This window comes from Sinohyriopsis cumingii, chromosome 9 (genome assembly GCF_028554795.1).
Source record: "Sinohyriopsis cumingii isolate HCF-2022 chromosome 9, ASM2855479v2, whole genome shotgun sequence".
NCBI classification, from domain to species: Eukaryota; Metazoa; Mollusca; class Bivalvia; order Unionida; family Unionidae; genus Sinohyriopsis; species Sinohyriopsis cumingii.
The window spans coordinates 122,981,415-123,053,503 of NC_142969.1; the positions used below are offsets into that span (position 1 = coordinate 122,981,415).

General features: G+C 36.4%; 1 protein-coding gene and 1 long non-coding RNA gene across 4 annotated transcripts; one reads left to right on the forward strand and one right to left on the reverse strand.

The window, feature by feature from the left end:
- Nucleotides 1-3,450: 3,450 nt before the first annotated feature.
- Nucleotides 3,451-40,682, reverse strand: LOC149792822 (uncharacterized). 2 transcript variants are annotated; one of them, XM_089971289.1, is made up of 7 exons: nt 40,529-40,680; nt 38,144-38,239; nt 23,408-24,637; nt 22,251-22,544; nt 14,990-15,283; nt 8,083-8,188; nt 3,451-5,635 (listed from the first exon to the last, which is right to left on the reverse strand). In XM_089971289.1, the coding sequence occupies exons 1-7, from the start codon at nt 40,575-40,577 to the stop codon at nt 5,407-5,409; spliced, it is 2,298 nt and encodes a 765-aa protein (XP_089827415.1). In that variant the 5' UTR covers nt 40,578-40,680; the 3' UTR covers nt 3,451-5,406. The 2 variants fall into 2 exon arrangements, 1 of the variants encoding a protein (XP_089827415.1); XR_016423588.1 differs by lacking the exon at nt 8,083-8,188 and adding an exon at nt 7,768-7,850 and having other exon boundaries at nt 5,579-5,635; nt 40,529-40,682.
- LOC149792823 (uncharacterized) lies at nt 26,119-31,955 on the forward strand. 2 transcript variants are annotated; one of them, XR_016423590.1, is made up of 4 exons: nt 26,157-26,220; nt 29,839-29,950; nt 30,679-30,917; nt 31,569-31,955. It is a non-coding gene; the product is annotated as an uncharacterized LOC149792823 (long non-coding RNA). The 2 variants fall into 2 exon arrangements; XR_016423589.1 differs by lacking the exon at nt 29,839-29,950 and having other exon boundaries at nt 26,119-26,220.
- Nucleotides 40,683-72,089: the final 31,407 nt, after the last annotated feature.

The window sequence follows — 72,089 nt, forward strand, 5'->3', positions numbered from 1 at the left end:
TTGGTCGACTAAGACAAATTATGCGAACTGCAATGTAATTGAGGTATCATCTGTTCCAGATCATGAACTCTGGCCAGTGAAACACATGTATGTCACTGCTTGCATACCTGATTGGCTATCTGTGGGTGGGGTTTGGCAGTGTGTGGGCTGTTTTAGTAACGTGGCTTTCTTTTCTGGGGATAATGCATTTCATTAAAATTAAAAAAGAGTGTTACAAGTATAGATGCAACTTAAGTGGAGAAAACAATTTTGCTTACGACAGAACTTTCCACAGTCATATTTACTCATAACACACACACACACACACACACACACACACACACACACACGTGTGTATATATGGAAGGGTCTTATGATTATGATCATATGATATCGTGGGTTCTGTGGTATCATACTATTCGGATTTTTCGGCGATATATTTGCATTGCGCCACCTATCTTGTCCTTATCTTATTTACACTATATGACCATATCTTACTAGTTCAGCATCACCAGATGATTTCGGTAAATGCGGGGCCTTGCTAAAGAGTATGCTAGTTTAAAAATACCCCGATGAATATCACTGTTTCGAAACAATGGCCGTACCCCATCTTCTCAAATAAAATATATATATTATTAAAATCGCTGTCAGTGTAACAAATCAGGTTAACCCGTTTGTCGTCTGATAATGTATCATGAAGTTATGCAAGGGTCAGATCACATGATTTCGCATTTGTCCAGAACCAAGAGTTCTAAGCTATGGTAGCAAATAAGAGTCATAAATTGAATTCTGGGCAGCTGCTTTTTTTCTGGTGGCTTTCACAATTGACAGGTGTATGACTTTAAAACGTTGTTTTACATGATTTATCACTTTTCATTGGAACACCGTGAGTTGTTTAAAGAGTCTGAGCTCGACATATACCGTCATACTCATGTTGGTAGTCCATTCTCAGCGACGATCCCGGCGCTACTCTTCCCGTCACAGGTAAAATCTCCATAATAAGCCCTTGTTGGACAGCACATGTGGCAGAACGAGTGTCACGGAAGTAGCATCCATTTTTAAGACAATTATATGCCATCGTAAAAAGATTTTTTTGTTTTGTATTACCACAATATCAGAGTAATTCCTCTTACATATCCTATAATCTACGTTGCCTCTGTTTATCAATCATTTCCCGCAGTCATATAATTTAAACTTGACATTACATGCACATTAATATAGAGCAAATAACAACAAATATACATATGTAATATCTTCAAGGTCATTGGTTTTTTTAAAGTTATTCGACGATCATAGACTTTCAGACTCATGATAATCATAGCACTCCGGTATGCATTACGGTACAACCAGCGCAAGATATATATTCCTTTAATGAAACATTTATACAACGAGTGGTATATCATTGATACAGCGTACATACTATACATATATTTTATTTATACCACATACAAGTTTTCATTTTATACGGGAGATAAAACCGACGGCAACGCAAGATATATATAGAATATATATATATATATATATATATATATATATATATATATATATATATATATATATATATATATATATATATATATAGTATGTACGCTGTATTAATGATATACCACGAGATGTATACATTTTCCATTAAAAGGAAACGAAGCTTGCCACATACAAGTTTTTATTTTAAATGGGTGGTAAAATTGACGGCCATAAATAGTTCACTATAGGGGAGTGAACTCTTCAGAACCTCTCGCATGTATGTACGCTCAAACAAGAACTTCAGTAGTGATTCATAATTTCCTGTACACTTCATTCATATTAACTGCTTTATGTTTCTTTTAGCAATATTAAATGAAATGAAAACACAATACTGATAGTTAACATTAATATTTTAAAAATAATGTGCTTGCAAACATTGAATTTACAGCGTTCGTTGTCATGAACAGTAACATTTCGGACATTTGCATCTATAGCAACACTACGATTTGAACCAGAAACATCAAAATAATGAAGAAACAAGAGGTAATTAAACAATTTAACCCTAAATACGTTTCACTGATATCGTTTCTGTCCATATTTCGCTATTCCTACTGACTGCAAGTGTCACCTTCAATAATTCTCCTACGTTTCCAGTGTGTGGGCCCCGTTTGAGTATTCGTCTGTTGAAAGAAGTTAACCCAGTTAGGGATCTCGTTCACGTTTTGCGGGAGGTTCATAACAAACTGATATTGTACGGTGATGTTTGATCCTAGAATCGGTTGCTGATAATCTGATTCTGTTGAATATTACACGTTTGGGAACTTGATATACTACAGTCTGTTGCTTTTCAGTTTGAAAGTTTTTTGTTGTGGGGGTGGGGGTTGACAACATCATTACTTGGGTAGCCGGTGCTGCTCAGGTAATTGGAGTTCGTCTGTTGTTATTTGTCACTAATGCTTGAGTAGCTCTTTATAGACTGTACATTTTTGTGGCCTGAAATTTGCACGACATTCGTTGGGGGAATAATTTTGTCTCTTAACTTCTAAATTAGGTAGTTTCGGCTTCTAGTGTTTGTAAATTTCTTCCTTTCTGTAATATTTGCCTTTTCTTTCATTTTTTCATGATGCATCCAAGCTTGTTAATTCCAACGACTTGTTTCCTAAACCATTTTGGGTTTGTCGCTGAGATTGGCATAGTGTTGGGAGTAGTATAGAAAGGATCTTCACGTTGACAAAAGTCTGTTAGTCTTAGCTCAGCATACCGTTTGTTGATAGCAAGTGGATCTCTCTCTTGTTTTTGTTTTCATACATCTTAGGATTAATATCCCTGATGTCCTTGACATTGTCTCCTGTTCTTGTTTTTGTCTGCCTTTCATTGAGTTCAAGGGATTCTTACGTTTCCATGACAACTGTGTAAACAACATATTCTGAGTGTATTGTCAAACATGATTTGTTGTAATGTGCATGAACCACTTATATACTGTCTACGTCGTTTTCCAAATTCGCAACTGACTTAAGAATTTTGTAAAATGAACTATTTAATGTCTCTAACCCTTGCCCATAACTTTTGGTAATTGGTGATTTTAATATTGATTTTATGCAAGGCTGTATACGGAAATGTAATGATATTTCACAAATATATAATCTGATTCAAATGACACAGCTCCTCCCCCCCAATGGAGCCACTGACAAGTCGATACCATTTATTCGTCATATCCTGAATAAACAGTCTAGCCGTCTGTCTCAACATATTCTACTGGTGGCCACAGTTATGTCTGTGCTACAGAAAACAAGTTCCTAAAAGTCATTAAGAGAGAGAGAGAGAGAGAGAGAGAGAGAGAGAGAGAGAGAGGAGGGGGTGGGGGAGACAGAAAATACTCATTGACAGACACATAGCGTAAGAAAATATAAATATTTATTTCGATTATGTAATACGTTTCAGTACTGGTGACTGTATACAAAGTATAACTAAACAAACATGTACTGTTTCTCTTTCTTTCAAATGCAATCCAGAGTTTGCTTTATAAACATTTCGCATTGCTACTATACAGAGGTTGAATGGAATAACACAAGCTCTGTGAGAGATGAAGTAGAAAGAAAAAACCTTGTAAAAGTATCTCTTTGAGAACCTAATGAAGCAAAAGGTTGACCATATACAAGAATTAGGAAAAAAGGCATAATATTAAGTAGCAAAAAATGATTTAATTCGTCAAGCGGTGCGCTGGAAAAGTCCATACAGAACTCTTTTTTTTTTGCTGATCCACCTTGAGGGTGCTTTCGATGGACTTGATCGATAGGGTCAATTCAGAAAACGTACATGAGACGTGGGGATGGGTATCAGCATTGAGGGATCCACTGCACATGTCTTTTAGTTTGAAATCAAAATGTGGGACAAATATGAATTCTTTTAAATAAAATTATCTAAAAGACGCTATAGAATATCATATTCTTTTCATTTTTAGCACCAAAAGGAGAATGTGATAGCTGTTGGAAATGAAGAAGAAATTATGGTACAAATTTGCGGTCGCGGAGCGTATAAATTATTGAGACCCATTGAATATGTCAAGTAATTCGGATCTGCCGAAATTAGTAAGTGCATTTGGAGGAAATTTAAAATGCAAAAATGTAAGTATATTTATTGCCATTCTTACTGCCAGCTATAAAAGGCCTATATTTCTGTCGTGTCACTTGCATCTAGTCACCCCAAGTAAGTACAGGAAATGGCTTTTATAGCTACCCTTAAATTGTATCCAAAACATGTAATGAGGAAAATCGCAACGCAGCTGACGTGTGGTAGCCGATTTAGCTAGCAGAAATAAAACTTATTCGTCGTCTTGGCTTATTAGCTCTGATGCTCTTAGATTTCTAACAAAACCTTCGGTTGCATGTTTTATCTCGAATTGAGAGTTTTGACTTGCAAAATGGCAGTCTCTGATATATATGAGATTGTCCTTGGCCTTAGTTTGCTTTATATGCTATTTTTAGACACAGTGCAATATGTAGCTGCATATTATGTAAAAATACTGCACAATTTTAACAATGTGAAGCTAATGGAGAACAAGTGAGCATATCATATAAGACAATATGGTAAATGTCCTGATTATTATGTTTTAGGTATTTACAAACGCTATTTACAGTGATGATACAACGCCTAACATTATCTCGCGAAAACATGTAATACAAATGTTCAAATCAACACGATTATAGTATCATTTAACACATTAGCGTTACATACAGTCTTATTAATTGTGGCACCAAAATAAAAAATAACGCATGCAACACTAATGTCCATGAAGTGAATCAGATTAAAAAAATTAGAAATTTATATAATCCTATTAATTGTCCGAGATACCAAACTGATTTTATGCTTTTCAGAACAGCATCATTGAAAAAATCATATTGCTTTCATTTTCCATATCAATAGTGCCACTAGAAATATATATTAGTAGTACCACTAAAATATTTCATTTATATTGGAATTTGTTTTGTGAAACTCTTTTTCTTTCTTTTGCAGAAAAATAATAAGCAGTACTATATCATATAAAATTTATCCTAAAAACATATCGCTATGATCGAATTTAAACAATAACATACATGTGCAAAAGAATGACATAACTATTTTGTATGAATATCATATGTGAAATTTCACAATCTGAGTTCGAGACGAGAACACTTCGGTATTGTTTACAAAAAAAAACCCAACAACATACAAACCGAAAACTATCTAGCATGCGTAAAACTATTTGTGAATTTAACGCTCTTTAAAAGAAAAAAAAAACATCTGTTGTCAGTTCCATTCAGGAACGAGAAATGTATCTATTACAATTGTTTCTATCACTATAAAAGAGAATGAATGACATCAAACTAATAGATTAAACATCAGAGTAAATCTCTTTCTCTCTCTCCGTTCTCGTAAAAAGGGCAAATCTCTCTTTCTCTCTAATCATCTCATTATCTCTCTATTTTAGAGAGATTCAAAGCAATCAGATACGCCGTACCCTCCAGATATAATGGGTGTTAAGTATCCATTCTGTTTATCGCCTGGTAAGATGCATTGCAGATGGCGATGTTCTGGCATATATCTAGTTTCAGTGTTATCCACTTGGGAAATACTATCATATATAACTGTCTCATCTTCTTCGGTTGGTACTGGGTTTGCCTGGTGTAAGTTTTCCATGTTATGCATTCGTATTCTGACAAAGAAACGAGGGCAACATATATGGAGCAATATATATATATATATATATATATATATATATATATATATATATATATATATATATATATATATATATATATAATGTATCATAAACTATTATAAGTACTTATGATACTGTATTCACTCAATTAGGTATTGCTATATTGTTATCGCCCATACAAAACCATTAAAAATATAAATATTTATCACCTTTGAACGTCCCATTTCGGTCAGTACGCGGCCTTCACAATTCAAAATAAGCGTTCAGTTATGCAAATCAGACAAATTCAAATAATCTTTACACAGCTGGAAGCCTTTGAAAAAGAAAAAAAAAAAAAACATGCAATCTTGCCATTGCGTATGTATCATAATGTATTAGTTTCATTGCATTTGCCCCGTTCATACCGAGGAAAGTATTGCATCAAAGAGTGACTGATATTGAGAGCGTGGATTTATTTTCAGCAGATGTAGATGACCTTTGTAATCAGATCAATCTGCATAATAGTTCATGCTTCTGTACATATGGACCTTGTGCTATATGAACATATCCATGGGAAGATCTAATATTGCTTTTGTATTTGTTGTCGCCCTTTTGCATGCCATAAACAATATGTACCAAGTTATTCAAAACTTGAACAATCTAATATGAAAGTAAGGGTAGTTGCTGGCAAGTACTTACCCACCTTGCCAGAACAATACTAAAGCTGATATATATATATATATATTATGGTTGTGGCAATATATGTGCGTTAGATCGATATATAATGTTCCAATTTCATGTATCCATTTAAATAATGCAAAATATAAACATTGTCTGCAACATTAAATAGTTCTTTTTTACCGTAATGGACTGACTTGGACATTTTCGGGTTTGTTAGAAGCATATTTAAAACAAGGACGGTATAATGACACGGTTAGTTTTTAAATGCTTAAACAATAAACTCGTAAATACACTTATGTCTCGTATTTAAACTATTCTTCATAATGAAGGCAATACACTGGCGTGTTCATGACCAGATAATTTTTTATTACATACGCTAACAAGACGGGATAAGGTTTCCGTTTGATATATTATTAAAAGGCCAAGTTTCACGGGATTGTATGTGATAAATTTGAATGAAAATTTTGCCGCGTTCCCAGAGAGTGGTTTGTTGTTAGCAGTAAGTATTTGAAAACACGGAGTAGTTTACTCGTTGGTGCACGTGCAAAGTACCTACAATGTGAAGCCATATTGCCACTAGTTATATGGCTGTGTATTTGCACCACACATATATTTTAAAGAGTAAATTTTCGTTTTCGTATCACAATTGGCTAGCTTTTGGCTGAAGTTCTTCAGTATAACGACGACTTCCTGAGAAAACAAAATGGCTGCAAGGCAAAATATATTACAACGGGCTCTGTGCAATCAAATCATTCATTGATCTGGTAAAGAATAATGCATGTAACCATTACTTTTATGAGGAATCTTCAGCTATTGAGGTAGGTGAAATATGAAATTATGTTCTTTCTTGCGTATTATGTAACATAATTATTTGATATATGTGATGTTTCAGAACTGATTATAATTTTCTCAGAGTGCCAGATCTATGTCACAAAACATCATGCTAGAATATAGGGTATAGTCTGTTTAAAGTTAGTCATTATTATAACAGACGAATTGAACTGATTGTATGCAAAAAAAGGACCAGTAGTGTTCGAGTTCTTATATTTCAGTGCGATTATTCTTGTTGGACAAAGATTCGCGTTATAACGTGGTTATTATAGTAATACGCGCATACAGTAGCTCTGATATAATGATTTAATGTGTAACAAAGCCAGGTCATGTAAGCGCATGCGTCATGTATATTACTGTATTCGTATTTAACAGTGCCTCATGTATTGCAAGGCGTTGTAATTTTATTATATCTGTGTTATATGGGTAGTCCTAGAGCTATGTTACTTTATAAGTTCCATACCTTGATTCTCATTCAGCTACTCGTTGAAGTTACCTGTTCATTTTAGTTCAAAAGAGGAATGATAGCAGTTCCATATACCAGTTGTTGAAAGTGGGGCGCATTATTCTATTAAATACTTTGTTGGAGTTTATGAGCATGATTATGGTGCCAGATTCATTCATCGTATACTCACATTTTACATAAATATCTCGTTTGCGAAATTGTTTTCAATGACTTCGCTAGATCCAATCACATCCGCACGTCATCATGCTTGACCTAATACGTATGAGAAATAGCGTATTTCAATTGTTGATGCTGAATGCAAAAGGGGATATGTTTTTCCAAAACTCTCGCAAGATGCATGTTCTGCAATATATATTATTCGATTCGACCTTATATGTACTAATAAAAGTCATGGAACAGGGTATCCGTATGAACCTTAAACCTTTTCATCCTATCTTATCTATTCTGTGCAGGGTGCAAAACCCAGTGTTATCTTTTATCTTACCTCCGCTTCTTTCGGATAAAATAGATATTCAAGAGTACACTGATAACAAGTAGACTCGTAGGGACGCCACTAGCAGCAACGAGAACGGTAAAGTCTACAGTCGATTCTGCAAAAGAAAATATATAACCTCTATAAGACGAAACCAAAACAACATGTAGACAAACACCTGAATTCTGGGCACCATATATGTGGTACTAGATCTGGTAGATGAGGTTTGATCAGACTGGTATAGAGACATCTACTACAATTAAAAAGCCGTGTCTTAAAATCCTGGTATTTACAGAGTATAGATGTGGTCTAATAGGTTTGGCAACTATGGATAATGTGCCTTGTGCATATAATTCCTTTGTGGAAACGTAGCTCCAAACTGACAAGTAAGTGAATTCTGTTAAAGTCCCTGAACACTAAACTGCAATGACAACTAATATGGTGCATCCAGGATAGCAATAGCTTTTACTAAATTAACGCTTGTTTTTTTTCCGTCTGATAATTGCTAATTCATTGATCGATGAAGACGCTTTAGTCATATTAAGAATATCGATATTTTGCGCATATTCTGCATTATCCTCTGGGACTCTTTATCAACCCAAGATCCACTTCATATTAGGTAGTATGGTCATTATTTAGTTAGGAAGAAAATAATTGCTTTGGGCAGTACGATTAACACTCCTGTGAGGAGAAAACAGAACAAGCTTTGCCAGATCAATATGTTAGAGAGGTATTTTTTATATAGAAGAAGACCTATAAATCAGTCAATCAGTTTATTTGTACCTCTCCAACACGGTACGAATTTAACAATGTTGTATAATCGGAATCGGATTGCAGTTACTTCGGGGTAACCAATATTGTAATTTCGGAAATACGTCAAACTCCGAAACAGAAACATTTGCTTTTGCTGCCACACGAGAATAATGAATTAAAACAGTTAAAAAGTGAATATGAACACTTGTTTCTAGATGTTCTAACACGAACAAATACAATCTAACATGACGCTGAAATTGGTTTTCATCTATCGTTGTAGATTATGACACCATAAATGTAAGAGTCACAATTAGCTAGTCCATAACTTATAATGTTTATTAAACGTTGGAAAGTACCAGGCGATCCTTTCATTCCAGCTGGCATCACTTTATATTGATAATGTCCTTCGGGAGTTACGAATGCCGAAATTTCCTCTGCTCTTTTAGTAAGTTTGATTTTCCAGAATCCTTTCAAAAGGACAAATTTGGTGACATATTTTGTATTTCCAATTCTGTTAAGGCAATCATCTTTTCTGGGTAATACAAATTAAAGTGTCAAATTGACACTAATAAGTTCAACGCAATCAGTACAGATACAGAAAATATTATCTCGTTTCGACAATATAATACAGGGTGAACTGCAGCTACGTATACTTGGTTCGATGAAGTAATTCTCTGACAAATAATGAACTTCTTTCTTCAAACTATCTAGTTTGACAGGAATCATTATGTAAGTATATTGTTTCACAGATTTAGAAACCATAATTTGATCGTCATGGTAGAATCTATTTGTTCGTGTTGGCCATCTGAAAAAAATTCCTCGTATTTTCTTTATAGTTGTTTTCATTCGTTCTCCTCTGCTGTCAGCAGATGCGAAAAGTTGTTCCAGATTGTCCAATAGTTTCGAATTTTGTCGTTTCGTCACATGAAAGTCACTAAAGTACGATGTCACGTTTTCGCTTAAATATTCAGTGTGTATAACAAGTACAAGAAGTTAAGTGAAAAAAGTTCAGGCCTATATCTGTCAAACTAAGCTTTCAACATATTTATATGGCAAAGTTGTTTCTGTTTGCTTCTCCAAGGAAGATGTATAGTGTCATTTATGCCACTCACTTTCTTTTCAATGGTATAACAACCTAAATACTCTGCTTGAAGTGGATTATAAGGCATGAATAACATAGCCAAATTTGTAATACCCGGCTAAAAACTCCTATCATGTTTGCTTGTCTGCCCTACCTTAATTTCGTTATTGACTGAAGAGATTAAAGATTAGATCTTCCTACATCACACGCCCATGACAATCTGTATTTGAAATAAAAAACTTTGTCCAGAAGATTAAGTTTTGTATCTTCAGTTGAATGAATGTTTTTTTAATAGCATCAAGGGTCCACGGATTGTATTTCCAAATGACTAAACCCTAAATAATCTTTAACTAATTCCCTCAAAGTAAACAACAACAAATCAATAAACTCATCTAGCTCTTTTCCAGTATCAAAGCAATATCAACTAATCGTAATCTTTACACAACACCTTGACCTTCTTGGTGGTACGTAATAGAAAAATATGTACACTGTTTGAAGCCTAACTTGTGCATAACGTTCTGGAAAATTCCAGACATAAAATTAGACCATTGTTTAGATTGTCCCAAAAGTGTAAGAAACGTTACCAACTCTTTTACTATTGTCTTTACTTTTACAATCCTTAAAGGTATAGATTCTGGAAATCGTGTGGATGCACACATAACCTTCAAGAAGTGTTGGTTGCCTAAGTTGGTCTTAAGTAATGAGCCGGCACGATCTTCCAATGCCGGACTAGGTTGCAGATGAGCCTAGGGTGTCTTTTAATTGGGTTTTCCTACCATTTGACAAGTATGACAAGACCAACAGTAAATATAAGTATTCCTTTTAATTCCTGGTCAATGCAATGATTTGAGATCTTGTGATAATTGTTTTGCTGGCTTCTGAATTATCAGACAATGGAGTTTCAGGGGATCAACTACGAATTTCGTGCAGATGTGAGTTAGGAAAAACAATTTGATATCTTACATCATACTCACTACCAGCGGAAACCTCGAATGGTATCCATTTCCTCATAAGGCTTACGTTTTCTATAAACTAACAAGTTGGTACACGTGTGACTTCAGTTTCGCTAATAGCCCTCATAGCCCAACATGAGATCTTAGGATATTGCTCTATGAGACACGAGACGATTGTCTTGTATCACCCTGATTAGAAGACAAAGCGTAAGTAAAATGCTATATATGTGATTAATACATCTTCATTAATCCATACTTGTATAAAAAGTCATCTTTCACAGACTTATCCATGAACGTGTCAGCTAAAGGAAAAACATACTTATCAACATCGTTATCAACAGGTTTCTTTGCCATATCTCTCGTACATGTACAAGCTGGATATAAACTAGGGAATTCTACTTCAATAGGAATAAGTCTTAGATCCAAAGAAGGCTTCACGTAGAATAACCACTACCACATCCAAAGCTAGTAAATAACTAATAGCAAATGAACACCTCAATGGACGAAGAAGTTACTGCTCCTATGGTCACTGGTTGTGAAACTATATCTGATAAAACGTAACACATAGGAGAGGAATATTGACCAATCCTCACTTTACTCCCTGTATAGGAACACTTTTGCTAGAATAAGAAGTCTGAGAAAAAAGAAAAAGTAAGTGATATTTAAAGTCTCTGATAAGTTCATGTGTCATTTAATATCATAATAGGACTAAATTCTCCATAATCACCAACAAGCAATACAGGACTTTCCGATATGAATGGTCTATACTTATCTATAATAAATTCAGACATGGGTTCATTAGACCTATGAAACGTATTTCTTTCAGTACACGACCGTGACCTTGACGTCTTGAAAATTAGATCACTTGGAACAGCTCTGTTTTTATCATGTTGTCTAAATGTCAACCTTTATTAATCAGAACTAACATGTCTTGTTTTCTTGCAATAAGTGAACGTGGGATGAGATAAGGAGTTTTCATCAGTGTTATCAGAATTTTGATCCTAGTAGTTATACTAGTTTGAGACTTTGAAGTACTAGCATGAGGCTGAAATGTTTATTTGTTTTCAAACAAAAATAATACTTGCTGAGAGGAATGTTTAGTCACAAATTAAACAGTGTGAATTAAAGGAAACTAATCAGCTCTACTAGCTGCATTCTCTAGAGTTTCTATTCTTTAATGACCAAGGTAGGTTCTGACTATTGCCACAGTTGTTGAACTCTGTAATAAATATAAATTGTTTGAAGCTGTCATAATGTTTATCAACCTTCTTTGATGTGCACCATCTTTTGAAAATTTCGTCGCTTTGCATTGCAAATTCAACACTTGTCTGAATAGTTCCATTTCGATATTTTCCCCCAAACCTCTGATGATATGCTTCACGCACCAACTCATAATTCCTCAAGATATATTCATAGACCACATCATAATCACCAATTTGTTCTGATGAGAGGGAAGTGTAGTACAGTTATAAATACAAAGTACAATTCTCTCTCGGTCATTTCAAATTTTGAGCAGTGTTCTCAAACCGAAGAAAACATTTATCTACCTCCTTTACCAATATAACATACTTGGCCGGATGAAGGCTTCAACTTCGTATAAATGGGGAAGAGTCTACATTACTTCCCTGATATAATTCATTTAATTCAAATTGCATTTGCCTCTCTTCCTTCTGCATTTGCTTGCATTCGCATTTCTTTCACATCGCTTTCTTGTTGCATTTGTTTTTGCATCTCCCTCTTCCTTGTTTCTGTGAATTTGTGTTTTCATTTGCATTGCCTCTTTATCTTTCTGCATTTGCAATGCCACCGGTTTATTAATTCAACCTACCCATGGTTTCTTAACTGCAATTCCCTGAATTTACTGTCCGAATTGGATGGAGACTTCATTATCAAACCCAAAACACTTTTGTCAAGAATACCATTGTTCATGAAATCATCTATCAAAATAGTATTGCTTTATGCCTTCGTTAAAGAATACGTCGCTTCAAAACATCATAATGCCTAGTAACTTCAAGTAACTCGTCCTTTCCCAGAGACTTTAACCTCTCCTGGGTAGGGTATGTAACAAAGTGTAATTTTTTAAACGTCATGAAGAAAGCATATTATGCTCATTATACATTTCCCATATTAGGGAGATTAAAATACCAGAGACTATGAAATATCAAATAAAAGTTAAATTTTAATTTCAAAATCATTTGTAATATATCTGAATATAAAGGTTTCTGAAAACCTAAAATCTCGAAAGATATGAAAACGTCAAAAATATTAATATGACATTCAAATAACTGAAGTTTAAAAACAAATTCAAATCCCTGATGAACATGCAATTTATTTTGCTACAACTCTATTGTCTTAAATTAAGTAATAAGAAGGAGCGAAACCAGGAAATTTTGCTTAATTTAAATTATTAATTTTGCTTCTCTAAAGTACAAAGTGAAAGAATTTAAAATAACTTACACTACTGTTAATAAATTATAAAATATCGTTACAATTATATCAATTCCAATAGGTCCGAGTAATTCGAATAAGTTTCAAAGGTATTCCAAAGAATGTTACTACGGTACTGACATGTCAACCGTATACGTGCCAACAGTGCACATTAAATTTCTGACAGAATCGCAACATGTATCTAAATGAATTCATGGCAATTCCATTACTGGTAATAATCCAAATGTGTTTGAATTTACAGTAATTCCTTACTTCTATTAATTGACATGTACGATAAATGAAGGTTAAAGTGCTATCGTTCCAACGAATATTTAAAATTAAATTAGTAAACCAACCCTTTAACTGTAAATCTTCCAAAATCAATAATACTGTTAAAAACGAATAATGTTTCGTCAATTATGTAGTAAGAAAGTATGCAGTAGAAAACACTGCCATTGTAGGTGTCACAGAATAAGGCAAGATATAACTTGGTTTTGCCATAGAACGATTATTCAATTTTCCGTTGTACATGCTTACAACGTTTCCTAGGTTGAATAATTGTTTTACCAGGTAAGCGACTGTACAAGCATTTATCTCGTCGAAAATTACTTGCGACGAGAGACAGCAATAGCACGGTATGCACGAGTATTTTACCCTGACCATTACTCACTCTCCTATGGATTTAAGGTAGAATGAGTAATTCTTTGTATTTCAAAATTCTCTGTGGATAGGCAAATCAGATGATTCACACTACCTAATCAGGACTGAGGTCAGGTCTATTCATATCACGTGATCTTTACCAGTACTATTAACTGCATTCACACTTGAAACGTATGCATGTAACAACGCACATACCAACATACATGACTCATCTTTAAAGAGCAGACTGCGACCAAAGGTTCTCGACATTAAAAATGTCATTGGCTAAATGACTCTGAAGAAGGTATTAATATGAAAATGATGCACATAATATATACATACATACCCACCCCATAGAAAAATAAATATTTATGTCATTAACTTTCTTTAGCATATCAATCAAACAAATATATAATTAATACTCAGAAGAATATATGTATAGGCATACTAAAGGAAATCCAATTCAAGTCGATATACAAATTCCATTCACCAAGACACCATATAAGACAGATGTAAGGGGTGATGAAGCTTGTATAATATATGTGACCATACTCATAATATTGTTCCTATGATCAGTTACCACTCTATAAATGCTTTCTAGATTTAGCTTCTTGCGGTTAAGCACGAAATAAGTAGCCCTATCGGCTTTAATAGCGAGAAGTAGATAATAATGACTGAGACTTCAGGTTATTTTTTCCGCATAAGAATCAATCTTAATTTGCTTCTCCAAATTAAGACTGATTCTTATGTTATAGCAGAAGAGGAAATGTAAGCATCTAAACGAACCTAACCATATACAAATTAACTTGTTCGACCACAGTTGAACTTTTCCCTCGATCTTGTATACTGAATACTTGGCGATGACCGTGGTATGATTTATTGTATGCAACGCCAACTTTGTTTCATTGGAAGGGAAATAAAAGCAAGACACTTAGATATCTTTGTTAGATATTGTCTATGGAATATGTTTGTCAAAAAGTTCGTTTTGTTTTACTTCATGTAGCTGCATTAATCGTTTTGCTATAAAATTAATAAAGTGGTAAAAAGAAATAGAATATATTTTTACCATAGCATACATGAGGCTCAATTACTGGCTCACTGTAACCAGTCCATTGTCCTGATCCAGTAGTGGCAACAACTCGAAAGCTGAAACAAGATCCAGGCAGGTCTGTGGTAGTAAAATTGTAAACTGATGTTTGTTCATTCCGCAAAAATGTCCCCTTCTCCGTATATGTGCTGCCACTAGTATCAGACACAGCCATTATTTCGTACCCATTGGCCTGTCCATGAACGATAACAATTCTTAACTTGATGTTCTGTGTGCCAGTTGGAACGATTGTAACACTTGGGATAGATGGAGCTGGAAAAATAAGACGATTTTCGGCATAAAGTGTATCGTTGTTGTTCTTTCATTGATTTTTACATAAATACGAAATGCTGCTTTTTATTATACATATTAGGATTGCCTATTCATTGTTTATGTTTTGCTCTTGTTCATCGAGCTTTCTTGCATGTTATTGGCTCGTGACATGTCATGGCCAGATGCATAATGCGTTAGAGATTCAAGAACATATAAACTTTTAATATGTTTGTGTGATTGTATATTAATAATGTATCTCGATAAGTTTAAGAAGAAAAAAAAATGAGGACTGAAATGAAACCTAATAAAACGGCTGAAAGACAAAAGCTCTTGCGCATAGTGCGTTAAAACATTATTTAAATAAAGAAAATAAATCGTTCCGTAAATATTCAAACATCATTTGACCGCACTAAGGGTGAAACGATACGAACGATATGTTGCGTGTCATTGCGATATACGATATAGAGCCTACACACCAAACATTATCGATACACTTATCACCTTGATGATTTTATTAACTTTATAAGGTCTCTCAGTAGTGGAGTGGTGCCTCATATATGTGTTGTTATATTGGTTATATTTCTGGGCAAGGTAAGTACATTTATCAGCTCAAATGGATACATTCCAAACTTGTTCACAATGTACTATTTAAAGTAGTTACTGATAATGTACTAGCAACTTTTACACAATATCGACACTGTCAATGCTTACTGTGTGCCACTCGGTGCATAAGCTATATGTCTGATTCGTGGTTAGTGCTTTCTTAAACAAGCTCTATTCACTAATCAGATTTGAATGTAACAATTTGACACCCATACGTGTGGCCCCTATATTCGGCAATGGTAGAGAAATTGCAAATCATCAGAAAACTTTCGAGTACAGTGGCTATTAAATGGTCAGTTCAGAACTCAAAAAATTTAGGGGAACAACTCTGAAATGCCTAGGGGGATTAGCCGATCAGCATGGATGTGGCGGTATGTGTGCATATTTCATGTTTTGCCAGTTAGTTTCCTGGTGTTTGTTAATTTATAGAGGGCGCGTGGGTGTTGCCTTGATTTGTTTTTATTACTGTGCTAGCAAAATTGTAAACTGATGTTGTTTCATTCGGTAGGAATGTCCTCTTCTGTGTATATGTGATGTCACCAGTAATATACACAGCCCTTATTTCATAGCCTTTAGCCCGTCCATCAACGATTGCAATTATTAATTTGATGCTCTGTGTGTCAGTTGAAACGAACGTAACACTGGGTTTGGATGGATTTGGAATGATATAATATTTTGGCTACACAGTGCATTGTAATAGGTGGTTCATTTCAAGAAATATGAAATACACTGCTATTTGTTACAGATATTAGGATTCCAAAGTATTTGTAATGTTTGTGCCTCTGCTCGTCTACGTTTTAAAGATTTAATTTGCTCACAGCATGTGTTAGAAATTTAAGTAATTATAAATTATTTATATCATTCGTGGTTGTAAATGAATAGTTTAATTGTAACATCATAATCTGAAGATTGAAAGACAAACGCTTGCGCATAAAGTGTGAGATATTCATTATTTAATACAACAAACTATTTTGTCCCGTAAATATTCATGCATTAATTAACGGTAGTCTCACACTCTGTCCTACTGGTGAAACGGTGCACTTCTTTTGAGTGTCGATACGATTTACGATACACCGACTATAATCGTTTACATTATCGATAGACCTATTAGATTGGTGTTTCTTCAGCTTTAGAAAGTTTTTAGGACGGTTCGATTATATATGTGTTGTGATATTGGTTGCATTTCTGGTATGCAGATTACAGATTGCCATATTGGTTGCATTGCTTGTATGCAGATTACAGATTGTCATATTGGTCGGTTTGCTTGTATGCAGATTACAGATTGTCATATTGGTTGTATTGCTAGTATGCAGATAATACTTATCATCTGTTCATATGTCTTTGTCATCCGTAGCAAGACGAATTAAATAGTTCTAATCAGACTAAGTTCTAGAAGTCAGTTAATTTTATTCAAACTATTAGGCAATGTGATCCTACACAATGTAGATCTGGTGCATGATTCATCCTGGTCACCCGGTTCTTTGTCTTCTACTGGACGAACACATTTTAAACATTGTATTCGAAATATGATGTCTATTTTGGAAGGCGTTTCCATGTTATCATCAAAACAGACGAAGCATGCAGCTTTCTCTATGCAGGAAACTCTTATTTAGAACAGATACGAGTGGTGAGCGGTGAAACAAACGATTAAATACTTTACGTTGTACTGCCTGCAGATGCAAAAACAACTGCATTGGATACACAGTCGTATTTGTGAATGGAAAAGAAATTATTGACGACAACCATTCTCTTTTCACAAATTAACAACTTGTCTGTAACCCACGTGGTTTTCAATTTGTTCCTTTGGCGATTATGTGCTAGATTTATTGTTATCACGTGCACACGTTCAATAGACATACCAGCAAAAAAAGAGACAATCCAAACTTGTTCCCCATGTGCGATTTAAGTACTTAACAGTCATTTAATAGCCATTTTTATGCAAAGTTTACACTGATTTTTAATGCCAATAAATCTGATGTGTTAAATGGTGGAAAGGTTACAGTTCTGATTGGTAGTTAGTGTTTTACTCTAGACTTGAGCAAGGAATAACAGTCAGTCAGAACCTAATTTAACTGCCTGACCCACTATAAGTGTAACCCCCACATTACATCCAAGTAGACGAACTGAAAAGCAAATGCCAATCTTCGAGGAAAGGTTTTATTAAATGATAGGAAAAGAACTTAAATTATATATGTGGAACCAATTTGGAATCTGTGACGGGGTTTGGTGCGAATAGTGCAGACTTCAACCTAAAAACTTATTTAAACTTAATCATCTGTCGTTGCCTGCAAGAAAATTGCATTTCATGTAAAAGCTATTATTGCCAGGCTTAGAATCCCTGTCAAATCTCGAAATTATGAACGTCCGAGAAATGCGCTGGCAACATTTACAATGTGGTATAGTACGAATGTCCGAAATCGGTTAAACACTAACAATTTGAACGTGAGTTGTATGATTTTACTCTTTTGCAGGATGCAACAGCCTTTTTGGCAAACAATCAGTGGTTGATATCGTCAGACAAAATAAGCACTATCGTTAAAATATTGATAACAATTACGTGTATTCTTGAGTGAAAGGGCCTGTAAAATCATTGACATTGTATATAATAGATATATCTCATTCGAAAATACGCTGATTTTCCAAAGTCCTGTTTTATTTAAATAAGTAATTAATAATGCATTTATACGTGCACAGTCAGTACGAGACATTTTAAAGTTCCTTCTAAGTTATCTAGGAGTCAACTTCATAAACATATTTTCCTTTTTTCTCATCATGAAACGTATGTACAATATTGTAATGATAAAACTAGGAAACAGGGGTTGCCAATTTTGTTAGAGCTTTGGCTACTCCATAACATATTACCAACCTATCGCAATTAACAAAATACTAACCAGTATTGTATTCTAAAGGAAATGCAAATGCTGGTATCTCGACCTGTTCCATACAGTATAGCTCCATATCGGACAGATGTATTGGGATGATATAGCTTGTGATAGCCACTTGTAATATTTGTGACCAGAATCGTATAATTTCCCCAAATATCAGTGTTTACTTTATAACTGCATTCTAGATTTAGCCTTTTGTGATCAAGCATCAACTTGTTCGCCACATCGGTTTTAACAGTAACATGCCCAGACCTCTGATGATATGCCTCATGTACCATTTCATAATTCTTCAAGATATATACATTGACCATATCATAATCACCAATCTGATCTGATGAGAGGAAAGTATAGACTTCTGTAACTTTGCCAGTAAGTACAGTTATAAATGCAAAGTACAATTCTATCTCGGTCATTAAAAATTTTTGAGCAATGTTCTCAAACCTAAGAAAATATTGATCTACCCCCTTTTCGTGAAAACGGGGTACTAATATAACATGCTTGGCATGATGAAAGCTTCAACTTCTGTATACACGGGGAAGAGTGTACTTTACTTCCGAGCTTTAATTCATTTAATTTAAATTTGCCTCTCTTCCTTCTGCATTTGCTTGCATTCGCATTTCTTTCTCATCTTTTTGTTATTTTTGCATTTGCTTTTGTATCTCCGTCTTCCTTGTCTCTTTGAATTTGTTTTTTTTTAATTTGCATTTCCTCTTTATCTTTCTGCATTTGCATTGCGACCTGCTGAATCGGAAGCTTTCTTAATTCAACCTACCCATTGTTTCTTAACTGCAATTCCATGAATCTACTATCCGAATTGGATGGAGACTTCATTATCAAACCTAAAACAATTTTGTCAAGAATACCATTGTTCATGAGATAATCTATCAAAACAGTATTCCTTTATGCCTTCGTTAAAGAACCCGTCGCTTCAAAAGATCATAATGCCTGTCAAGTTCAAGGAACTAATCCTTTCTCAAAGACTTTAACATCTCCTGGATAGGATATGTAACAATGTTCTCAATTTTTAACGTCATGGCTAAAGCATGTTTGGCTCATTATAAATTTCCCATGCAAGGGAGATAAAATACCGAAGTCTATGAAATATCAAACAAAAGTTAAATTTTAATTTGAAAATCTTTTATAATATCTCTGAATCTAAAAATTTCTGAAAACCTGAAATCTCTAAAATATTAAAATCTCAAAAATATTAATATCACATTCAAATATCTGATGTTTAAAAACAAATTCAAATCCCTGATGAGCATGCAATTTATTTTGCTACAACTCTACTATCTTAAATTAAGTAACAAGAAAGAGCGAAACCAGCAAATTTTGCTAAATTAAAAATATTAATTTTGTTTCTCTAAAATACAAAGTGAAAGAATTTAAAATAACTTACACTACAGTTAATAAATTATAAAATATCCTTAAATTTCTGTCACTTCCAATAGGTCCGAGTAATCCGAATATGTTCTAAAGGTGTTCCGAAGGATGTGACTACGATACTGACATGTCAACCGTATACGTGCCAACAGTGCACATTAAATTTCTGACAGAACCACAACATGTATTTAAATGAATTCATGGCAATTCCATTACTGGTATTAATCCAAATATCTTTGAATTTACAGTAATTCCTTACTTCTATTAATTGACATGTACGATAAATGAAGGTTAAAGTACTATCATTCCAACGAATATTTAAAATTAAATTAATAAACCAACCCTTTAACTGTAATTCTTTCAAAACCAAGAATACTATTAGAAACGAATAATTCTTCGTCAATTATGTAGTAAGAACGTATGCAGTAGAAAACACTGCAATTGTAGTCTTCGAATGAATAATTCTTGGTATTTCAAAATACTCTGTATGTAGACAAATCAGATGATTTACACTACCTAATCAGGAAAGAGGTCAAGACCCATTTTCGGGAACAGTTACAACGTCTATTTACATCCCGTAAGATTTCCTTGCATCATTAACTGTATTCAGACTTGAAAATTATGCATGTAACAATACGTAACTCATCTTCAAAAAGCAGACTGCGACCAAATGTTCTCAACATTAAAATTGTCATTAGATAAATGACACTTAACAAGATATTACAATGAAAATTATAAACATAATATAAGCATACATACCACATCCCCTTATACAGAACAGGAAAGATTTATGTCATCAAACTTTCTTTAGCATGTCAATCATACAGATATATAATAATAATAATAATAATAATAATAATAATGAGGACTTTGTATAGCGCCTAATCTTTAGAAGCTCTAAGCGCTTTACAACATTAGACAACACTTATAAGATAAAAACCATATAGAATGATAAGATTACAAACACAAACACCATGAAATTAGAAAATAAAACATGCGGAGAATATTCAGGGTAGGAAACATTATTAGGTCTTTAAATTGTTTCTTGCAGTCGAAATAAGTGAGTTTTGAGAACACTCTTGAATGTGATCACTGTGTCTTTGTGTCTACATTCAGTGGGCAATTCAGTCCACGTTGCTAGGCCCTGGTATGCAAAAGAACGCTGTCGATATGACTTTGTTTTCATAGTGGGTATAATGAGTATACGATTGTCAGAAGAGGAGCGTAAGTATCTTGCTGGTGTGTACACATGGGTGAGGTCGGCTAGGTATGTTGTACTAGAGTCCGTCGGTGAAACGTAGCACAGAGAGCACAAATGTTGTGTTTGATTCTGGTTTGAAAGGATAGCCAGTGTAGGGTACAGAACAAGGGGAGGTTTGCTCGGATCGTGGTACTCTAATTACGATTCGAGCAGCTGTGTTTTGAACTTTTTGATATTTTTGGAGTAGCTATTGAGATGAACCAGACCGAATTGAGTTACAATAGGCCAGTCTTGAAAATACTTATGAACACACAAGTGTTTTAGTGGCATCAACTGAAAGATATTTGCGAATGGAGATGATGCGTCTCAGCTCAAGATATGCAGCCTTGTATATGTTCATGACATATTGGTGCAATGTGAGAGTACTGGCCAGAGTAATGCCTAGGTTTCGTACTGATTTTGTGACTTAAATGTTGGTGTTGCTGATATTTATTGTATGGGGTAAAGGAATGAATGATGCTTCAGGTTAAAATTTCCCGCATAAGAATCAATCTTAATTTGCTTGTCCAAATTAAGATTGATTCATATGTTATAGCAGAAGAGGAAATGTAAGCATCTAAACTAACCTAGGCATATAAAAATTAACTTGTTCAACCACAGTTGAACTTTTCCTTCGATGTTGTATACCGATGACCGTGGTATGATCTATTGTATGCAACGCCAACTTGGTTTCATTGGAAGGGAAATAAAAGCAAGATACTTATATATCTTTGTTAGACAGTGTATCTCGAATATGTTTGTCAAAATATTCGTTTTGTTGTACTTCGTTTAGCGACATTAACAGTTTTCTTATAAAATTAATAAAGTGGTAAAAAGAAATAGAATATATTTTTACCATAGCATACATTGGGCTCAATTACTGGCTCACTGTAACCAGTCCATTGTCCTGATCCAGTAGTGGCAACAACTCGAAAGCTGAAACAAGATCCAGGCAGGTCTGTGGTAGTAAAATTGTAAACTGATGTTTGTTCATTCCGTAAAAATGTCCCCTTCTCCGTATATGTGCTGCCACTAGTATTAGACACAGCCATTATTTCGTACCCATTGGCCTGTCCATGAACGATAACAATTCTTAACTTGATGTTCTGTGTGCCCGTTGGAACGAATGTAACACTGGGTTTGGAACTAGCTGGAAAAATAAGATGATTTTTGGTATAAAGTGTACCTTTGTTATTCATTCGTTTCTTTTTACATAAATACGAAATGCTGCTTTTGATTATACATATTAGGATTGCTTATTCATTGTTTATGTTCGTGCCATTGTTCATGGAGCTTTCCCGCTTGTTATTTGTTCGCGACATAAAGCGTTAGAGATTCAAGTATACAGAAATTTTAAATATGTTTGTGTAATTGTATATTAATAATGTATCTCGATAAGTTTAAGAAGAAAACAAGGAGGACTGAAATGAAACCTAATCATTCTCATCCTTTACCTCAATATAATCTCGAAATTATGAACGTCTGAGAAATGCGCTGGCAACATTTATAAAGTGATGTAGTATGAATGCGCGAAATCGGTCAAACATTAAGGATTTGAACGTGAGTTTTATCAGTTTATTCTTCTGCAGGTAGCAACAGCCTTTGTAGCCAAAATCAATGGTTGATATCGTCAGACAAAAAATAGCACTATCGTTCAAATATTGATAAGTATTACGTGTATTTTTGAGTGAAAGGGTTTGCCAAATCATTGACTTTTTATATAATACATATGTTGATCTAATTCGCAAATACGTTGATTTTCCAAACTACTGTTTTATTTAAATAAGTAATTAATAATGCATTTATACGTCCACAGTTAGCACAAGACGTTTTGAAATTCCTTCTAAGTCATCCAGGATTCAACTTCATAAACTTATTTTCCTTTGTTCTCATCATGAAACATATATACAATATGGTAATGATAAAACTAGGAAACAGGGGTTGCCAATTTTGTTGGAGCTTTGGCGGCTCCATAACATATTACCAACCTATCGCAATTAACAAAATACTAACCTGTATTGTATTCTAAAGGAAGTCCAATGCTGGTACTTGGACCTGTTCCATACAGTATGGCTCCATATCGGACAGATGTATCGGGATGATATAGCTCGTGATAGCCACTTGTAATATTTGTGACCAGAATCGTATAATTTCCCCAAATATCAGTGTTCACTTTATAACTGCCTTCTAGATTTAGTCTTTTGTGATCAAGCATCAAGTTGTTCACCACATCGGTTTTAATAGCAACATGTAGATAGTACTGAATGTTATTCCCTGTTAAATTTCTATGCAGTCCGAACTTAACATTAGCTGAAAAAGTTGAAATCGCCGGTATAGTAATCATTGACGGGTCACTTCCATTTTTGCGTTTTCCAGGAGTACATTGGCCGTATTCTATAAGCATTACCGGTTTAGATGCTCTGATATAAGTAGGCTCAGTGCTCCATTTTTCCAAAAAGGTATCCCTTTCGATTGTAGAGGCTTGTCCCTGAATAGACACAATAGTATTGTTAAATGGGGCTATTATCCTGTATCTGTACGAGGCCGTTGGGAACAAGGGCACTGTTATGTATTCCTGACCTAATGAACTAACCGGAACAATTTGTTCTACTTGATGTTGACATGTTCCTCCTATTGGACCATTTCCACAAATACATCCTGAAAAGACTGCAATTGGCTTATTGCTTTGAATGAATGTCCCTGTAAGATCGTATACATGCTGTACCTGGAAAGTGTCCAATCTTGACATTTCCAAGGAAAATACATCTCCTGATGAATAGTTTGTATCAGATATATTTATTGTTCCATTTGTTTTGAAAGTTACATTGACCATCGTTTTATCTTCCAGTGAAGCAATTACAAACTGACACATCGTTTGTGTTATGCTAGTATCCGTGACAATTACATATTCAGTTGATAGAACATATATGGGCAAAGCAAAGTAACCGTCCATAGCAGTCAATTTGAGATAGTAACTTTCTATAACGTAAATAGAAATAGGTGTATCGGCAGTAACGTGTACTCCTTTCTTGGCCAGTGTATTTTTTCCGTTCATCAGTCTGTTGTCCAGGGGTATCATCTGTGTTCCGGAAAGAATATGATATGTCTCTGTCATATTCACGTATGGTGCGAGAACGTTGATAGTGGTGTTTGTAGCACAAGAAACATGTATGAACGTTCCTTTGTATTGATCATGTTGCCCTGTTACTGCAAGAAGGTAATCATTTCCCAAAGTTGGATATTCTGAAACAATGGTTTTGGGTAGATCAGTTAAAAATGATGTGTTAGGTCTTAGTCTATATCAAAAACTACAAACGAAACCTAGATCTGCATACATTGATATCACGTTAATTTTGTTATTATTACATAACTCCGTGAACTTAAGAATATTCGCAAATATATTTGTGTATCTCATTTCATAAATATTTAATTGATGTACAGCATGGATATTTAAAGGGCATACACGTCTTAATAGTAAGCATTACCCAGTACATTTGTATCGTTTACTGTTTTTTACTTGCTGCTACATCCTACTATCATCAATAAGTACAATTCGCACATGTTCAGTGCAAAAAGATCCATATAAATTCTTCATGCAACAACAAAATCCTACCCAATTACAAATCCAACACTGACACAGGTCACGTCTATAATTTATTGCATGTACTTGAGGACACATCACTGCAATAAATAAGACGGTTTTCAACCAATAATTAACAAGCATTAACATTCGCAAACAATAAAAAGTTTTAAGAGCTACCTTTCCGGCTTATTTGTTGTGGGTAATGGAATACCGTATTTAAAAGATTGAAGTTCATATTTGACTGAAAATAATAACGGGAGGAAAGACGTAATGTAATTTGGAGAAGAATCCAGCGTATAAGTAAATTGCATACATAGGAAGACTTGAAAATAAAACCATTTTTATTTTATATATGTCGCCACAGAAGTACTACTGTAGCGCGGCAAACCTGCACATACTTTCCTACGCCTAACTGATCAGCAAATGCAAGAGTGAATTAGCTCCCCAGCTTGCATCTTCAGAGAACAATTCCCGTTTTAGCTAAATGTCGGCGGATCCGTTTGCTAATAAAATCACCACAATGTATTGTGAAAACCGTCTTAAAAACTTAATTTCGATGCGTTCATACAATATTAAATATGTGGTAATTACATAATTATGTCAGCTTAAACATGCTGGTCATGGTTCATGGCATGTATCACCATAAATCTTTATAAGCTTCATTGCCGTCCATGGACGGGAGTCATAAAAGACAGCTTAAACATAAAAACAAAAGAGCAAAAAAAAAAAGTTAAAAAAAAATGGCGTGCTCAAGTTTAAAAGAAAGTCTGAAGACAATAAAAAAATGGAGTGAAAATGAAAATAAAAGATGGTATGCCGCGAGTTTCAAACTTGCAATTCCTTGTTTGGCAAGCGGGATGGAACACATAGAAAGAAAGACAAATGTCGGTGTGGGTGTTTATATATATATATATATATATATATATATATATATATATATATATATATATATATATATATATATATATATATATATATAATGCAATAAAAATATCGTTATCGTGTATTTTGCTGCTGTGATCGTTGACATGTACTAATTGCTCCTGAAATTCGATGCAAGGCGACCTCCTGTTTTGCTATCTCAATAGCCTGCATCCGTTTTGCTTATTATTCTACACTCGAGTTTTCGTACTTCGGTTCACGACACTGTCTCAAATAGGAAACAAAACTGAAAACCGAAGCCCTCATAATTTGTTTCGATGTGATAAGCAGCTAATCCGTCCAGGTCATGCGGTAATAGGAGGTAAGTATCTCAATAAAATTTCTTTTTCTAATAGCATCAGGCTTGGAGGAAACATAATCTTAAAACTTAAATATGTAACGCAGTACAACAAAGTTTACTTACTCTATGAATAATATGACACAGACCAAAAAAGTAAACAAAATAAATACATACATTCAAATATCATACATTCAAAGTACAGACTGCCTGGATGCATTGATATTTTACATTTCATTCAATAATTGCTTGTATTCATTTTAGTATCGTTGATATAAAATTTTCAGCACCATAACTATCTGTATCTACATCTACAAGTTAACTTAGTAACCAATCTGGATTTTATCAATATATATAGATGGTGCTCCCTAGATTCATATGTTAACTGCTTGCATCATCCGAGAGTGCAATTTGACTTAGGGACAGTAACTCGGCACAATGTATAGAAATTGTGACTTAAGGGCAGTAACTCGGCAAAATGTATAGAAATTGTGCTTAATCTAGCAATATATCCAAAATCATGTTAAATTGCAAATTCATTGCACATTTGGTTGGAATTATTAAAAATTTAACTGTTTATATATTCATGATTCATTGATGTATTTTAGGTCTGTGATGAGCATATTTATGTGTAAAATGATACAGAATCGTCGCACTGATCGGACATCCTATAAATAAATCTTCATAGTATTTTATTATTACAGTAAACAAATTGGGTCTGTCTGAGTATTTTATGTGTGAGCCAGTTACACGTGTATCATCACCCATTAATGAAAAACAGCATGCTAATCTCTAAGTGATTTTCAACCGTTTGAAGAATGAGCTTGACAGATAATTTGATTAAATTTAAAAGAAATAAATAGTTACCGCCTACACCATTCGAAAGTTGTTAGGCTGTAAGAAATTAGAGGATCAAAAATCTCTAAAAGATCAAAATATGCCAATGGCTGAATCTACAAAAGATGAAACTTGACCGGATATTTCCAGTAACCAGTTGATGACGAAATGCAAAGGAGTTCCATCCACACGTAATGTATATAAGAGGCATTTCATTAGAAATCGAACTTCAGGCATATATAGTTTATCGGACAACACATGCTTTCGACCAATTTAGTTCTAAAGAAAACTATATATTTTCGATAATACTGTGATCTCTTTGACTCTTTGCGTATATATGCCTGCTTGTCTTATGTCTTTATAGAACCTCACTCTTTTAGTTGATACTGCATGTATATTTAAATCACCTAGCAATACCAGTTAAACCTTTGGAATTATTTACATGTGTCCATTGGGAAGATTTTATTTCTCAGAGGTGTGACTGTCTACACAATTTATCACTTTCTATGTTCAAAGAACTAAATGCGAATTTTTAAAAAATACCAAGCCTTAAATGCTATGAATATTGTTATCCAATGTAAAGTCTGGCATAATGAAAAAATAGTATTGATGTATGCATCAGAATAACATGTTATTATATTCAGAATTGTCAAGTCTATTTGCAATGGTTGAAGCTGAGTGCACTTTGTTTGTTAATCCTATCGTTTTAATCGATCTTGCCGTATTGTCTACACTTTAGAGGTTCGCGCATATCATGTGACATTGTGATATGTTACTTTAAGGAGTGTTTAAGTTGTTACAACTTCCAGTAGGTTTCTGTACAATGCATATGCTTGAATATATATATGTTTTGTGAGTGAAACGGGACAAATAATGAATACAGAAGGACAATTCTATAATAGATATGATTCAAATCGATGATTTTTCTAGTCTAAATGTAATATATAGCATTTAAAATAATTTCAAATATTCTTTGTTATAAAAAGTCTCATATGCTGCATCTTGTATAAATTACCAGTTATTTTAACCAAATATAAACATTGAGGTTCACCTCTTACATTGCGAAACTAATTTATGTACCGGATATGTAGTCACGAACATAATCTTAAACGTAAGACATATAAGGTTTAAAGTGTACTATATGTACATGTACCTGGCATTTTAATAACAGTAACATAATTTTGAATATGAAAATTATATACATATGGAGCACCGACCCTTTGGCCCCTTGCTTGGGCATCGGACTTCAACAGGTTTTGTCTTGGTTGGACAACCTCCATTTTAACAGATACGTTAACTTCAAAATGGTCGGTATAGATAATAGAGAATACATTACTGAACCAAATGTGTGAATAAAAACGTCACTCTGCTTCAATAAACGATACGTAACAGACGTAATAGCTTGCTTTAATGCGCAAAATACTGAAATACGCATTGGTAAGAAGATGACGCAATGTTTGCTCTACAATCACTTTACTTAACCGGATAGGGGAGCTACTAAAGATATATGTGCGGTATTTTCACTCTTGAGAATCGTATATCTTTAAAATATTTTTATGTATGCATATATATACAGAATACACGATAATTTAAGAGTAAATATCAATTTATTTCTATATGAAAAGATTGGACAATGACATAAACCTATTTTGACATTAACGCTAGATTAGACCTTCAACATAATGTACTTCTTTTTTTAAACACTATCCAGATATAACCCCCGCAACTATAAAATCAATATTTTGGAGCGTTTGGGGCTTACGTATTTAAAATAGAGCTCATTATTACTTTTCTGGCGAGTGGGATACTTTCTAAACAAAATATTTCAAACTGAAAAAGAAGAGATGAGAAATCGATTGTGAAACATTAGACCGCAATCAGTTTTGGACACAATACACGCTTTGACCCAGTATAAGTGTCTCTCAATCGAACTTTCACCACTGTTTCCGGGTCGAGTGTGGGTGTACATATATATAGTCCTCGTTTGATCTATATTCCATTGTCAACAAACACGTGTCACGGTCATGAAACAGTTCAATATGATATTCATCGTCTCCAGTAGGACGTGACTGGATTGTAGATGTTTATATGCCAGGACACGCGAATGCGGAACTCACGCAAAATTTGTACGAATTCGTGCAATTGGGGAGCAATGATTCACGAAGACTACCGCAAATTAGTTTAATGTTGCGCAAATAAAACAGTACTCTGTGCATTATACAATTTTTAATAAACTGTTAACCCTTAAATTGTTTGTCGCGACATAAGTCATGCAGAGATATGGTGGCCCTTGTTGGGACATGGTTTCTTCAGGCAAGTAATTATTTGCACATCTAGGTTCTTTTGCTTGATATGAATGTTTGCTAAAGTAAATATATTTCGCCCAGAGGGCCTTGGAACAACTGTTCCGTCCTAGTTTGAACCTTGCATCGAGTAAGTTTTACAAATGCGTGTTTAAAATACAGACTACGTTTAACACGAAATTGGCTGATTCTCAACGTAGTTTATCTTTAGATGTAGATTTCTTTCAGCAAAGGATGGTTGATGATAGTGATAATGACAATAGTTTTAAAGCTGTGAACCATATCAGATTGTCCCAGCTAAGAAAGTTTTAACAAATATATTGGTGATTGATTTTGAACCCAAAATGATGGGCTTGTGGACAATTGTGCATCACATTCAATAAGAACAGTTTTTGTACTTGTATGGTGTGTTGTCAAAGTTGGAGAGACCTTAAATTGGTCTATAGGTGAATTCGTTTTGTTTTGTATGTGTTGTTCTTTGATTTTATTACAACTCCTTCAGGCACAGCAGTAGACAACAAGGTTTCTTCTTTCGACTAGTAGATACTAGCGCGAGCGCGAGGACACCATGACTGATACGACCTGACTGAGACAACCAGACTGAGATAAGAAAGGTAGGCTTGGCAGAACAGCTAGGTTTCTCTGTCGCATGGCTGAGAAAAAAGAGCCATATTACTGAGGCTACACACGGGATAAGTTTTCACAGGGAAATGATAACTTATCGAAAAGTCGAAAGGGCTAGATATAATATAGGTCATTTTATGCCATACCTTATTCCAAATATCTTCGCATAAGGGATGTTAAAAGTATGAGATGGCTTGATTTAGTATCTCATACAAAATTTTGTGTTCACTTGCGTGTTGCCATGGAAACAGCGTATTAAGAAAATATCAAAGAAAACACATTTTTCCTTCTATCCCATGTATTTGTCACTAAAGCTTTCTTTTCATGAACTATTCACTAAATTTAAAATGACATTATTTATTTTGATTCTTTTTCTAGTATAAAGCTTCACCAAACAAGGTTTCTGAATGTTAAAAAAACACAGGAAATAAACACGAGTAACGTATGGTGAATGAATCGAACAAGTCAACAAGCAACTGTGTTTACTTTCATTGTAAAAATAAGTCGTTGATGACATCAAAAGCTCTGTACTCATGGAACTTTGTTTTGTATATATTTCAATATGAGGCTAAGAAGCTTACGAAGTGTTTTATTTACCTAAATTATTGGTTGTCACGTTTGCTCAGCATCCAACTATAAAAATAAGGTATAATCAATAATCTACTGATCTTGGGAATATTACCGCGGTCTTGTATCTGATCTCTTAACATTGCCGCAGGGTTAGTGTTGAACTCTTACGCAAGGTTACCATGACTAGCCAGAGACCAGAAAACTGGAGTCGGCGAAGGCGACCACTCGCGTCACTGAACAAAGGCTTGCCGAATGATACCTTGAAACTTGAAAGAGGAAATTTAGTATTCGTCTGCAGATCAATAGGGTTTACTCTGAGAAAGAAGCCATTCATAATCTGGCGGCAAAACTTAGAGGCAGATTCTAAGGAAAGACAAAGCTTCGAAGGTCAGTAAGATATTTTCTCGATATTTGTAGAATATTACCGCATCATATTTGCAATTATTTGTAGTATGTACACTTTATTACTGGGATTGTTTATTATGTAGAATTACATTTGTAGTGTTTCATTTACATGCGTATTTGAGAAATTGAAAGAATTATTAGATGCGAGGCGGAAATATATTGATTGCTAGCTTGGGGTCAGAATTAATTTTGTAATTCGCTATTAGGTTAAATCGTAGTAAACCAGTGTATTTATTATTGTGTTATGTTAGAATGTACACATGCTTGAAGATTGAATTTGAAAAATGGCTGAAGTATGTAGGATTAGTTACCAATGTCGTATACATATATCAGAGCATGGATATTTGAATATTTGTGTACTTTGTATGAGTTGTAATGTAAAGAAATGCGTCTGATTATCGTGATATTGTTTAGTACAACGGGATTAGGAATATGTACAGATGTGACGCAATTTATTGATTTATGTATAAGAAGTAATTGATACCGTACCTTTATTACTACGTTAGTTTTACCACACAAGAACGTATGGGTATCTTGATGTGAATTTAATAGCTGTTATCTGATGATAGGTTGTGTGTAGTGTGAGATGAGAGGGCTAAGGAAAATGAGTGTACCGTCCTTGTGTTTTCACAGGAAGCTTTTAGGGGACAGAGAACTTCCGCTTCCATTTGAGTCTCGAGTCTTCAATAGGTGGAGACGGAATTGAGATTAGCCGAAACAGTCGAAGTCGACAGAAGTCTAGTCGTGAGAGAGCAAGGGGAGGAGGAGGTGAAGTCTAGAGAGAGTCTAGGAGGTGGAGGAAAAGGCATTTGGAGGGAGGAAGAGGAGAAGGAATTGAGAGAAATAAGAGAGAGAGAAAGGATATAACAGATGAGTAGAAATACAAGGACAGGCGGAAATTAATCTCACACTGCTAATCAAATGATGCAATATGCTTATTAAAGGGTAGAGCGGAAGGAGTGTAATTGGAAATTTGAGTAATTTGATTATTGAATTGTTATTAAATTATTATTCATTGAATTTCAACCTTTTCTGTGTGTTTAACCATCTAACCGTCGGCATTGCTGAGTGAGGGCTCGGAGCTTTATATCTATCTTTCACTATATTGAACTTCCAACAAAATGGAACCTGGGTTGGACTTTTATAAATAGTTTAAATAAAATATTGGGAGCACCCAACCCCAACCATATATAATCGTCACGTTGGTGTTCGTCCTCCTCGTGGAAATTAATTGTTTGCATTAGTTTTCCTTAAATTCGTGGCAACACACACACACACACACACACACACACACCATAAGCCTTTGAACAAGTCAACCCCGTGTTGAGGTTTCATGTGGATTTATTTTGTCTTCCTCGTCTAAAAGTTATCTACACCTGTCTAGTTTTATTATCTGTATCATGAAAATATCTATTTATCGATTTACTAATTTGCGTGACTTTTTCTTGAAGCAACGTTAACTCTTACGGAAGGTATGTGTGCAACGCAAATCGTTTCTAGTATAAAAAGGTGCTCGTACAATAAAAATGAAAAGAAGGAAGAAGCAATGACTTTACCTTAAATGTTGTTTGTATGTTTAATTCTGAATGCATATGGTCACAACAATTTATAATGTTATAAATTGCACCTCAAGGAGCTTTATTTAGATGGAAAAGTAGAATATTCCACATATTAATATATAGGACTAGAAGAGAAAATAGTACACCCTATATGACAGCCGCGATTTAGTTTCAGACAGAGCATTGAAATGAATTCTGTGGTGTGTACTTGTGCTTACAACTGCCAGTTTGATGTGTACTTGTACTTACAACTGCCAATTTGATGTGTACTTGTACTTACAACTGCCAATTTGGTTTGGACTTGTGCTTACAACTGCCAATTTGGTGTGTGCTTGTTCTTACAACTGCCAATTTGGTTTGTACTTGTGCTTACAACTGCAAATTTTGTGTGTACTTGTACTTATAAAGGCCAATTTGGTGAGTAATTGTACTTACAACTGCCAATTTAGTGTGTACTTGTACTTACAACTGCCAATTTAGTGTGTACTTGTACTTACAACTGCCAATTTAGTGTTACAGGAGGAAAGCATCAAACGTAGTTAAATGAATAACATGATGAGACAGAGCAACAAACTGTAACTCAATTTTGTAACCTTTTCAACAGGAAATGTTAGAGATTATTGGATACTACCTTGCTAACGGATGATTGCAGGTATTGCATATCTAAGTTACTGGCTCCGAATGTTAAGGTAAAATCAAACTCTAACTCAAAATCAGAAGCCTAAGATGTATTATAACTTTGATTAAGATTAAAGTAGATTACTAGAATTTTCAGGATCGTATAAACTTCAATTCCTTTATTAGCCTGCTACATTTATATTTTTTGTGCGAATGTACAAGTAAGCCCCCCACAACAACAACAGCTTCCCACCCCCCACCCCCCCCCAAAAAAACCCCCCAGCAGGACTTAAAGTGTAAACATCAGTCATAATCGTGCAGGATACAGTAACAAAACCCCTGCTATTCCAACCTGTAATACATATTGCTATCAATTCGTTTTGAGCATAATATAAAATTAAATTGTGCTAGCGTAGAGGGAATATTGAATACATTTCGCTTAAGTGTTTTCATCTGCCCATTATTCACTCGTTTCAGCAAATATCACATTTAGGTCACTTCAGTAAGGGGAATGGGAAAGGGCAAACATTAATGTATCTACTCAAGTGTGCTAAATATATCTTGATTACACGCTTTCAGAAGGAGTTAATTATTATGGCTTAAAACTCAGAGTGAAGCTTCTGTTTTCCATCTACAAGGTTCCCTATGACACTTCAAAAAGTTCAACATCCATACATGTGAAAAAGTTGTAATGCGGTTTTAAAAATACATATATTTATAATTCTAATCATCTTAAAAATACTTTGATTTTCCTGTTGTGTTTGGTATGGCAATATGAGTCGTATAAACCCTGACACTTTAATGCTGGATTAGACTGAATATGTGTGAAGATTCGGTAGCCATATTGATGTTTTGAGTGTCACAATTGTGTGTAAGCATTATGGCCACGCAGTATAAAGGTGAGAAATGTGTTTTCGTTTAAAAATAAGCTCTGTTGTTTAAACATGAATATCGCTGATTGATGATAGGAAATATAAGTTATTTTGATGAATTCATATATAAATATGTGCTACAGTAACACATCATAACATGATGTCATTATGTCGTCCTAATGCACACCCGAGAACTGTGACATATTTCGCCTTTATGATGGTTACGTATTCATCTGTGTGTGTGTGTGTTTGTGTGTGTTAACTTTCACTTACACACATACTGTTTATACCAAAATTTAATATGAACATTGCATTCAAAGACATAGCAATCATTGACTTGAACAGTTTAATTCACCATGTTGGTGTATGTCATCGTTCTCAAATTTTCTGGAAGTCACTTTGGGACTACTGGATTGTTAAAAAAGTCTTGTTGAGGCACCAAACGAATTTCTTTCTTTTCTGGTCTTGTTTGTTCTGTCATTCTATGAGATTTTCCACCGTCTTTTCTCTCCCAACCTCTCACTCTGCAGTGAATGCTAATGGTGTTGAATATGAATCGATCGTATCATCTTCACAAACATCTACCAACACATCTTGAAAAGTATTGTGTGATACGGATCGACATTGTCGCTAGGTACCTGCTTTCTCGTTGGAAAAGTGTAATCGGTTGAACTCGATTACAAACTTTAATTTGACTAAATTTTACCCACTACTTGAACTCTTTACATTTCACAGTGTAGGTGTAAGCCTTCGTTCTCAAATTTCTGGAAGTACGTTTTTGCGTCTCTCAAATGCGACGATAATTTAGGGCCAAACGAATATTTTCGGGTTGAATCAGGACCCTAATGGTTTTGTAGTAGAATTGGAGAGCGTTGATGCACTCTTTCTTATGATTCGCTGGGATGTGTTTGAACTAACACTCCAGTTCGTTTGTGTGTTTGCATTTTCTTGCGTGCGTGCGTGCGTGTGTTTAGGGTGTGTTGGATGGTATAGTGATGCTGGATGCTGTAATGGTGGGTGTGTTGGATGGTATAGTGATGCTGGATGCTGTAATGGTGTGAAGGATATTATTTTTTACGGTGTAAGGGATAATATATTTGTGAGATTTTGTGAGATTTCATCTCCTCCTCTTGCACTCTATGCTAACACAGTGCGTTTTTATAGTGTGTGGGGCCAATGGATGGTATAGATCGTGTATTATATGGTATTTGTATGGGGTGTTTGATGGTATAGTTGGTGTGTGAGAGTTCATCTCCTCCTCTTACACTCTAAGTTAACACCTTGCGTTTTGGAAAGAGTGTAAGGGGTGCTGGACTGTATTCGGTTGTTGGATGGTATAGCAGATAAGATGGATATTATATTTTGTGATGTGAGGGATAGACGGTTTGTGAGATTTCATCTCCTTCTCTTAAATTCTAAGCTAACACAGTACCGTTGGAGTGGTTTTTATGGGGTGTTGAATGGTATAATTGGTGTGTGAGAGTATTTTTGTGGTATTTTATCTTCTCTTACACCCGAAGCTAACATAAGACGCTTGGGATAGTGTGTGTAAGGGTGAGAGTATTTTTGTGGTGTAATGGATGTTATATTTTGTGAGATTTAATCTAATTCTCTCACATTCTAACCTAAGAGAAGGTGCTATGTGAGTTTGTATGTATGAGTGTGTGTGTGTGTGTGTGTGTGTGTCTGTTGACAACGCAAACGTAAAACTCTTTACTCATTCACGCCTCTTTTGCACCCTATAAACCTTTCTACCCATAAATAATTGTGTCCCTATAAACTCCTTTATAAACTATTGTCCCTATAAAACCATTTCACATAGCCTTGTCCATACCTATCTACGAACACTGTAACTAAGATTCCACCCGATTAAGGTCAGCCACTTGTAGCACTGTTGCCAGTTCTTCCAGTGTCCAGTACCATGACGTCACCCATATTCAATTCCCCTTGACCCTATTCTGCCACAGTTTGTCAAATTCCTATTGACCCTATATTCCTTGCCTCGAAATGATCTACTCCTTGCCAAAAAGGATCTGTTGTATAAGTAGTCGTTTGTGTTTGTCTTGTTTGTCCCTATAAGCCCTTTTATAAACATTTGTAGCTATAAAAAACAATTCACATACCTACGTACAGTAACGTGTATTGAGGTCAACTCGAACACTGTTACTAAGACACTTGCAACACTTTTGCCATTTTGCACTAGTGTCCAGTACCGTGTCGTAACGCATGTTCAATATCCCATTGAGGCTACAGTGTCCTTATTCATTTTGCACTAGTGTCCAGTACCGTGTCGTAACGAATGTTCAATATCCCACTGAGGCTACAGTGTCCTTATTCATTTTGCACTTGAGACTATACATCTTGAGGCTATATTTTTTCTGCCACTTTCACTTATATAAATCCATATGAGACCAAGGTATCCCCAGTAACTACTGCTGTTTAATCCCCATTTACTATGCCTTCCATCACAATTTATATCACCTCTCTTTAATATTAAATTATAATATCATCCTTGTCATAGTGTGCATTAAAGGAGTAAAGGTCAAAGTGAAGGTCTATATGTGAATGCGTTATCTAGTCCATCGCCCGAAGGAAATTAAATGTGAGACATTATATATAATTGCTTCGGAACACAACACATTTTAGAAAACATGAAACGTATACATAAACCAGTGTAAATATAAAATAATAAGTTTCAAACAGTCATTGAATAAGATTTGTGGGTACAAGACCACCAAGTGTAGTCCGTATTAAAAATGGTGGGAGAAACCTAAGAGAACAGATCTGAAGCATAATGGTTCATTGTATAGATAGGATATATCAACTTAGTGACCGTAATTATACTACAAATGATACATCATCTTAACTTGATATATTGGAATGCATGGATATTAACCAGTGTGCAAAACACCTCGAATAACAGTCAAATTCATACAAATTTTCATATTCCACCACTCCCACCACCATAACGCCAACAGTTATCTTATCTGAAAGGGGATTTAATACCCCACTGAGAGTTTTTCAGAAATATGCAAAAGATGTTCGTTTTACTTATTCGAACCAGAATTTTGCATGTATGCTTAATTGTAAATGTTTTCTATGAAGCCTTGTAAGACTGTTGGGATATATATATATATATATATATATATATATATATATATATATATATATATATATATATATATATATATATATATATATGACTCATTGTACTAATTCAAGTCAGTAAGTAAACCTATGGAAACGCCATAAAGACAAATTAGCAAACTTATATTTCTAAATAGTCGTGATCAAATGTATATTACACTGTATATATTCGTGATCAAATATATGTTACACTGTATAGATTCGTGATCAAATATATATTACACTGTATAGATTCGTGATCAAATATATATTACACTGTATAGATAGATCATCATTGACTGAAGCTTCTGTGCTGGGAGAACTATGAACCACGGAATTACTTTTTCCTACAGGCGCTTAAAAGTTTTATTGCCTAATCAGCTATTAAAGAATCGGTTGATGCTTTCAATATTGAATTTCGTCAAACAAGTCTCTGTAAAGGCTGTAACTGTTATAAGAGAATCTTAACTATTCTTCATTAGATGCAAAAAAGGCTTCGTCCTCAATTTTTTTTACAGTACGTTTATTTTATATCTGCTACCAATTATGGTAGACCTAAATTGTCTATAATATATTCAATGTTTGGTCTAATGCGCTTGTTGTACAGATCCCCGACATCACACCTCTAGCTGTGTGGATTGGAGTCTCAGGCTCGGCCCGCGTGGATATGTGAGAAAGCTTGCCAGAAAGCGCCCCGTTGATTGATGGTTCTTCCCGAGATTTTCTCTGAGTTCTTCTTCCACACATATACTGACCGCCATGTGTATTTTGATATAGGAAATGGCGTAGAATCCCGAAATAACCGCAACAATAATTATTTTTCAACCATTTTAAAACTGATTCTTGCTGTTTTAGACAATTAGTACCATTAGTCTTTCTTTGTCGCTTTTGTTTGCTCAATTGTATAATTATTAACAAAATATTTTTTGTTCTCTTGTTGTAATTTCATATTCATAAAGATATCAATCCCTTCTAAGGTAAAATATGAAACTCTTGCTAAAAATAAGAAATATAGGCACTGAGTAAGACCTACCATGTCTTTTAAGAGAATCCTCATCTTGTAACGGTCTTCGTTCTATTTTGTCCACGACTGTTTCAGCAGATACTATTTGGGATGGATCTGTTGAAGCTGTTTAAAAAAAAAGACATATCATAATATTGTCCAATCAGTTTAAGCATTTGAATTTTATATATATCTAAATGACACACTTTCAAAAGTGCAAATGAAAGAAGTGGAAAATAAAATGATATAACTGCATGAATACATTTGCGAACTATTCATGCGAGACAAAGATATCTTTCAATATCGTAATGAGTCTTATGGATACCAACAGTCTTACACGGCTTCCTCATAAATATTTATAATAAAACATATATGCAATATTCTGATTGATTCGAATAATCAATGTGAACGTCTATTGCATACTTCTGGAACTTTCAGTGGGATATTAAATCCCCTCTCAGATAAGATAACTAAGGGCGAAGCTATGACTAAAGACTAAGATAAGGACTAAGGGCGAAGCTAGGAGTAAGGACTAAGATAAGGACTAAGGACAAAGCTAGGACTAAGATAAGGACTAAGGGCGAAGCTAGGAGTAAGGACTAAGATAAGGACTAAGGGCGAAGTTAGGACTAAGGAATAAGATAAGGACTAAGGGTGAAGCTAGGACTAAAGACTAAGGTAGGACTAATAGCGAAGCTAGGACTAAGGACTAACGTAAGGGCTAAGGGCGAAGCAAGGACTAAGGACTAAGATAAGGACTAAGGGCAAAGCTAGGACGAAGGACTAAGATAAGGACTAAGGGTGAAGCTAGGACTAAGGACTAAGGAGGAATCTCGGACTAAGGACTAAGAAAATAACTAAGGACGAAGCTAGGATTATGGAATAAAATAAGGACTAAGGGCGAAGCTAGGACTAAGGACTAAGATAAGGACTAAGGACGAAGCTTGGACTAAGGACTAAGATAAGGATTAAGAGTGAAGCTAGTAATACAATTTAATTTTCTTTAATTACATATAGTTTTTGCTTTCTAAAACAAAACTACTCTGCAGAATTAATAGGTAAGTTTTTAAGACAGAATGTTTGTGCATATGTGTGTGTTTAGGTGTGTGTATATGTGTGTATGTGTATGCGTGCGATTTTGATTTTTAACGATGCTTTAACACGTGTTCAGTCATATCACAATGCTGTCTGCAGTGTGGCAGTTTATAGTGATGCCTAGCACTGGGGCATCATAATGCAGACATGTAGCATGATGTCCCACCCAGTCACATTATCATGACACCAGGCCAACCAGTCCTGACACTATCCTCTTAATGCTGAGCGCCTAGCGAGACAGCTGTTAGTACCATTTTTATAAGTTTTTGGTATTACTCGTCCCGTGACCAAGGCTGACGCTCTAACCACTAGCCAACGGAGCGGTCTTTTGAAGAAAGAAAACAGAGCATCTACATAACATAGTATTTTTGAATTAGGACATTAATTCGCTGTTGCTGACACTTGTGTTCACCTTTGAGAAACTGGAAATATTTAATAAAATGATGATATACTATAATGGGCTTGTTAAATAATAATTAGAATTTATTCCATTGCCGAATTAAACAAATATAAGTATCTATATTTTTGATAAATATATGCATTTTGATATTTTTTAATTAATGTTTCTAAACGTGCTATTTGTTTAAAATTATTATCATTTCAGTAATATAAACTGAATACATGGTAAATATTGAGTAGTGACATCAAACATCATTGGCGATAAAATGTCATTTTACTGCTTATTAAGTCCTTTGCCAGGTAACAGTCTCAGTCAGAACTAATGAAGTCTTATTAAACTGGTAAACAGATGAAGGGTTTAAATTAGTAGAAATCGTTTCAAAGTTGGATAGTTAATTTGTGTTTCAAATGAAAATGTTTAGTTTCTCCGAATGAGCAATAACGGTAACAACGAACAATTCTTTAAAAATTGTTTTCTTTGGTGGGGCGTCATCTGGTTTTGAATACATTGTACCTAAAATGGTCACAATTAGGGTTTTAATAGCCTTTGTATGAACTAGATTTGCTACTTCTATTTGGATTTCGTCGAACTGACATGGTTGCAAATGTGCCATACTATTGTCTATACTATTTGTACAGGTCCTTGAACCATCGGGTTTGGACGTTTCCATTTGAAGCAGGAAAACGCAACATGTGAGATTAAAATTTCCAAACGAATGCATAATATACATTTCCATAATAGTTTGTCTAGGGTCACTACCTATCATCATGCTATATGAATTGTCATTCAATATTAAAGGTCAATCCAATAACACGTGAAGGAGATTATTTAACGAAGCTCGCAATCGGCTTAAATAATTTTTGACAGAAGGTTCGATATACGAGTAATGGAGACAGTCTATAGGTAAACTAAATACTTACATAAACATCCCAACACGATGAGAAGTAGACAAAACACCAACATTTTCATCTCGATCGAATGAAAGTCTAACACTTGAAAGCATTAATGTGTGCTCAGTGGGGAATAAAATCATGACATAATAGATTATTTATTTATAGTACCAGGACCCTTATCTACTTACTGCACTTATGAAATATATTGAAGCACTGAGATAATGCTTCCGAGAACTTGTGTATCGTAAATGGGTATCGTAAATGTTGTAAAACATGCATGCATATATTATCAATGCATTGTGGTTGTAGTGGGAATAACGTCACTTTTCAGCACTCGATATGCTATATATGGCGACCATTATAACTGTTGGAGGAAGAACCACGGGAAAACACCGGTGAAAACTACCGCCCCACGGAATGCTAAAGGCAAGATATCTCACATACTCAGCACAGATAACATTAAAATACAATAATAAAAAACACGGCCAAAAACAGAAATAACAAAAGTGAAAATGTTACTGCAAAATATTATACAAAATGATGCATTTAAGCATGGTCTACCTCATTTTAGGGTGATATGGTGGCAGGAGATTACTTGATCAAGGTTTGATAGTGTGGATGGCAATGATTCTGGGCCAAATCTAAATGTCATCATTTATATGATCTTCTCTTATTGGTGACTCACAATCTCAATTTATAAAGCAAAGCTTGCCCTAATCTAAAAGGACAAAGGAGATAAACAATAAACAATCATCGATCTTGTAATGTTATTGGACCTAACCAAGTCTAGACAAACTTACTTGTGTTACTGGCATATAAATATATGTCTCTCGCTACGACCATAAAATACACTGTACCTAGTTAGGCAAGTATTTTAATTTAGAACGCCATTGGGATCATACTAAATTATAGCCATATATAGTCACCCATACTTGCCTAAGTACCGTTTAATTCACAAGATATTCAGAGTCGCTACCTTTTTCATCTGTAGGATGCGCATCACCGTAACTAATTTCCGTTCGATCTAATTGAAATATATTGTATCCTTTAAAGAAACGTAAGAAACAACTGGGCTTCACAAATCTACATGCGTTCGATAGGGGCTATGGGGGTCTATAATGGAAGAAAATCTGCGCACGTGTTAGGTTGGGATACTCGTATACACATCTTTGATCACCAGAAACACTCTTTGATGGATGCATTAGACAGTTGTCCACACTGTATGATATAGTTTTGTTAGATACTTAATGAAATGTCCCATGTAAACAGTTGTCAGCCATATGGAGGTGTCCACTATGGCCACATGATATAATGCAATTTTCTACACGATAGTTTTACGGAAAAAAAGCACGATCTCAAACTCGGTGGCACCGATTATTTTATCCTGGGTTGCTACCGAGTTCAAGTTACTGATCGTATTGAGACTTATTTTTGTGGTTGCAAGGAATTCGGAATATACGGGTAATCCGGAATGCGGTCGCATCTAAATTACCTTGCTCGCTCCACCGGAGATACCGGTTACTATCGATATAGCTCCAACAACAATACCGACTAATGCGCCTACACTGGTGGATGCTGTCGTGATTCCAGTCACAACCAAGACTGACAGTTGCTGCCTCTGTGAGCCCGCAAATAGCATATGCGACATAACACGCGCGTTTGTACTTTACGAACAGCGCGGTTCTCTTGATGATTTCATCTCGCAGCTGCTGTTCCGCTTCGATTGTTTTTTCATGTAGGTAAGACTATAGGACTGCCATGGAGCATCTATTAATAATACAATAATATAATCGCGTGTCTTTTAATTGCATGTCAGGCAGACCTTGTTCGGTCGCATCATCAAGTGTAGACGCAATATGAATACCCACTTCTAGCTGGGTCTTTTTACTGGCACAATTGTCATGCAGTTATAAAATCTTCTTCCTCGGGAAGACTTTAATCTCGGCGATTGTGCGCTCTGTTGGTTGGCACCCCGCTCATACCAATTACACAAGAACCTTTGACATCTAACGAGCGTCTTTACCTAATAACTGTCACTCGAGAACTTTCTTTTCTCAGTTGAGTCAATGTTGGATTAAAGTATTCGATGATGCCACTTCACCGTTGTAGAAACAATCACGTATTGCTTTTGATCTGTTTCTGCAGTCTATGCTTCGGCGATGATTCCAAGCTGGCCTAGTGTTGACTCTGGTACATCAGGTTGATTCCAAATGGCAATTTCTAGGCTCTTAACAAAATTATATTAGAGTTCATACGAGGTTTCGTAACACAACTTTGACGCAGATATTCATCGAGAAGTGGAACAAAGCTTTTACAGATTTTAACATCCTCAGTCAATTGGTCACATCACATATGTCAAATTCCATTACGAATATAAAAATGAAAAAATCTAATCTTAAACACAAACGCCAAAAATGGTCAAGTTTCTGTCAGGATACATGTTGTTTGCTTCGATCTGAATTTCATATGAGGCATCTAAAGGTACTGACAATACACCTGTATAAAATTCGTAATCGTTTTGTTTTGTGATACCTGATAATGGTGGTACAAAACTAAAATCAAGTTGCCGCTTATCATTCGTCAACATTGTCATCAACATTGTCACTTTAGACCACCTACCATTATTTCCCGTTATGATAAACAAATATGATCCATGCTCCCGCACTTTAATATGTGATTTTTAGATTTATCAAAGTCATTATTTGTAACCTATAAAAAATTGACTATTTGCTAACTTTGAGGCGTTCGTCGTTTCGCTTCTTCTATCGTTAATATTCCCACAATTAAGGTCGACAAAGTTACTACACGTAGTGGTGAGTGCAAGTGGGCGATTTCTTGTTGCACTTATTGTTTTTTTTGCAGTATTAGCTGTATCAACGTAGTTTTTGATAAATGCAAACGACACACCATGTCTATGATTCTATTGTTGTCAGTGAGCTCAGTCAGATTGTTTTACAACAAAGTAGCCTTTCAACTTGGCAATAATATATTGAATATCCACGGTTTACGTTTTCAGTTTGCCAGACTGATCTTCAAAAATCACACGCTCATCTAGATCAACACCGACAACAACATGACTAGTAAACTCAGACAAAACCGCTTTGGCAAATCGTCCCTGATCAACATCAGCATTGCGTCGTTGTGCAGAGACACAACCGTAAATATAGATAAACAGTTGTAGGTGCATGAAAATACATATCCACAAAAGTCGGCCTGAGCCACTCCAGTTGTTCCTATGAAAAGGAATAACGCAAATTCAGCGTACGAAAGTCTTGCTGAGTAATGTGTAGACCCATGTCAACGTTTTGATGGCGATCCATGTACGACCATAGATTGTGATAGGCCCTTGCGGTATGAGGAGTGCCTTCTGCTTATCTAAGCCGAATTTATTCCGAAGGTTCCTGATGAACGTTTAAAGGCAAAGAGACCGCAATCACTTCTAAGTTGTCAAATATCAATTTCCATAAAATCTCTCCACAGAGCTTCGCATTCTTTAAACTATCCGCTCCCAAATGCATCAATGTTTTTAGAAAAATGACTCCATAGATCACCGATGGGTTTTGTTCTTCCCAGTAACGCCCTGAATATCATTTTGGGCCATTCACTATTCATGTATTTGTCATTTGTATGTGTTGGTACTTTTATCATGTGCTCTTTCCAGTATGAGGTCTGTTAGGAGCGATAAATGAAGTATTTTCGAAGATCGAATGACGGGCAGTTAAGTTAAGGAATTGAGCCGGTGTTTTCATCTCTAACTTGTACTCGGGTGGTACATATGACACTTTGGCAGTTGCCTCTCTCATGTCCTCAACAAGTGTTTGAGTACCTACCACTCGAGTGTGCACCCTTGGCCTCACCTAGTTCTTCATCGTCTTCTTTTATTTCCTCAGTTGCCTCTGGCAAACGCACGTTCGTCCCTGCAGCGGCTTTACGGAGTCCCCTTTTGTACGAATTAATATTTTTTTTAAATTTTCATATGAGAGTTTGTTAAAATGACGTATCCGTTTTAAACGGTCTAAATGCTGCATGTTCGTGTCAAGACACTTACAATACTTGCGTGGCCCACCAGTAAAATCAATCGTAAAAAACCTAATTGTGTTACAATTAATTAGCGGAAAGATCTCACAAAATTCATCACAAATGTGTCCGGCAGCAAAATGAAATCCAATGAATGTTTCCAAGACGATTCAGGTCAATACCACGAGAAAGCAGCAGCATTTTACAGTTGACACTTTGGGCGCATGGTTGAGTCAAATAAATCACGTCTTAATTTCTGTCAGTTGTAAAGGATCACCTATATATATATATATATATATATATATATATATATATATATATATATATATATATATATATATATATATATATATATATGCATTGCCTACTTTGAAAACATATACCCAGACAAAATCTCGTTCGGAAGTGCAACAGCAGGAGTTGACTTCACGGTCAATCAGGCGTTACGATTTCGAGCCAATAATATAGCATATCTTCTGACATGCCAAGCCTGTGATATTCTAGAAAGTGAATAAATAATCACATTCGCAACAAAAGCAAACGCGAAATTCGCCAACCTGTACAAATCAAATGGACATTCAAGATGTTACCGATTGAATCTAACCTGCGGTCGACAGACATAGAAGACATGCACAAAGAATGATACTGGATACAATTGAAGAATGGTTGAGACCACATTTTGCAAAAAAATAATTTTCCCGTTGCAGTCACATCAAAATAACAGAGGTTATCAGTTTTGCACCCTACACTAATTTTCTGCTAATCTCTACCCACATATTTACATTTTTTATGATTTTATTATTATTATTATTATTATTATTATTAGTAGTAGTAGTAGTAGTAGTAGTAGCAGTAGTAGTAGTAGTAGTACTGGTGGTGTGGTGGTGTTGTTGTTGCCTTTTTCTCAAAACGTTTATTAGGTCGGAACATATTGGTTCACTATTTGATAGACACTATAACCCGCTCGTCTCTTATTTTTGCACAAATTTGTTTTGTTATATCTGTTGTTGTAAATTGCCCCTAGTGATTCAATTAAGAAGGAGGCCAGACGTTTTTGCAGATTTTACTATGCCGCCACTATATTTTTACCCATTAAGCAGGTAAATATTTGTTCGAGACTTGCACTCTTGAAAGTGCGTAAATTTATGTCATGCATATCAATATTTTTTTTGTAACTCCTGGTATATATTTTTTATCTACTTTTCATAATTTTTAATCATGGATGTAATGTGAACAGAATATCTCTGGTTATGTTTTGCCTACGTGACTTGAGTCATTTAACATAATAATATTGCAAATAATCTATAAATAGATGTTTACGTATGTTTTGAAAATTATTATTAATAATCTTAACAATAAGTTTTAATTGGTACCTATGGCTTAATTTCTTAGTGGCTGATGGGATTTCGACGTTTCTAGAATAGTTCTGTAATTTCCCATTGGTTGGGCGAAGTCACATATTTAGACGCAAAAATCAGTGGTGTATTCAGTCGCGTGGGGTCTATGGCGAAATACAATCGTTATATATATATATATATATATATATATATATATATATATATATATATATATATATATATATATATATATATATATAAGGAGAGAATCAAGCGATCATATTTATTTCTCTATATCATTCACATTTATTGTGTTAGTTTTTTATGTCTGCAGACGAATTTAAGTTGTACTGAGATATTACTCGAGAGGGAAAACATTTGTTTGGACCTTTCAGAGGAATTAGAAAGTGCTCACTATTCAGAGTATTATATTATTTTGGAACTGCTATAAATTATTCGTGAGCATTCTGGGTAACGCCATCTTGACAACATCACGGTTTCTATAAGACAAGTACATTTCCGGGGTTTGAAATTTGTGAGGAACCTTTCATCGATTTAGGACTTTCATAGACCGTTATAAGGAATTCTATTTTGGATTCACGTCATAGCACTGTACGTTCCTATCATTTTCATTTCTAACTTTCATAATCAAAATGCTTGTCAAGTTTTTACACAACTTGTTGGTTTTGTTTCTTTTCTGTTACTTATGTTTGTGACCATAGAGTCGAAGCATCATATTTTTGCACATTTGTATGGAAGACACTCTAATATATGTATTAAAAATTTAAAAAAAGCAAAAGTAGACTCTCAACATTATTTACTTGTTGTTACACTAGCCGTATACTGCTCTCTTGTTTGAAAGCAAAAGTGTTTGAAGATTTTGGAACTAATTATTAGAAATAGAATTGATTATAATTATCAGAGGTATAGTTGATTGGTATTTTTCAGGCCTGTGCTATTGTTCATAGCCAAACATTTCTGGCTGCAAAAGGAGAAAAGTAGAAAATTGATCGTGAACAATTATTTTTCTTTCCTTGTTTTAACCCATTACTCGCTCCGACCCAATATCCTTTTCTTATACTCAGACTTCGACCAACTGATGATTGCCGGCAAGTGTATATATTAATGCATTACCGACTCTCAGAAAGTTCTTTGAAGTGACAGTATAAAGAAGCAATATAGCGTCAAGTTGTGTATTGGGAAGAGATAAGAGCAGTTAAATTTACTGTGAAAACTGCAATTTAGCAAAACCTTGGATAAATTACTAAATTATGAGCCATTTGGGCACATTTTGCCGAGATACCGCTCTTGTTTGACTTAACACATTCATTTGAAACAATTGGTTAACATCTTTTAAAATATATGTAGTAAAGAGCCAATAAATTTGATGAAGTAAAGGCTTATTGTGATCCTGCACAAATGACTTTCTGCGTCTGTCATTATTTTGATATGACGACTCATTTTCGTATGAAGGTTCGTTTATCATATTTTCCGCAGGGTCTAACAGCACCTGCCACGAGTGAAATAGCACTGATGGCTGGGGCTCCTACACTGTCATCGAGGTGGCTGTTCCAGTCACCCCAAAGACCACTGTGGCCGCGCTGGCTAAACCACATGTGACGACAATGATAGAGCTCATTCGTTTGAATAGGTGATGTATACCGTGACGTTTGCTCATTTCGGCCCCTCAATTGCATGTCTCCGTCGTTGACTTTATAAAATCGATACTACTGATTTGTCCATTATAAGAATGCTGTCATTATAAATACTTGTATTTTAATGCTGAATCAATATCATTCCATCTCAATCATATGGTGATCTATATTATTTCAATGGAATAATGTTGCTTCGCTTGTGTCAGTGTGTTATCAAAATACGAAAATCTAATTAATACGTCCTTGCCTCTCTAAAACAATATCAACCATCCAGAGTAATCACAACTCCGAAGCATACTCACACCTTTGTCTATATTTACACTGAATTAAGCCACGCCAGAGAATAAAAATGAAATCCATCAAGACCTGATACTTGGGTAAGATCTTGGAACGATATGTCACCTAGACCAGGGAGATGAGCTTCCCATATTCCCATTCCTGTAGCAACTTCGGGTGAGAAGACGGTATTCAAATTTATATTTTATGACAACAGTTTCAAAACAGATGTCCAGTAAATAGTTACCCTTCATGGTTTTAATACCCTTATCTCTACATAGAGTATGTATCATCTAATAGTTGCTTAACTGTTTAAGGGGTTGGTGTATCATCATGTATTTTATCAAAGTCTTTTTCAGCCGTCTTAAGGTCTTTTCGTAGCTGTCACTAATTGTCCTTTATTACCAAGAGCAGCATGTCAGTTTAAATTTGTATCTTCACAAACCTTCTCGACATTTAGGTCAGATCGTAAAGATTCCAGTGGGGCTAATCTTTTGGCAATATCGGCAATTTTCGTCTAGAAATCTGTGGGCTTTCATCAAAAAATGTCCATGCTTTTAGAATCATCCTGGACGCGTTGACGTAACAGAATAACTAACTTTATAAATGCATCCTAGTCTTCTTTAAGCTTGGATATTTCATTGTTGGAAAACCCATAATTTTTAAACTTACCATTTTCATCGACGGAAGGAAAATTAACACCATCAGAAAGCAAGCCCACTCCGCATAACAACCTAGTGGAACTATCAGTTACTTGGACATTGCTGGTGTTTAGTTGGCAAAATTGATTCTAAAACGAGAATCCGGTTCATTTCGGTCGACCCTAGTAAGGTCCAGTAATTGACCTTTGTTGCAAATTTTGATTTGTTCACGGCAGCATACCCCGTGCCGCAGGGACTTATTGATCTCCTCTAGATGTCCACGGTCATATTTATCAATTATTCAGCAATTAAGTGTATCTCCGTTCTATATTTTTATATCGCAACCATAGGAATGGCCGCTTGTGATCACATCAAGCGCTGATGCCGTGTAGTCCACATACAGGTGGATATGTCCCAGTTTGTGTGGGCAGCGTTGATATCCACATGGATTTGTGCAAAAGCGCTTGCAACCTGCGAACATAATAGCTAAATTTGCGTGTCGTACCAGCCCGTATGAATGACATAAAATAACCGCTCGTTATAGGCATGAGACCGAATGGGTACCAGAGGGTTCCCTGGAATATAAATTGATTATTCCTGTTTCATGTGTATATCACACCTTAAGTAAATCAAAATTTGACAAGGGTAGTTTTATATTCTCACTAATCTCAGTCTCTGACCAACTATATTTGTGTGTGTGTGGTATATTGCAGTTAACGTAGCATAAGGATAAAGTTACATACATTAGTAAAGAACACTTGATATTTCCAGTGAAAGACGTAAACTAATAGTCTCATGTTAACACCCTGTTGACAGCATATTATTGAACCATATTGAACAATATTTTGTTGAGGAACATTTTTTCTATGATAGTTATGCTTAGCAAGGGGGAGTTGGTCATGAGTTTGGTTCATATGAGGAATGATAACATTATCTAAGCCAAATTTAACCTCAACGCAATAGTAAGATTGATTCTGCTTTGGATGTTGAGGCATGGATGAATACTTCCGATGTAAACAAGATTGTATGCCCATCTGCTTGACCTAGGTCTCAATTACCATATTCTGAAACTACAATATCATCTTAATAAGATATATCATTTATGGAAGTTTCTTAGGTCAGCATTAAGACTATCTTTAACTTTTATTGAAGGAAACATATTTGCAATTAATAATGATTAGAATATTTAAACCACAATGATAGAGAAATCCTAGCTATATAGATATGTTGTTTACAACACAAATTTCACTGGTCAGGTACACCATTCGCTTGGTGTTCGACAAAGGTCGAGTACAAAATACACATGTACATTACATTATTCATTAATAAAACCAACACATAATACAACAGAAATAACAGTTATGTCAAGAAAAGAAGCCAGTTAAGTTTTTGTGAAAACAACGAAGATGATTTATTGTCTTTTGATTTTCAAAGGAACTTTGAAAAGGAAAGATATATTTAGTTACTTCAAATCCATTAACAATATTTCAAATTAGAAATTAGTTCGTCATGTAGTATAACATTACAATAAAAGTTACAATGATGTCTGACTTAGCTTTGGATCATTCATTATCGGTTATGAAATTACGTAGCTGGAAAGACTTTTTAATTAAATTTGTATTAGTTATGTTCATATGAAAGGCAAAATATTGATAATCAAAACTGTTGTGTCATTGTTTAATGTAACCAAGATTTTTAACTGTGGGATATAATGTTTAGTTTGGCTATGTAATTAATTTTAGCAGTTAATATTGTCAGGTATAAAACTAAGACAATTCAACAACACAATCTAAGTATCTACACACAAAATTACAATGATGTAAATATACTAACATTGTTATTAGGCAACTGATGTTTACTTTAATAAAACTAATAAATAACAATCGTTTATTGAACGTCTATGTAAGCGTTTTTGATCATAAAGAAAACAAATGATGTCTTTTGTTTTATTCTGCTAAGGAGAAACAAACAAGGATACATTGAAAAGGTTTCATTTGCAAAGAGTTCTACCTTTCACAGTTATCAAATGTCTAAATAATTATGCCATTTAGTGATTGATTTTCAATGCACAATTTCTTTGAAAACATTCCAAACATTTGATAAAAGCATAATTTTCAAAGCAAGTGTAAATTAAGAGTTATATAATATGTAGGAACGTTTATCTGAATTATGCATACTAAATCATTAAAAAGTTCCCCATATTGTTTGTTACTGAGTATAACATATACAATTACGAGAAAGTAAATTAAGTCAAGCAATTAAATGATTATTTAAAGTTGTACTTCGTGAATTTTAGCTGATAGGGGGCTTTTTGGTAACGAAGGTTTGTCTCTCCAGTGGAAGCTCCCTGTTCATTCTTGTCATGTTTTCTGGTGTTACATTCACCTTTTATAGTTGAGAATTTGTTTAGATAAGAATATCCTTCGGACTCATTCTTCTGAGGGATACTAAATTTTTGTGTAACTCTCATAGCTTTCGTTCGATTCATCAACAATGGGACAATGTCCCGTATTGTTGAATAATCGCCAGGTAAATTTTTAATGTCATCGTAAACCTCTTCTACAGTTTCATAGTAGTCCTTTCTTTTGTCCAATTCGTGCAATTCTGCGAAAGATCGTTTTATATTCTCCTTTTCTTATTTAGCTCTGAAAATATAGACAGAAAGTTGCATATTGAACTGCCATCAGTTGAATGCCAAAACAAGATAGAAACACAGAAATACACTTGAGCTTACTATAAATGCGATACCTGCTTGGATTGGTCTTCAAGGAATGGTACAGTAGTTGGCCGTTGTAAAATTGTGCACGCATTTATCCTCTTTTCTCTGAAGTATATCTTTCAACTGGAAATTTGTCATGAATTATGCTAACTATTGGGCTGTTTGTATAATATATTTTAAATACGACTTATATATTTACCAAAGATTAATTGAATAAAACGGTTGTGCGAGTGTAAAATGTAAAATATACAATTATATAACAATCCTACATAGCTTTGTCAACAATATGACCTATTCTTTTATAATTCTTTCCATTTTGTTTCTTTTTTCTTTTGTTGTTTCATTTTGTTTTCCTGAAAATAAGACTTCACGTAAACAAATCAAACTGAGACATGTTTGTTGGATTTTAAATTTATAAACAATCGAATTACTACCACAAATAGCGAGCTTGAGAAGCAAATTTGTACATGGGAGTAAGTGTGTGCTTAACAAGACTGAATTGCGGTAGGATTGGATCTAGCATGAACACTTAATACAATTACATGAATGAGATAATTATTTTACGTTTCACGTGAATTAGTATTGAATCTGACATATTACTGATGGGTCTAACGTTCAGTAGTGGATATAACAAGATGTTCAGCAGAAAGTTCAACAATGGATATAAAATTAATATCGTTCCTAAAGTGAACCGATAAAAATATGGACTTTGAACAAAAAAAGACTTCTGGCCCCGTATATGAACCGATAAGAACAGAGTATATAACTATCATGAGACCTGATTACTATATGGAATTACAAACAAATGTGATTGAAATGTGATCACTGTAATGAAATTTATAAACAAGTAAGATTCATATACGGTTTATCACTAAGTAACATGGGCGTATAACTGAATGTCACAAAAATTAACACAAAATTAAGTTTTTACACAAATAATGATATTTAATAAACTTTGTAAACAAAATGCGCTATTAAATTTATTATAAAAGTGAAAAGTATGATGTTATTTATCGTGTTGCATCCAGTTGAAAACAAGAGATTTCCGATTCCAGTGGTGAACTACCTCACATGGACCGCTCCACCTGTAGGATACCAAGTAAAACTCCATTTCCCTCAATCCCACTGGTCAAAAACCTTAGGCACCTCTCACTGACATAACTAGATACGTCCAACGAACCAACAGCATCAGGGTTATACAAAACTCCTAAAATTCAAAGACTCCCGTGATATTTCTACAGATGATGATTGCGTACGTGAAGTGGACGGCTTCCGGACAGTATTGTGATAATGCAGAAAGAATTTAGGCTTCTTAAATACCCCTGCTGTCATAGCACGTGCGCATGAAAGCGTAAAACCGTTGACAAATCCACATCAAGAACACATTTTAAAACAGCTATAACTGAAGCTATGCGCCTCGAGCAACGCTATACACTGCAAGGAAATCCGACTATGTTATCATGCATGCATGATAGAAAAGTATTTTTGTACTCAAAATTTGGTGACAGTACCTCGCCTTTAAAAAGGTGAAAACAGGTTTGAAAATCACGAAATGTGAGCCAAAATTAGAAACGGAAACTCATTATTTATAAAGATAAGGACATTATGGCAAAAAGTTCTGCAAATCACATTCATTTCAAGAAATCAGCCGCTATATGTTCCGACCCCCTTATTCCTCGAACTGGAGGCGATACCGCTGTAAATTCAAAGTTTAACGCTTCAATCTTGTTTGGCGACTTTCGCTTTCTTGAAATACATAAGTGGCTGGTGGTCCGTTTCAAGGTAAAAATACCTCCAGAAACGTTTTTAGTGACATGTTTCTAAACTCCACATTACTTACAAATATTCCCTTTCTATCAAGTAGTATGTTTTGCTCCAGAGACGGTAATTTCATTCTTACATGTGCTACGGTAACTTATTCCCATCTTTCTCCTGAAGCAAACTGTTCCTAATCACGTCTTAAAACGAATATCAACTTTAGGGTTGTTGCAGTAATCAGCCTTCCTTTAGGATCGTTAATAGCTCTTTCTTGGCATGAACCCTAATAACCTGTATTACGTTGGCCTTTTCTGGTCACGCTCATTTGCAAAATTTGGTACAAATTTCTTCTAAAACCCTGTTCACCCAAGCAGCAGAGGGGGCGAATCGGACATTTTGTCCAATCGTCATTTTGCTTAATTATTACTTCTGCACTCAGCGGATCCGGTGTAGTCAGCGCCTGGTAAAAAAAAACGACGACGTCGTTGGGGGGATCGTCGCGTCGTCATTTGGTTTAATTAACACCTTCTGCGCGTCGATCCCCAGCGTCGTCAGCGTCCGGTAAGCACATCGACGACCGCGTCGATGTCATCGCCCCCCTCTGCTGCTAAGTGGTTATTTACAATGAAAATTATTTACAACTAACCGAATATTTGGTCAAGTCCGATACGATATCGTGTCCGAGGATCATGTAAATTTATCGTTACGAATCCATGTGGGGTCGACTGAGCATGACTAAAAAAGTTTCGAAAAACATTAAAGTCCATGTCACCGCCGCACCATGTCTGCCAAATATTTCGTAGCGTGTGTGTATCAACGCCGTTGAACACAGCAAGAATATTACAGTTGTCTCTAATTACTTTTGGAATCTGAGTGTATCGTTGAGTGACATATATCACGTCAGTGTTTTTATGCCTGCCTCTGGAAAATATCCTAGCTGGGTTTTTTTGATTGTCTAACATAACATCATCGTACACGACTAGATTGTTAACGTCGCCATCAATATCATCAATACCCGGTGCATCATTGATATCCGTAATAAACTCAATAACATTTTTTTTAGCGATCGCTGATGCATTCTCGTTGAAATCTTTCAACACCTCGTAGCATCGTTGATCATCTACGCTAGGAGCAACCAAATACAACTTATCCCACTTCATCCATCTCATTATTAAATTGAGTAACAATTGCGTCTTGCCGGATCCAGATGGTCCGATGATAATCATCCGGATCGAGTTTGGTAACGCTGCAACATGCTTAACTGGTTCTCTTGTTTTAGTCGCCGAAAAATCAATTATATTCATATCTCTATACATAAATTATGGATCTATATTGTGTGAAGTGTAGAGTACGTACTGGCACAAATGATATGACAACCGCTACAACAAGAAATAACAGATCGGCCCTTACTGGCAAGTGTGTACAATGCGGTACAAAGAAATTTAGATTTATTTCTATTAGACCCGGAGATGTTTTAAAAAAAAGCGAGGTGGTGACATCGCAGCCAAGTTATCAAAACTCCCCGGAACCCCGTGGGCAAAGTATCCAGGAGAAAAACACCTCCCAGGATATAACTACTGTGGCCCCGGAACACGATTAGATATTAGACTCGATGATCAAAATCAGCCCAAACCCGGTGAGTATCCAATAAACGCTATCGATAAGGCGTGTCATGCTCATGATGTTGCTTACAAAAGTAGCGATCTGCAACAGCGTCATATCGCGGACGTAAAATTAATTCACGCGTTAAATGCTATTCCTGATAAATCCGTCAAAGAAAAATTGGCTTCATGGTTGGTAAAATCGGCTATGAAAGGTAAATTAATGATTGGAAGCGGAGCTTCTCGCGCTGGTAATTGAAAACGCTAGCGTTTATAATAACAACATGGATTCCATCTATTATTCCCCGAGAGGATACTGGAAGGGGAAGGCCGCAATTGGTAAACTCGCAAGCGCTGCAAAGGTAACAAAGGCCACTGCGGTTAATTGGTTATCCAAACAGGCTATATGGCAAATTTATCTACCACCGCCTAAACAAATCAACTTCTCGCGCTTTGATGTCAGCGTACCCAATGAAGTTCATCAGGCTGATATACTATTTTTGCCGCATGACAACGGTTACAAATACGCGCTAACCGTAGTTGATGTTGCGAGTCGATACAAACAAGCGGAGCCGTTAAAAACAAAGTCAGCAACTGAAGTAGCCGCTGCGTTTGAAAGAATTTATCGAAGAGGCCCTCTGCGCTGGCCAAATCTATTACAAGTTGATCCCGGTAGTGAATTTCGCGGCGCTGTTTTATCAACGCTGAAACATCATAGCGTCGCGATACGACGAGGTCATACTGCGCTACATCGTGTTCAGGCAATTGTTGAACGATTCAATCGGACTCTCGCTGAACGGTTATTTGGATATCAATACGCGAAGGAATTCATCCAAGAAAAACGATCTCGAGAATGGGTCAAAAGGTTGCCAGGTGTAATTGCAGCGTTAAATAACGAGATTACCCGAGCAATCAACATGAAGCCCAGCGACGCGATTAAATACGAGTATATACCCGGAAAATCAAAAATAAATAGCGTTTCCAAGTCGATTCTTGGCGATGTCACTGTTAGATATCTATATGAACCAGGAGAGCTTGAAGGCGGTAAAAAAAGAGCTACTGATCCTATTTGGAGTGTTACCACACATAACATATCAACGATAACACGATCAACTGGTAGACCACCGATCTATAGACTGGATTCAACTGCTCCTCAGCGCGGATTTACACGCGAGCAACTACAAGTGATACCTAACGATACTCAATTACCCCCACGTGGTCTTAACTAGCGCCGTTGCGTCTATTGCACTCAAGACAGGTCAACCTCACATTGTTTTTGACATGACCGAGACTGTTATCGATCCTATCCACGGTAAATTGGCGAGTGTCTTTATCCGAATAACGCCAACTCATTATACAATTGCAACTCGCGCAGTGATTATTCTGTTGTTGTCGTAGCGAGATTATTAATTCGGCATCAATATCAAAACGCCGCTGTTTTTTTTTATCCTGTTGGCGGTAACCCGAGAGTTTTCTATCAATGACGCTTGCATCGATGGTGACTTTGTCGCCGGCTTCGTCAGTGACTCCGTCACCGGCTCCGTCAACAACAATTCTTCGAAGCTGATTTATCCTTCGTACTCGGGACACTGCAAGATAGACTAGATTCGACCATTCGATGCGATTATCAACCATCCAAACAATTGTGTCCGTGATGGTTAGTCCCTGCGAGGAATGTATTGTTGTTGCGTATCCTAGCGTGCACGGGGATTTATCAGCACGTAGCGCGTCCTCGACGACGCTGATATCAACGAGCACAATATCATTCAGCACAAGAATTTGTTTTTTTGTCCCTGACGCTGTCGGGCCCGGGATTTCAACTTCAATGTTCTGCCGCCGTGTGTCAGCGGGTCTATAACACAACGGCACTGGGCGCGTTGGAAACTTTTCCTTATGCAACGCAAACAACCTCCGCTGAAGTGTGTCTCTGACTATCTTTCTGCTCGCTACAATTAAATCGTTTGGTCTCCATGTTTCCCAGAATTCATTTAACGGCGTTTCCGGAATCACCTCGCGGATTATTTCACATTGAATTCTATCCGGCTGTAATCTGATTAGTTTTTTAACCTCGCGCAGTTGTTCATCAAGTGCTCGGTAATCAGTATCGGTTTCTTCATAATAGTCCACGAACCCGCTCAACCAATCATGTGGACCCTCGCCGACAAATGGTGGTGGTTGGCCATGGTCGCCACACATGATTACCGCTGTATTCGCGAGCAGCAACCAATCAAGAAACATTCGTAAAGTCTCTAACGAAACAGTACATATCTCATCCCAGATGATAACTTCAGGAATAAATTTTTCACCCATTCGATCAGGAGTCCACTCACCGCCGCTGTATCGAAAAAAGCTGTGATAAGTAACGGCGTCAACATTTCGTTGTTTTATCTCTCGCGCTAGTCTATGGGTCGGTGTAAGCACGATTATACTTGCCCGCGTTCGAAATAATTCAATTGCCCGAGTCGTCTTTCCTGACCCGCCACAGCCGCTTAAATAAACCGTCTTGTGTCTACAAATTGGATCAGAACACGGTGGTGCATTAGACCATTCTGACAATTTATCACCGCGTAGATAATTGTTCTCAACGATGACATTTGCTGACGGGGAATAATCGCGTCGTATTTCTTCTTTAATTCTCCATGTACCCCAACTCTCGTCCGGACTAGTAAACTCGGTTACGTTTCCCTTATACGCTACGTCAATATAAAATGAATCAACGGCTACTCTAACCGCGGTATCGGGAAATCTATTTATCATCGAGAATAAATTGATAGCGGCGTAACCCAGCATAGACGCCCTCAAATGTGGATACGCGGGGCTGTCTCCATCGCTGTAGGAAACAACTGTACCCAACTTTGTTCCATTGGACAAGAAAGCTGTTTTGCAGTTCACGTATCTATTTTTCGCCACTGCGTCCTTGATTACGAAATCATATTCTGCGTCATCTATAATCAGCCGTGAGCAATATCGTTTGTAATCGCAGTTTTTTCCACCTTGTGTAAACTTACCAATTATTCTTCTACCGAGATCTTTTGCCTCGTGGTTTCGTTGGTTGAATATCCTCCTGGACCATTCGATGATATATTCCTCGTCGGCATCAATGTGTTTTCTGGATTCATCAATTATGCTATCTAGACGCTCTGGTTCTGGTAACCAGACTTCAGTCTGCGCCCGGTATGATATAATCGCGTCACTGACAATCAACGAAACTAGCATGCTACAATCAATCATATACCGTAGCAGCGCTATTGGCAACCACTTCTTTTCAGCTATGTGTCTACCGATCCAAATATAGCAACAGCGATGGAGTCCTGCCGCGAATTCAAATGATACTATGCGAGCGAATCCGGTTAAATCAAAATCAGGCAGTGGTCCATTAATAGCAACACGAGTCATTTCATGTCTGGGGTGTCCAAATCGTTTGAAATACTCAGCGGCGGATCCATACCCGAGAAAACTCGCTGGATAACAGGCAACCATATCAACGGAAATCATAGCGTCGCGGTTGTATTCAGTGTTCCATAGTCCACCGTGATAGTATTCCAAACAACTGGATTGTACATCTGGTAAAAATTCCTTGCGCGTTGGTCTCCACGCATTTTTCCTTGCTGCAACATGAGCTACAACCGATGGAATCGTAAAACAATTTGTTAGCAGTTGTTCATCATGCTCTTCAAATTCTATGGCGGTTTTTTTCATCCTGTTGTGAAATGCTTCAGTGCGATATAATTCGCCGTTTGGTCTTACAAACTGATCAAAGGTATCAGCGCTGCGAAGTAACCACACTGATACAGGGTCGTTTTTACACAAATAAGCGATAGCATCAAATAGTTTCCTCTCCGCGAGAAACCCGCTCTCTTCCAGGAATTCTTCGGGTATATACTTTACTGTTCTATCCCGTGGAAATATTGTGATCGCGGGCGTCCATGCGTGTTCGTTATGATCAATAATTTTGATTGGGGCTCCCTTCGATTTATACTTTGATTCGTATAATACTTCACCGGTTATCGTTGTAACGGTTATTGGAAATCTCAGCGATGTTTCTAATCTCGCTATGTCGCTGATGGTCGCTCCACGCTCTTTTACGGTTAGTTCCCACTGGTTGATTTTGCTACGTCGTAAATCAGTCAATTTGTTTCCTCGACACGCATTTGTAAAATGCTCTATTATTCGTTCTGCTACACAATTTATCCCGGTTGACTGTTTCATCGGTTTCAGTTTTCCGATATCAGGTTTCTTATTTAACGGGTATATTCCATAAACAACTGCTGTTTCAGGATACGCTCGTTCATAGTATGGTCTGTCAATTCCGGTTAACAACCCCGGCTTGGAGTCGCGGCTGACAATGACTGTTTTCTTGTCGCTGAGAACCGGTTCAAATTTATCACGTATGATCCAATCGCCTGATTTCACCCGGACAATGAATTTTACTCTGAAGAAATATCTTTTACCGTCAAGTTGTGATATTATCGTTGCTGCGCGGTTGTCGTTCATGGTAGCATCAACAATGCCATCAATTCGAAATGTTGACCAACTGTGAGATGCGCCATCACGCTTGAATTCATTGATACAATCGCGTATTTTATTCAACAGGGTTTTATCGTTTATTAACGCTTTTGGTGTGTCCTTGAGGACTCTATCGAGATTGAATTTAATATTTTTCCGGGGCTTAATTGCTGCCAATCTCTCAAACTCATCCATATAATTAAAACAAGTATTTAAATGAAAGAATATAGTATAATGAATCACTGCAAATGGTTGATGATTGGGTCGACAACCCCGTGCAATAAATCATGTAGAGGTGAATTCTGCGGATACCATTTACAAAGCGTTCGTAATGGTTCTCTTGGCCCTCTCCCGTGCTTGGTTTGCCACGTCGGTGTAAGAGGAAAATCACAGTTATGTATTAATTGTGGCGGAAAGCGATACAGGGAACTAAAACGCTATTATGACAAGCGAATTAAAAACGCCGTCATTGACCCTACCGCAGACTTCGTCATCAAAACCCCCCAAGACTACGTTGAAAGATTTATAATTAAACCAAATAATAAATTAGACAAATAGTATTATTATACAAATGGACCAAGAATTTCAGCCGCATCCTGTGCTCGTCAATTACGAGGCATCTCGCGACGGCATTGTTAGAAACCGCAAACTGAAGAAGCCGGTTGGTACCGTGAATAATCGGGGGTATTTGCAATTTAGTGCTGGAAAGAAGACGTATTTTGTTCACAGGGTGGTATATGAAGCGTTTAACGGATTGATCAAAGATGGCCTCGTTATTGATCACATTAATTCTAATTGTCAAGATAACAGACTGTGTAATCTGCAAGCTATCTCTCAGAGCGAAAATATTAAAAAAGGCCAAACTGGTAAGTGTTCAAATCAAGCAAGAGGTGTCAAATCGTTTAATACATCAACGCACGAGGAAAAAACATTTCACTCCATGCATGCGGCAGGAAAATATTTCGACATTTGTAGGGCCTCAGTACGATTTGTTGCAGAACGAGTATATCAAACAGCGATCTCAAAAAGGACCGGACACAGAATTCGATTTTCATATGTAAATATCAGCGAGTGACGAAGTCACCGGCGCCTATGGCGCTGACAAGGCCACCGGCGCTGACAATAAATTGTCCGTTCCGGAAGAAAACAAAGTATGAACACCTCGGAATTGATACACGGGGTTTTCATTTTTTTTTATTTAAAAACAAGATGTTTTATAAGAATAATGAATATCGAAGACATCAATAATATATTAGCCGAGATTTCAAAATTAAAAAATCAAGGAATTGAATTATCTGATGGTCTCGACAGTGAAAAAATATTATCCGATTATGAGATTATTAACGAACAGTCGAAACGGGGGCGTTTTACCCTGGCCCGCGAGTACTTTTTTATAAAACGATTACAACATACGATCAATGAAAACTTGTACCACAATGACGCAAATGCATTCATTGGACTATTTACTGCCGTTGAAATAATACGAAAAAAACTCGGACGTGTTTATGAACGACGCCGGGAGATTTCTAGTAAGATCAAAAACATTAGAAGGATTATAGACGAAAACTCCGGCGAGAAATTAGAAATTGCTTCGCAATTGCAATAATGGTAGGCGAATCACTTACTACTCGGCTAGCCAGAGAGCGGCTAGCAGCGCTTAAAAAGTTTATACCGTTACGAGACAGGGTCCGAGAACAACTTCAAACGCGGCAGCAACTACAAACCGATTTTACTGTTGGAAGCGAACAACTCTTTGCCCCGGTAACTAAAGCGACCAAAGATGTTACGGCGGCAACTGTACCCGTTCTTGGTGCGCTTGAAAAGATAGCGGCAGAGACAAAACAAACAAAAAGGTCTTTAGAAACACTCCCTGCAAAAATAGCGGCTGCTACAACACGGAGGCCACCACCACTCGCTATAACCGAACCACAAGAACCTTATGTTACAATGGCCGACGAGGAAGAACTAGGCGCTACTGCGAAAGAACCAGAAGAAGAAATACCAGAAGAAGAAATACCAGAAGAAGAAATACCGGAAGAAAAAGAGGGGAATATACCCCGTATTGTACTCAAGAAGAGCACAATAGATCAAATTAGAGGCTTCAGCAACAGGGAAGAATTAATTAATTTTACTGCCAACAATTTTGCTAAGAGCATACGAGATAAGAAGCATATCAATAGCGGTTACGAGAAAAATATAAAGTCGTTAAAGGACTGGGCAAGAATAGTGTATTTAGCAAGTAAACATAAAGATGCATTACCACATCGTAGTAAATCCGATTACGACGCATTCCACAAGGAAGTTAAGAGTATAACACCAAAAAAAGGAAAAGGATACTCTGTTGGTAAAGAATCCTACGGCGTTACCTGTCCTAATAGTGTTCTCAGTGATATATCACGGCTGGAAGTACTAATCGGAGGAAAACGAGCCGGAAATAACTCTACGGAAATAATCAATGAGGCCGCTGATATTTGCAAGCGTTTATTTGCAGGCGGTATTATGGACATTAATGCATATCGAACGCTCATAGACGAGCTCGTGGATGATTAAAAAAATTATAAAATTATAAAATTATCGTTTTTGTTAATTTTGACCGTTTTTTGACTGTTTTTGACCGTTTTTTGACTGTTTTTGGCCATTTTTTGACTGTTTTTTGCCATTTTTTGACTGCTTTTGGCCATTTTTTGAGGGTAAAAACCCAAGGAAATCATTTAGAGAAAATCGATGTTTTTGCTGAAAAATCGAAAAAAAACGACTGTAGGCAACAAAAAACGACCAAAAATGACTAGAAATCAAGAAAAAACCAGAAAAAAACCGGATTTTTATCGAGGGAAAAAACCCAAGGAAATTTTGATAAAATTTATTCCGGTTTTCCACACGGCGGTGGGGGGGGGGGGTCAATCACTAATTGGAAAACTGGTGTTTTTAATAAGAATGATCATACACTACAACCATGATAAACCAGTACTCGTCTACGTGGTAAACTCGCGATTGCCTGTTTACCGCGCGTACTATGGAGATGGTCTCGGTAGCACCATTGCGGGGTTATTTACAAGAATGGCTCCAAAAGTAGCGCCGTTAGCCAAACAATTAGGAATGAAGGCTATTGATGTTATTCGTGATAAGGGAATCAGCGCTATTGGAGATGTTGCCGGAAAGGCGCTTTCAGCCGCGCGGGACAAACTAATGTCATTGGTGAAATCCAGGAGAAAAAAACAGAAACCACCAGTAATGCCATCAACGACAGTGATGCCTGCAAATGTCAGTAAAGTAATAAATAACGCCGTGGAAGAAAAATTAGAGTCGTTGGCGACGACTCAGTCGTTGGCGGAGACTCCGTCGTTGGCGACTTCGCCATCCGCCGATGCGGCAACCAACGCGCTCATGAACGCGATAGCGGGGAGTGGTTTAAATTCAAAGAATTTACGACGAAAAAATCGCAATTGAAAACATCAACATGATAAATAATAGAATGTTTGCGCGTACCGCTGATCCCGCGTTTGATATGGATGCCCCAGTGCGCAGGGATGATTCTGTCCGTGATTATCAATATTATTCTTATTATGCAGCGCAACCTGACCTACGATCGCGAATTGAACTTCAAGTCCAAGATACCAGTAAATACTTTCTGCCGTGTGAAGCGTTTATCGAAATTGAGGGAGAACTCGTGACAAATGCCGCCGATAATGCACCATACACAGATGACCATCGTGTTCGAGTTGGCTTCGTCAACAACGGTATCATGGCGTTATTTGAGAGCGCCAGATATCTTATTGACGGGCGAGAAATTGAATCAATAGAACGCGAGGTTGATGTTGCAACGACGATAATTGGGTTGGCGAGATACTCGGATGATTATACAAGATCGGCGGGCCCATCTATAATGTTCGCAAAGGACACCACCAATAACGCTGACCATATTCAGTACATCAACGTGCTAGCGAAGGAAAATATCGCAGGTGATCAGGCTGAAGCAGCCAATCCAGATCGCAGAGCAAAACCAGGCGCTGATTTCAATATTATAAAAAGTCTTAACGGTAATTACAATATGGGATTCGCAACACGAGTAGGAATGTTGCAAGGACCACGCCGACAGTTTTCATGCGCGATTCCACTCCATCACATATTTGGATTCTGCAGAAATGTCAGAAAAGTTGTCTATGGGGCTAAGCATACAATCGCGCTGACGCGAAGGGGCGATGATAACAATGCAATATGGCATGCTGCTGGCGTCGCTGCCGGTAAAGTCATTTTAACTAAAATGGCATTGTGGATGCCGGTGCTGACTCCATCAGTTACCACGGAAGCACGATTGTTAGCATTTATGGAACAGGGAGGGAAATCGTTGTTGAGTTGGCTAGCGGTAACAACTGATGCTAAAGAGGATAATGTCGCTGATACATTTACATGGCACTTGGCATCAAAACAAGGCGTTTCGGCCCCACGTCATATATTTATAGCGCTACAGAATAGGGAACGATTGGGCAGTCAAGAACGCAGCCATATGATATTTGATCAATTAGGAGTCAGGGATGTTTCGCTGAGAATAAACGGACAACAGGAACCATCCGAGGATATACAGCTTAATTACGACAACAACCATATCGCACGTGTGTATCATCGATTGCTGTCATATATGGGTCGTGATCAAAACGTCGACACTGGTTTGCAAATATCACAACTTGATTTTAAAAACCTGTATCCGATTTATTACTTTTCGTTGGAACATCTTGATTTAACGAGACAATCCGTCGTTGATATACACTTCAGAGCTCGTATAGCCCCGGGTGGTGTTAATTACAGAGCGGTTGCTGTCATTCTCAGCGATAAATCAATGCTGCTAGAAGGTGTTGGTGGACGAATGAGAATCGTTGATGCGCCAGTGGAAAACATGTAATTGAAAGCACAAAACGCGTTTACAATAAAATGTCGTATAGTGTCGTCAGTGTAGAGTTGACTGATGGTCAAGTCAAGAAATTACGATCAAAGTCGGCTAAACAATGCGGGACCACAATAACGCTGAAGCCGTCACAGATGGCGGGTGGTAATCATAAGATATCGTTGACGGCGCGTCAAATAAAACATTTCAATGACGCGATGAAGAATAAAAAGGGTGTTCAAATAGATTTTTCCGCCGCAGCAATTAAAAACATGGAAAAGACCGGTGGGATATTTCCGCTGTTAGCTGCGATTCCAGCGTTGATTGCCGCGGCCGCACCAGCAGTGGCTAAGGCGGCGGCGTTGGGGGCCGTTGGTACCGCGGCGGGGATGGCATTGAAGAAGGCAACCGGGAAAGGCTACAAAAAAAAACGACCCGTGGCCGGAAAGGGTCTAAGACTACCGGGAACCCCGTATTCATGGTACTCGGGAAAGGGTCTAAGACTACCGGGAACCGTTTATTAACGCAAGAGTCTATGACTCCTGAGTCAATGACTCCTGAGTCTATGACTCCAATGTCTAATTTTGATTTAATAGACGCCGCAAACGCGTTAGCGATAAAAAACTTCAGAGGTGTTTTTATGAGGGATCAATTACCGGCGGCCCCAAGGAATACTGAAACAGGCATAATTAACCTCGATGGGTCCTCCGGAGCGGGAACTCATTGGGTTGCATACGCGATTGATCCGCGTGCGATCGTCTATTTTGATTCATACGGGTTAGCCCCGCCGAAAGAGTTCATGCGGTATATCCGGGCGTGTTCAGCCCGGGCGTGTTCAGCCCGGGTTTTTTATTCCACGCTGCCAACACAGCGATTAAGTGACCCACCGATATGTGGCCGTGAGGTATTAAACGTACTTGCGGCGATTTCATCATCGCGAAAACCACCTCATGTGGTTGTAAACGAATATACTAGTGGAGTCGTAGAAGCTCAACGGATTTTAGAGAATAACATTTACAATAATAATGATTGATATTTGGGGACGACCGGTTTCGGCGCTGAAAAAGCCCACGGAAACGCCCGCCACCGATGACATAAAAAAACTAATTGAGGATGAAATCGCTGATACGTTGAATTTAACCAGTGTTGACCCAGATGAAATAGTTGTATTTCAAGACCGCCAGGGTAAATTGAAATCCGGTAATGTGTCACTGAATGACGTTTTAATACGACAGCGTGATGCCGCCGAGAACGCTATCGCGCTGTATACCAGCGACGGACGACTCAAACCGGGTGAAGATATATCGATGATAGATGGAAGAATAAGTATACTTGGCAACAGTTATATAACCATTTCGAATTCGTTAAAAGGTTTACGTGGTGAATTTAACTTTCATGGAGAACAGTTCAGGTCGGCGCTAATGCATTTCAACGATGTGAAACACATTGTCGATAGTTTTTTTCGGGGACCCCCGACGGCAACCGAACCAAATCTTGCAACAATAACAAATGCTATTTCGGAACTTATGGCGCTGTCGGCCAATTTACAACCGTTGCGAAAAAATGTTAACAGGATCGATGACAACTTTGATAAATTCTTTGGTAAAAAAAATACCAAGCCGGATGAGATTACAACAACTATAAATGATATCACTGCGTATGGACAGGAAATAAAAACAATCAAAACTGATGTTGCAACAAACAAAAGGAGTGTAGACGCGCATGAACGGGAAATAGAAATAATCGGCGCTAATGTTGCAACGATCATAAATAATGTAGACTCGCATGGACGGAAAATAGAAACAATCAAAACTGATGTTACAACGATCATAAATAATATGGACACGCATACACAGGAAATAGGAACAATCAAAACTGATATTGAAGCGAGCAAAAAGAGTGTGGACGCGCATACACAGGAAATAGGAACAATCAAAACTGATGTTGAAGCGAACAAAAAAAATGTAGACGCGTATTGGCGGGGAATAGGAATAATCAAAACTGATGTTGCAGCGAACAAAAAAGGCATAGACGTGCATACATATGAAATAGGAACAATCAAACTTGATGTTGCAGCGAACAAAAAAAGTATAACCGAGAATACACGGGAAATAGAAACAATCAAAACTAATGTTGCAGCGAACAAGAATAATATAGACGCGAGTTGGCGGGGAGTAGGAATAGTTATAACTGATGTTGAAGCGATTAAAGAAAAACTACCGAGAATAACAGAGCAACTCGAAAAAATAAAAAACCCTCATGAGAACATCATCAACACAGTATACACAATTCGGCATGGATCATTCGATTGGACTCCTACACAGAATACAGTAAATATCACCGCAACTGTTAAGGGCATTTATCGACTGACACTGGTTTCAATGATGCAGTTTAATATATTATCGTCGAGTTCATCCGGGTTTAACAATACAATATCAACAATTATAGACAAGAACGCAACTGAACAGTTTACAATTTATGCCGTTGATGGAAATTTAACCAGGGCAAACATTACATGGTATGTGGAATTTGTAGCGAATCTAAGTAATTAAAAACACTAGCTCTTTTAAAATAAAAATGACCACCAAGGAAATTGAATCAGAGGTATCACCGACGTCACATCAATATCGATTCGATACCGCAAAAGAATTTTCCGCGAACTTGAAAACGCTTTCCGAACAATACCGTGCAAAAATAAAAAAATACCGCCGAAAAATAACCACCATCGACGCGGTCGTGTACTCGGTGTCGGGTATAGTAGCTGGCGCCGGTGTTATTTTATCCACGGTGACCACGATAACCCCGATCGCTGTTCCAATCGCTGTCTCCGCAATGACAACAGTTGCTGGAATTGCCAACGCAATCACTAGGAAGATATCATCGTGTTTTCAGAAAAAGCTCGACGAGTACACAGTAAAACATCAAATAGTATCCGACGCGTACTCGAAATTATCCGGGTTGATCTCGTTATCGATTGATAATTTGTTCATATCCGATGTTGAATTCTCCACGATGGTCCAGTTGTATAGCTCCGCGATGTCAAAAATCGAGGATTTTCAACTGGAAACCGGAACCACCTGGTTGTTAAAATTAGACACTAAAAACAACGAATAATAATAATGTCGCTGAACCCCGAAGGGTTTCAGTTGCTCCAACGGATCGCGGAGAACACCACTCCGGTACAAACAAATATGATATCAATAACGTCAACGAAACCCGAATTCAGTGTAAACTTTCCATCACCGGTTCCAGTAAAGGAAATAGCGCTGGCAAAATTGCGAGTATATCACAGTTGGCCTAATATTCGAGCGGACGCATTTAACGGACAACAACCTAATAACTCGCTGGTTTTTGCACGGAAAAATAAACCCGATGGAACCCCAGACTGGGAGGAGGTTACAATACCAACTGGGTCATACCAAATAGAGCAAATCAATAAAGAATTTCAACGCAGAATAAAATCGATCACAGGAAAGGAATCAAAAATCGCTATTACGGTTCATGAACCGACGTTATCGTCGACGATTGAAATAAGCACACCGGGGTATATGGTTGATATCTATAACAGTTCAATAAGAACCATACTAGGATGGCCTGAGAATCCACCCGCGGACACCCTCCCATCAACTTATATCCTCAGACACGATAACGGAGATGATGGTAGGCATATTGCCCCGTACAACGTAAATATCGCATCGGTGATAGCGATTAATCTAGTGTGTGATGCTATCGAAGGAAGTTACCAGGTGGATACCAAGCAATCAAATCAGGCTCAACAGGGATATATCCTTTATTCGTTTTCACCAACAGCCCCTCCGGGATTTTTGATCATTGAGAGTCCGATTAATCCGGTCTATATGCGATGCCATGATCGGTTTTTAACGAGAATTAATTTTAGAATTACCGATCAGTCAAATAACCTAATTGATCTGCAAGAGGAGGAGTTAGTGATCACTCTGTTTGTAAGATCATTGTAAATAACCACTTAGCAGCAGAGGGGGGCGATGACATCGACGCGGTCGTCGATGTGCTTACCGGACGCTGACGACGCTGGGGATCGACGCGCAGAAGGTGTTAATTAAACCAAATGACGACGCGACGATCCCCCCAACGACGTCGTCGTTTTTTTTTACCAGGCGCTGACTACACCGGATCCGCTGAGTGCAGAAGTAATAATTAAGCAAAATGACGATTGGACAAAATGTCCGATTCGCCCCCTCTGCTGCTACCCAAGAAACGATCGAATCTGTTTCCTTGTTCTGGTCTAGAAACGTATCTCACAGTTCCATTGTTGCAACGGCTGTTTTAATTATCACGACCCACTTATTAGATGGCCTCAGCTTCTGAAGTTAGGCTACACTTGTCAAACAAATTGATAAATACGGTAATATCCTCTCCACAGGTAGTCGGGCACGAAGAAATACCGTTGCCGAAACTTCCAACGTTTTCGATTCCATTTAGCAATGTATACATAACACTAACGCATTACATTACATTGATATCGACCGTCAGGTTGCAAGAATTCCTTTGACTCAGACGTATCATTAGAGATTGGCACACTCCAGCACTCTTTGATCAGATCTAATGTCTTAATTTATTTCCCTCAGCCAATTTTGAAAACAAGCTCGCGATATCTGATATAGGTTTTGTTGATTTTATTTACTTGATGAAAGTCTAAGAAAAAGGTTTGTTCCGTCTTTATGATTTATATGCACAAAACTATTAATTATTGGGATGAGAGTATATCATATTACATTTCAATTTTAAAAAAAGTATTATGATTCCGTTGCAAATAATAATATTGAATATCGCGGATGCCTTTTTTTTGTTCCTGTGTTTTAGAAGAAGTTACAGCATATACATAGAACAATAGTCTAATACAAGTGAGTAAACCTGTTGAATTCCATAAAAGTGATATACCTATATACAATTATTCGGGAAAGGGAAAAAACATTTTTGGTTATAATAACCAAACGGGTCGAAAGATGACGCAGACATAACTTCTACTGAATATTGCGTCTAGAGCAATATCGGAGTCGAACGTGTTGAAATGTTTAGGTTTTAAAGCATATTCGTTAAAGCACACGTTCTCGAATCTGTCTGTGCTATCCAGAAAAAGTGCTCAAAAGTATTTCAAAAGGAAAAGGAAGAAAGTAGCTATTCTTGCAGATCATAGTCCGTCCTTACTAAAAAACATGGCCGTGCAAATGGAATAAAGAATCTGGTGTAATTCGAAGAAATGAGTATTACAAAAATTACAGTTTCTTGTTCTTTCCTTGTCTTTACACCGTCTCGTCTCGACAAATAGGTCTTCAAATACGTAAAGACTATTGACCCGCTAGAATGACTATATGTAATTGATAAGAAGGACCCGTCAAGATGCATAAAAATGAACACCAAACAAAAAGAATTAAGCTTCAAGTAGTAGCTTTTTATATTCAAGTTCCACAAGAATCATGAATATTGTCAGTCACTGACATTATAGACCTGCTGCTCTTCCATACTCTTTCTAATCCACACATTATCTTATATCCGTCACACTGAACGACAAAAGGGGTCCAGAGTTTAAGAAAAAATTCCTCTTGGTTACGTATATAAATACAGATATTCGAGTAGCATATTAATCTGCAGTCACATTCACAATCGTGCCTGAAAACGATACAGAAATCAGGCATTGATTACTGTTGATTGCAAACCGAAATTAAGTAGTAATTAAAGATTGGGTACAGAGGCTGTTACTTGAATAGCCTGGAACTTGCCAGCACAAACTAACATCTACATGCAAAAATCAACAAAGGTAGGAAACACAATGTTTAGAAGTAAACTAAGAGTCAAATAAATCTGTTGGTTTATGACATTAAGCTCTAAGGTAGGTTGGGCCGTGCTTTCATGTTTCTACAGTATCCACGCCCTCAGCGAATTTCTCTGTTCAATCGGAGGAAGAAATGTTTTAACCAATATTTTTGAATAAACTCTTCATATTTGTATAAAAAATTAATTTGATAAGATACCAAATTTTACGCATTATCTTTATAATCTAAATATGCAGAGTAAATGTGTTTATTATATTAAATACCTGCAAATTGTATTGCATTTCAATTTAATTTATGTATAAGTGAATAATTACCGTCATTCAAAGTGTTAAATATATGCACCTCAGGTAGGTAAGTTAGTGATCTAAATTTGTCCCTGGGGTAATATAAAGTAGTATCAAAGGATCTCAGTATGTACTCTGTCCTTAATCTATCTCTATACCACGTCACTTTGTACAGCACTGTCCTTAATCTATCTCTGTACCACGTCACTTTGTACAGCACTGTCCTTAATCTATCTCTATACCACGTTACTTTGTACAGCACCGTCCTTAATCTATCTCTATACCACGTCACTTTGTACAGCACTGTCCTTAATCTATCTCTATACCACGCCACTTTGTACAGCACTGTCCTTAATCTACCTCTATACCACGTCACTTTGTACAGCACTGTCCTTAATCAACCTCTATACCACGCCACTTTGTACAGCACTATCCTTAATCTGCCTCTATACCACGTCACTTTGTACAGCACTATCCTTAATCTATCTCTATACCACGTCACTTTGTACAGCAGTGTCCTTAATCTATCTCTATACCACGTCACTTTGTACAGCACTGTCCTTAATCTATCTCTGTACTACGTCACTTTGTACAGCACTGTCCTTAATCTACCTCTATACCATGCCACTTTGTACAGCACTGTCCTTAATCTACCTCTATACCACGTCACTTTGTACAGCACTGAGGGGTCGGATGATGGATCAAAGTTACAGAGGAAGACCAGATTATTTTCATCAGTTGCAGAGCACTGTATGTCAGACCATACCACCGGTATATATATATATATATATATATATATATATATATATATATATATATATATATATATATATATATATATATATATATATATATATATATATATATATATATATATATATATATATATATGTATGTATATATATATATATATATATATCTTGTCACTGGAATAGGCAGAGATTCGTTAGTATATGTATATTTTACCTCTCAGTTTGTAAATCCTATATGCTCTACCAGGTTAGACGAGGTACATAACTACTAAGTCATTGGTGAAGCAAATTATGTTTCTACAAAGATGATTTGTTTTATAACTTTATAATTGCAGTCCTTTGTGTACATTAAAACTATATAAAAATAAACACTTCAACAAAGATTTAAATGTGATAAGAGCCTCTCAATTCCCATGTAAATATATTTGGATGTTTTCGTTGTCTTTTTTGACTAATTTGTAAAACAATGTTTAATATAAATCAATTCATTTTCATTCATTGCTAACTCCTTTATTTGTAACCAGAGGAAAGTTAAGCGATAAAATTCGTCAACTATACGTAAAATGTAAATCGACAGAAAAAACGGTCCAAAATATTACTATCAATTTAGTACATGGTTTCATAAAGATTGTTCCATTTCCAGCAAATGTTTTGTTAGGTTCATTAATTTATAAATTTGTATCACCATTATTTGGCATGATGACATTGCTGGTGTTCATTTTTCAAATATATTAAATATATGAGTCATACAATTAATTTCTAAAAAAGTAATTTGAGATACTATTGTAAAGATTATATGATAGGTCTAGTTGTATTTAAACATCTAAGTTATATCACATACGAATTAATACTTTAATTTAACCTAGATAAAACCCACTTACATTAGGTTTTTATTACGATGGCAAAATATACTTACATGAGGTGCGTGTTTCAAATTACCGATTATGTAAGAGGTTGATTGCTAAAGTACAAAGGAGCTATGGCTTAATGAATGCTCCTCACATAAAAAGTAGATGATAAATCTTTACAGGGAAAAGATAACGTATAGTAATTACTTTTCACAATTTGGAAGGAAGGGGTTTTTAAACTTAGAGAGATGGTGTGTTGTATAAATTTGGATGATTGGTTGTTTAGGGACTTTTTACATTTCTTTTTCACTTGCGAAGGATGACGGGTTAGGGACCTGTTTTAATTTTCAAGGGATGGGAGTTCGGATATTTTTAAAATTAGAGGCTTTTGGGGACATTTAAAACAAATGTTGGATGGAGGGGATGGTATTGACTTCAGGTCCATGACACATGTTCGAGGATATGATGGCGGGTAACCTGTGGTTTTCGACAAATTAGAAGG

Excerpts from the sequence above, each read along its gene's own strand:
- LOC149792822 (XM_089971289.1), bottom strand. The coding sequence starts at position 40,577 with ATGAAAATGTTGGTGTTTTGTCTACTTCTCATCGTGTTGGGATGTTTA. Across the intron at positions 38,240-40,528 it reads CATCGTGTTGGGATGTTTAT|CTTCAACAGATCCATCCCAA; the intron begins GTAAGTATTTAG and ends TTTTTTAAACAG. Across the intron at positions 24,638-38,143 it reads GGATTCTCTTAAAAGACATG|AATATCCAACTTTGGGAAAT; the intron begins GTAGGTCTTACT and ends CCATTGTTTCAG.